The sequence below is a fragment of the Mixophyes fleayi genome, chromosome 6 (assembly GCF_038048845.1).
Source record: "Mixophyes fleayi isolate aMixFle1 chromosome 6, aMixFle1.hap1, whole genome shotgun sequence".
NCBI classification, from domain to species: domain Eukaryota; kingdom Metazoa; phylum Chordata; class Amphibia; order Anura; family Limnodynastidae; genus Mixophyes; species Mixophyes fleayi.
The window spans coordinates 76548375-76620463 of NC_134407.1; the positions used below are offsets into that span (position 1 = coordinate 76548375).

Here is a 72089-nt window from a genome sequence, read left to right on the forward strand (position 1 = left end):
TTGTGTCCAGCAGGCTTGTCTCACATATGCAAGCAAAGCACATATAATGCCCTTATAAGGAATAGCATATAGAAGTCCCATTGATGCAATTTAGTGTTCTTTGTTTTAATGTAAAGTACAGCAAACAAAGCAAGAACTGGATTGTATCACAAATACTAAAATACAAATATATATATATATATATATATATATATATATATATATATATATATATATATATAGTGCTGCATGACAAATTAACTCATGACAGATTGAAGTTTTTAAAAATATTGACAATGTGCTTGTTTTAACAAAACGGCATAAATTAGACTGTCAGCGTTCTTGAGAAGTTCACGCTCGAACTGCTTACCTTACAGATGTATGAGACTGGTCATCAGGGTTAATCTGCTTTCTGATTGGACGCAACCACTGGTGTGACTCGCTGTCAGTCAGCTTTGTACATTAACCCAATTTCATGAGGTGAAACTTTGGAATTTGTTTGCTGAAATGTGCTGCGACTCGTGTTTTCTATACATTACAATGTTATTTAACTTTATTTCACGTTGTGCTACATGTCTGTGATGTCACTAGTTTTTGCTGAATTGATAAGCCGCTTTCACATGCATATTGGTTCATTTCACATAATTGATGCCTTATTGATGTCTCTAGTTCCTAAAGAATTATTAGGCTGTATTTTCATGCATGTAGGTTCAGCCTACAATGTGGTTATCTCCACTGATTGTATGTGATAGGTACATGTTAAATATGTCTGCAAAACAATTTATATTGTTTGTTGTGCATGTTTCATCCATGTCACTGCTTTCTAGTGGAGCAAGAAAATAATTGTGAACCAGAAGCTATGGGAAGAGAATAGCCACCATTTGGATAATGTTGTCAACATTCATGGTGACCGTGGTCTCTCAAAAGACAGCATCAACAGCTAGACACTTTGTGACATTCAATTAGGTTGATTTTGGCTAGGAAGTTGCAAACACAAGTTACTTATGGGCTGAATGGTCACATGAGACTGGAAAAGTCAGAGGTCATCTAGCCAGAACAATACGTAGTGGGGTCACTTATGACCTTTCACCCTGGGTACATGACCTCTTTGTTCACAAGGCTTGGTAAAATGTATGAGGGCTCTTCTGTCAGTCACGCGGGGAGCTATGTGTGTATAAGTTAGTAAGGCAGAGGTATGTGGCAGATTTTTAAGCAGGGTAACAGAAAAATCCTTTAGGTTTTTTTGTTTCTTTTCTTTTTTTTTTTTAGTGTTCTTTTTTTCCCAATAAAAAAACTTGAGTTGAGTAGTGTTGAACAGTGCAGTATAAGTAATAATAGCAGTGATTCCCACTGTATGTACCGTACAGATTGTAAGCGTAATATATTAACCTGGGTATCATATGTGCTGTATCCAAGCCCTCCGCTTCACGAGAATAGTGGAAGAAAATGAACATCCACAATATAGTAAGTAGTGTTGCCTCATAGGAGACTGCTGGACCATAAATACGTAGGTGAGTTGAAACTTGAATTATGAAGTAAAAATATTCCATCACAGGATCACATAATCATATTCACTAGGTATTCCGAGCATTATGCAAAAAATGTTAACTTGACAGAAATTTAATATGTGAAGATAGCCTCATAAAATTGGAATTAAATTGGAAAACTAAGAAATCATTAGCTTGGCACTAGCAAAAAATACCAGTCTGCAAAACGCAGGGAAAAAAGGGAGAGTGAGGTGTAATTATAAGTGAAACTTATAACACATAAAGGTAAGCCCGATTGCCTTGTCAGGGTTTAACCAGTGAGTAGGGCCCTAACAATGAGTCTGTGATGTAGTATGACGTTTATGTGCCATTACTTGGCATAACAATAAAGCTTCAGCCTTTGTTTTCATTTATTGCCTCCTGAAGCCTGCCTCCAATGAACCAAAGCTGACTGCGTATGTTTGCACATTGGCTTACAGGTTCAGCTTCAGTTCAGTAAACAGCTAGCAGGCCAGGCTGCAGAGGGAACCATAACGAATACCAAGCCTAATGTGCAGAGCCATATCTAGAACCAACACTAATGTGCATAGCTATATTGATGCCAAGACTAACATGCAGAACTATATCTGGTACTCAGACTATTGTGCAGAGCCATATTTGTTGCCGAAAGTAATGCGAAGAGCCATATCTGATGACAAGTTTAATATGCAGAGCCATACCTTGTGTCAAGACTAATAGGCATATCTGTTGCCAAGTTTCATATGCAGAGCTATATTTAGTGCCAAACTAATGTGCAGTCATATGATTTCAGAGCGTAAATGCTCTGAAATCATATGACTATAAAAGCATTCTATGTTATATATATTAATCAGTTGCAAACTATTACAGCTACCTTGGCTTCATTAATTGATGTTAAATGAAATAACATTGTCAATCACCAATTAATGCAGCGCTTGTAATTGTAACAGTACATTGGGGAGAACAGAGTTTTTTGTGCATGTGGTGGTGTTTGTGAAGGAAGGTCTGAAAATTAACTTTAACAGTAGTAAAAGGTCAAAAGTCACAAAAGTCAGAAGGTTAGGACTAGACTAGGGAAGAACTGAGCACAACAAATTAAATTAATCTTTCTCTTATGTGAGAAACTTTTGAAGATGTGAATGTGATTCCAACTTTAGCCGTTAGCTATGTTTGAGCAGTCACTTTTCCTGACAACTTTGTTGAGCTGGGCCTACTGCAAAAGTACGGTAAGTTTAGCTGTTTATGATCATAGGATAAATAAGGAGATTCAAGAACATAAGGAGTTAAATGGATTCTATTGAAGATAAAGAAAAATAGTTCCTCTGAACCAAATGCTAGTGGCCAGAAAGGGACTTCCAATTTAGGAAGGAGTTTTTGCAGTGGGAGGTGCCCAGGAATCTGAGAGCAAAGGGTGCGGACTCTCATCTCCCCACATATGGTAAAGGCAAGCTCTGGTCCACCACAGCAACTGACCCTCCCACTGCATGTCCATTGTGCAAAAGAGGAATAGGGAGTAAGGTACAATGAGGTTTTGCCTCACAAAAACCACAACTCTTGATGCATTATGCAATGCTGGAGCTGTGACTCTGTAGAAGAGATTAACTCCCTGAAATACTTGGTCTCTGATGCTGTGGATAGTGTTTATTAAATAGGATGACCACCACATCTATTTAACTACTTTAAATAGTTTTAGTATTGAAATATGTTGTATCATTTACTGACTTTTCATTACATTGTAAGAAAATTGCTTGTGTTAACTGCAATTGTTCTTACCACTATGTTAAAGCTGTTCTCATGCTATTTCTTGATGACCCTGCCAACCAGATGACAATGAATTGTCTAAATGCTTGTTGTCCAAGTAAGAGAGGTGGATCAAATGAGTCTGTGTTATTTAGTATGTAGGAGAAGCTGGTGTAATAACTTGTATGGTGTAACAGTGTTGACTGTATGTGCAGTGCTGCAGAGGTTAAACTAAACCTCCTCAGCCAGAGAAAATGAATAGTGACTTTTCTTGTGCAACTGCTAACAATGTCATGCAGAATTAGCTTTTTTGTTCCTGCCTGGTTTGGACAATTTTTTTATGTAAGTTTCCACAGAGAAAATAAAACAATTTGTCTTAAAAGTACTTTGCAACCATAACACTGCTCTACAGTTGCCACAAGCAGTCAGTACCGTTTAGAGTCCTGTGTGCTATTAAACAGTATCCAGCAGTAAATTAATGAATGCAAAAACCAGTCACCTCATTGTATCTATGTATATTTTGGGGAGGGGGAGTTGGTATACATAGTCTTTAAAAATAGTTTGATCTGAGTCTCAGCAAAGTTGCAGAGTAATGTAAGCTTCCTTCCTACCAGAGTTAACCCTCCTGCATGCACCATCACATGTCTTGCAGTACAAGTCCCATGTTTTCCTTTTAAAAGCAACATGGAAATAAGTTTTCACTTATCGTCTTAATATTCCTGGATTTACTGAAAGACGAGTAGCAGTAAAGGAATGTGAGGCAGAGTTTTACTGTATCACTCTTCCATTATCAGTACACTGATTCACTGTAAGGATATTTCCCGCTGGACAGCTCTCTGTATGCTTTCCACTTGCCAGATTGCTGTCTAGTCTCAATACCTAGTGGAAGGCTTTCACTTGGCTACTTACGTTGGTTACATAGCGACTGAGGCTGGAAAAGGTCATTCATTGACTGCAAAAGGCAAACAAATTCAGTGAAGCCATGCAAGACAATGGTGAATTGTTCCCAAAGGTATAATCCAGTTTCTTTGTAGTTTAACATTTTGCTATTGCTTAAGGTGACTGAACTTAAAAGGGAAGACTGCACATTGTTTTTATTCATAGTAGACAATTAATAATAACATTTATAACATGCTGGAAAAATCAGCAAATATTATAGTTGTTCTTAATTTTTCTATGTGTGTGAAGGAGATTTCAAGCATTACTGTACCTTGAAAAGATAATAACGGGAACCCTCACATACCGCTCCATCCCTATTCACTGTAATAGACCTTGGCAGAGAGCCACTGCTACAGTTAGTGTTTTACTTTGTTGAAACAATATTGCAGCTCTCTGCTAAACAGCTAACTGTAAGACTGGGTACACTAGAGTGATTTCAGCCAGTTATCGGACCAATCAAAAGATAAATAACCGTTAAGCCCAATATCGCATACGGTAAGTCTGTACGCTCCTATGATGAACGATTATCATTCCAAAGCACATTGTATCCTTTCATTTGATTTTTAAACCGGACTAAAAATGTCTTTCAATGATGGAACAATGTTGTTCCAATTCTGCAGTGTGTATGCACAGAACATACATCATCCATAGATCTCTATATAGTGTGCAGAGTCTTGCGTTTTTCAGCTGATGGTTATGACAGATGAAGTGCACAGACTTGAAGGTAAATCGTGTAAACATGTATAGTGTGTACACATGAATCATGAGCATGATGATTGGGACTTTTATTTTTTTTCTGTTGGTCAGCAAAATCATTAAAGATGTTGCATTAAGAGAAAACTTCTGTAGTGTATACCAAGGCTGTGTGTGCATGGGCAGTGTAATTATATATATATATATATATATATATATATATATATATATATATATATATATATATATATATATATCTCTCAATAGGGGTGATATTTCTATGTAATATCTAGCTGCCAATGGGGGTACTACTGTACAATGCATGTCTGGCAATTAGAGTGTCCCTACGGCTTGGGGTGGGGGGCAAAATTCTCTCTGCACATATTAATTTCAGGATTAATACTCCTATTCGTAGCTTGGAATGTTGCTGATAACTGAAATGTACCATCAGGTCCTGACAGCGATACTCTACAGAGCATGCATAGTTGTCTACTGTGCCTAATTTCAGCTGGAAATCTGTGCGCCTGGGTGAGTCACTATTTTTCAGTATTGACCAACTGCACACCAGATGTTATTCTTTACTCTTATTCCCTGGGCTTCGGAAGCCCAAAAAATATAGAAGATAAGGATTTAAAATTAAAAAAAACTCCATTATAAACAACTTTAGTATAAATGACACAATGATGATTGTAGTGCTCCAAAGTCCACTAAGACCGTATTGCTTGTGATATAATTGGGCCCACAAGCTTAGCAACAAATGGTCTCTGGAAATTATTTTAAAATGTTGGCAATTATGGACTTCTAGTTCCAAACCATCTGGAGACCACAGGTTGTCCAATCCTGGTCTTCCTCAAGAGCTGGAGAGCCATGGGTTGCCCAAGCCTAGTCTTGCTCTACAGCTGGAGAACCACAGGTTGCCCAATCCTAGTCTTGCTCTACAGCTGGACAGCCACAGGTTGTGTACATTAATGGTTTAAACCAGTGGTTCCCAAACTTTTGCAGTTCGCAGCACCCTTAGAGTCTCCATAATTTTTTAAGGCACCCCTCCAAAATAATTACTGAGCAGTCCTGTTTTAGAAGTAGTTGGGTCAAAAAATTGTAATAAGTATTTAGGTCAGGACAGAAATGCTTATTTAGTTGTATGCAAAAATGCCCCCTCTGCATCCAGACACTCTGCCCCCACTGCATCCAGACACTCTGCCCCCTCTCACGCTGCCCCCTCTGCCCTCTCTCACGCTGTCCCCCCTCCTCTGCCCTCTCTCACGCTGTCCCCCCTCCTCTGCCCTCTCATGCTGTCCCCCCTCCTCTGCCCTCTCTCACGCTGTCCCCCCTCCTCTGCCCTCTGTCACGCTGTCTCCCTCCTGTCACGCTGTCCCCCTCCACTGCCCCTCTCACGCTGTCCTCCTCCTCTGCCCACTGTCCCCCTCCTCTGCCCACTGTCACGCTGTCCCAGCTCATCTGCCACGTTGTCCCCCTCCTCTGCCCTGTCACGCTGTCCCAGCTCCTCTGTCACGCTGTCCCAGCTCCTCTGCCCTCTGTCACGCTGTCCCAGCTCCTCTTCCACGCTGTCCTCCTCCTCTGCCCTCTGTCACGCTGTCCCAGCTCCTCTTCCACGCTGTCCTCCTCCTCTGCCACGCTGTCCCAGCTCCTCTGCCACGCTGTCCCAGCTCCTCTTCCACGCTGTCCTCCTCCTCTGCCCTCTGTCACGCTGTCCCAGCTCCTCTTCCACGCTGTCCTCCTCCTCTGCCCTCTGTCACGCTGTCCAAGCTCCTCTGTCACGCTGTCCCAGCTCCTCTGCCACGCTGTCCCCCTCCTGTCACGATGTCCCTCTCCTCTGTCCCCCTCCTGTCACGCTGTCCCTCTCCTCTGTCCCCCTCCTGTCATGCTGTCACTCTCCTCTGTCCCCCTCCTGTCACGCTGTCACTCTCCTCTGTCACCCTCCTGTCACGCTGTCAGTCTCCTCTGTCCCCCTCCTGTCACGCTGTCACTCTCCTTTACCCTCTCTGCCGCGCGCCAGCCATATAACAAACAAACAGAAACACTTACCAATCCGCCGGGTGCCGGGACCCAGCATCCTCCTTTCTCACGCAGTCTGTCACTGATATGACAGGCTGCGTGAGAGAGGATGGTAAGTGTTTCTGTTTGTTTGTTTTTTTATGGCTGGCGCGCGGCACCCCTGAGACAGCGGCGCACAGTTTGGGAACCGCCGGTTTAAACTATACTAACTATAATAAAATGGTACTAGATAATTACATGCATTTCCCATTGTGTCTATGACAGAATGCCTCTGATCCCATTACAGAACTGCGAACCCCATGTGGGAAGCTAGTTGTCAAGTGGCTTACTGCCCGTCTCTTGTACTGTAGGCCTCTATAAAAGAGTGACTGATACACTTTTATTGGTCAACAGGTTCATCTTTATTAGTTTTGTGAATGATTACAGCAGAAAATCTTTTAAAAATGGTATAAAAAAGCACCCAACCCATTTTCCAACAACAAAAGGAGTGCAGTTTAGTCTGACCGGTGTGCTTTGCATGCAGTTTCTGCCCAGGGCACTGTTAAGCCCTTAAACAGCTGCATTACTGGCCACTCTGCATATGAAGGGTGTAATGTGGCTGGAGATTAATCAGTAAATCAGCAGTTCAGCTGCAAAATATGTATATGTGTTTCCATCTGTTAATTAATGTCCATTTAGATTGTTTATGTAGAACACAAGCTCAGATATGTGTACACAAATGGTTTAAACTATACTAATCATATTGAAATGGTACTTTGATAATTACATGCATTTCCCATTATCCTAGTGGGGCACTGTTTGCAGAGGGTCATTGTGTCCATGACAGAATGCCTCTGATCACATTACAGAACTGTGAACCCCATGTGGGAAGCTAGTTGTCAAGTGGCTCGATGCTCATGTCTCTATGATTGTTTTGGGGGAAACATCTTTTGCTTTATCCGTCCATTAACATCTCCTTTCTCAAAGCAAATCATCTAATGTCTTCTAGACCTAAACTGTGCTGGGTGTGGCTCAGTATTCCCAGAGGGTTGCATTCTTCACAGACTCTGCATCTGCTTTCAGGGTGCCCGCCTGGTCCCCACGTAGATATCTGCCATTTTTACCCTTGATTGCCACGCGGTTGTATTCTCTGAACTCAAAGAAGAAATCCTCTGACATGTCGCCATCTGTACAAATGGTGCCATTGCTGGAGATGTACCAGAACTTTCCACCCTGACCTAAGAAAGGGAGTGAAGAGTAGAACAGTTAAGATTACAGTCTAGACTTTATATGTTTTATCCATACACTTAGGACTAGTTTTAGACTGAGTCCTACAACCAGAATGTGTCCAGGTTTCAATTTAAGTGCAATGTCAATATTATTATATCTGATGAGGGTTCAGTATTCACTGTAGGATTTTATATTTAAGCGACTTTATAGACATGTTGAATGATGTGGTGTCCTTGGCCTCTTCATTTGTAACTGGAATGAATTATACCTACATCTCTTTCATGCTCTCAAATGAAACAGTCACATGGTCACCCAATAGAGGTGCGCAGGAAAATCTACACTGTTTGGGTACCATAGTACCCGGAAATGTGCTCAGCTGCAGGCACAATTGAATTCTTCTACCTATGGGGGGAATATAGTTGCTGGCGATATGGTACGCAGACATTGCACAATGCACATTGTCGGTAACGATAAATGGATATTTCTTTGTAAAAAGGCCACAATGCCCAGACCTAGGATAGCAGAGGCGGTTTGTAATTGTTAATCTTGTTTTACATTTTCCCTGCTTATTGTATATATGTATTTGCACTCCTGCTTGGGGTTGAGGAGAGGATGTGTTCGTTCAAAAGTGCCTACCAGCTTAAGCATCCATGATCATTTTTAATGGCTAGTAGGATGCATTCACTCCTTTTGTATATACAGGATGTGGTGGCGGTTGAGGGTGGGAGCTTGGGGAGAATCAGTGTAATTTACAATGTACCAGTAATTTATTTATATTCTCTATATAAAGCATATACAACATAGTACAAAGACATAGAGGATCAACAACAGGCAAAATACAAAACAAACAAAGGTAAAAATACAGGACATGTAAGAAGTATTAATGCAAATAACCATGAAAATAAGCATAATACTGTCATAAGACATAAAAGGTTAAGGTATAAAACAAATAAGTGTAAGAGATATATTACAAGGGTACACAGGAGAACGAGGTTGGAGCAGACAAGAAGACAGGAGAAGAGATGGCCATGCTTGTGAGAGCTTACAAAAATGTGGGCAGAGGCAGACTGGGCCACTGAGACTGGAGTAATGTGGGAGATTGGTAGGCTTTGATGAACAGGTGGATTTTTAAGGAGCATTTTAAACTTTTGAGGTTGTGGAGAGTCTGAGCATGGAAATGTATTCCATAGGTGGGGAGCAGCCTAGGAGAAGTCTTGTAGATGAGACTGGGATGTGGTTATCAGTGGGGAGTTGAGTTAAAAGTCCCTAGGAGAGTGGAGAGCATGTGTGGAGTGAGATGAGGTCAGTGATGTGGGTGGAGGGGAGGATTGGTTGAGGGCTTTGTAGATGAGGTTGAGAAGTTTGAATTGGATCATGTAGGGAACATGGAGATGAGTGAGAGAGGTGCCAGGCAAAAGGAAGTTACAGGTGTCGAGGCAGGAGATAGTGAGAGAGTGGATTAGCGTTTTGGTAGCGTCACGAGTGAGAAAGTGTCTCATCCTGACAATGTTTGGAATGTTGAAGTGACAGGCTTGGGAGAGAGACTGGATGTTGGGAGTGAAGAGTAACAGACGAGAATGTTAAGTTGTCCACAGTTTGAAGACCTGATCAATGACCCTGATTTGTTTGCATTATGTATTTGCAAAAAACAGCTGTTTTGTGGTATATACTGAGATAACCAGGATATATATATATATATATATATATATATATATATATATATATATATATATATATATAGAGAGAGAGAGAGATATAGAGAGATATATAGATATATATAGATATATATAGATATACTATGCATTGTATATAGAAAATATTAATAGGCATCTGACCTTTAATTTGATATGCTCCATTGTTACAGATGATTTGGAAGACGTCATATGATGAGCGGTTTGCATCTAGAGTGTTTGATGTTTTATGGTAGCAGACAAATCCCAGATCTCCACGCAGGACCAGTATTGGCCTGTTTATCAACTTCAATGTGAATTCCTCATCCTCTCCTGTACATTAAAGGGCAAAGATGGGGGTAGTATTTTAAGTTTCTAGCTTTAATTATATAGTCAGTCTGATTGCCAACCAACCAGTAATGCACACACCTACATTAATTAGTCTGTGATAGTCATTCTGATAAGTGCCAACATTTCAATAATTTTCACAGACTTGCTGCTGAGCCGACTCATCTAATCATGTCACATGACACTGCCCCCCCTCATCAACACCCATTTACTGAATTTAATTATACATTTTGTATATTCTCCTATTCAATAAATATAAATTTGTACAGTACAAAGAATAGGAAAAGATGGTAAGAGGCCACAAAAATAATTTTACCATTCAGTTTGTCAATATTGAAAAATAGGGAGATTTCCAGGGACACAAATTGCCAGGGAGAAATCTCTAAAACCTGGGACAGTTGTTTTTACTAGTGGGTTGTGATTGACTCCAAGGTATAACTTGCCTGTGTATGGCACTTATGCAGCTATATTCTCTGTGCATGCTCTCTGAGACCAGAGTCCTGTTAGAGTCTTTTCTCCGTTGATACTGCATCAGGGCTCGGATTAGAATGCACTAGATCTGTAAAAACGAAGCCCCCTGCACCAGTAATAATTCCCATAAGCCCGATGTCTAAAACCCAAACAGGTATTATATTTTATTGATCCAGTTCAAGTGAAATATAAGTTGTCTATATCATTATATTAAATCTTGTTTTTGCATTTCTGCAGATGCATTATTTGGAAATTCCACATTCTCCATAGAGTTTCCCGATTCTCCCATTGCCCATCTAGCTGCACCCATCCATTAGGAGTAGCACCATATTGAATTGCTTATTCATGTGCTTTTTCCTAAAACATGGCCATCTGCTCAAAAATGACTGTATTGTATGATGTTTCTGTGTTAGTAAATGAGCCCTAATGATTTTGCTTGTACCATGTTTTTAAACAAAACAAACTGAGTCAGTGCTAATCCAAACATGATGACTTGAGAAATTAGTGACTGAAATCCACTTTCCACTTGTAACGTTCACCACATTTGCTCTGTCACCTCCATTTATGAAGCATTGCTATGCCTCATAAGCTGCTCCTGACATGTCATCATTTCCCTGATCAACTGCAACCTTTGCCCAACTGGCTCTTCCTTCAATCATGTATTTCAGTGGTGAACTCTGCTTCTGAATCATTGTCCTCATAATCCGTTTCATTTTGTCCACATTTCACTACTTTACACTTTTTCTTGCTTTATATTAAGACCCTACATTCAATAATTTATTGTTACTTTCCACTTAGGACAAGTCTTCCTATTTTCCCTCCTACACCATAATATTACACAAACCTTCATACACTATTTTACCCCATACCCAACATGATTATTTCAGCTCTCCCCAAGCCTTCAGACAAAGATAGCTCAGCTTTTCAGTATAGCATATTGCTGACTAAGCCCCCTTCTTACCCCAGCAAGACCATTTATGTGTATTGTTAAACACCGCATATAACACCCTTGCAATCATATTTGTCAGTGTGACTGGTAAGTATATTTTAGGGTACAGGGCCGGGAGACTCTTTTATATGCACAGTGATTCATTCAGTGTTTTACTGAACATTTCTAGAAATAGTAAGTTCTGCTTGTACATTGGGTAGATTCTAGCCTTTTAAACTCACCAACTGAGTCACAGACAGCCGCCAGCTGTCCGTTCTTTTTCGTACAAATGTACTTCCCATTGCTGGCTTTTAGCGCAACTCTTCTGCCTCTCCATTCAATCTCGAACATTGTGTTGGCAGCGCTGTCAATGACAAGGGAATGATACAGGTTAGAATATAAGTTAATTCTCCTCTTGCCCACTAGAAAAGTCCTTCACTTACCAAAATGAATTTTTAATCTATCATCGATCATCTTTGTCTTTACAAAGTATAACTAGTTTTAGCAGACTGCACAGTTATAACTCATAGTGTGTGTACTGAAATTATGCTTGTACCATCTTCCAGATGCCATTAAGGTTCATTTAGTAATAGTGCATTTAGATTAAGTCTAACTACTGATTGGTTGCTCTGCTTTAGTGCAAAGTTTACACCTAAATGCAATGTAAGTTAATGAACCCTATTGCTTTCAATAGTATTCTGGCATATATGGTGTTATATAGGAGTATATAATGTCACAAGACAAGGGAAACCAGCACATAATTCATGGGCCCTGTAGATATTAATCTGCAAATGTTGACTACACACAGTGGAAGCAGCCGTATTGTGCGGTAAACCAGTAGTCATGAGAAAACAGTCTATAAGCTTACTAGGAACCAGTGACAGCATTGAGGCATATAGATAGGTTCCATTATCATCAGTATGGTTTAGATCACAAAGTTCCATTGTGTGATCATGCAATAAAAAGAAGTCAGTGATGGAATGTGGATATTTAAAGTAAAGAAAAGTGGTAGAGTATAGGTGACCTATAAGGGCTTGTTTATATTGTGCATTTGTCTGTGGTGCATTCAAAATGGGGAAACCCCATTTAAACTGAAGCAAATATAGAGCAGCGACATTGACCAAAACCACATCTGACAATGTGTGGGCAACATGCAACTGACTGTTCTTCAGGCTCTCCAAGTGAGTCTTAATTGAACGGTACTTACATTTCAGTGGCTGTAGATTGGATTCCACCATGACTCACAAGGGTCCAATACTTGCCAGAATTAGTGTGAAAACTACATTTGTTAGTTTCTTTATCAATTTGCATTTGGAAAGTTTCAAAGTCTGTTTCTTCATCTTGGTTGGCAGAGACATTTATGCCTAAAATGTAAAAAAAATTGTTTAACTTGAAGTGGAACTAAACCCCCTGAAAAATGTTCAGCCATTGTAGAAAAAATCAATCATAAATTGCTCATAGTGCAGCACATTTCTGTGACAGTCTGTCACACATCTGTAGTCAATTAATGTAATTATTAATGTTATTTATGTTCAGAGCATAGTTTGTGCAGTAAAATGAAATTTTATTTACACAATTACCAATTTTTGAAATGATCCATTATAGCAAAGCTATGTTATTCTATAAATGATTTTACAGTATCAGAATGTTGCTCTTCGTCACACAGAGGACACTTTTATACAAATTGATCTATTAAATTGGCGTAACCTGCATTATTGTGACATAACATATTTACTTTGTGTATTAGTCCTCCTGTTGATACTATACAGCTGCTGTGGGAAGCCCATGCTTAGTGATAGCGGTATATGTGCCTTTACCACCTTGGGTTGCTACCTGCAGTTTCCACCTGAGCAGTTGGGTTTCTAGATTTCTTGTTTTTCAGAATACTGCTCAGTTTTCAGTGATCTTGAGTGCAATCTAAGCCATATTGTGAAGAACCAGAAGCTAATATCTATAATATAAATGTCTAGTGGCGTGTGTTAGTCTGTCTGTGTGTGGAAAAAATAAAACCAAGCTGCAGCGCCACCTGCTGGGCGGAGTTATATACTGACCTACTAAATTCTTAGTGTGTGTGGGGAAAAAAATTCAGAAAGGGCTGAAATTTGGTATACTAAGATGTTTTTAATTTGTTAATTGTTAAAAGTGTTTATAAAGATTTTGAAGGAGAAGTGACAGTGGGGAGTGGTTAGGGGTTGAGGCCTGGGCTATGGCCCAAATGCATGACAAGAACCTTTTTAACACCTTAAGTAGCTTGATTTGACTAGAATGCATGAGTATCATGCACGGGTTAACTTGTACATATATATATATATATATATATATATATATATATATATATATAGTGTCTCTGGAAAATCCCTATAACTACAGTTGGTGCATCAGTTGTCTCCCATGATATTGCCTTATTTTGAGTAATCCTAATCTAATTAACTTCTAGAAATAAAAGTTAGCAGCTGGTTTGAGGAACTTTATTGAAAACCCTGAGGATAGCATTGAGATACCAAGAGCTCCATCTATTATTGATCTGAAGCATAATAAACCTTAAACCTTTAGCGCTTGGGGCGAGAAGCAAAACTGCCACCCCCTAGACATGAATTGTAACCAAATAAAGCTACAATATTCATGAACTGATAAACTGCGCCCCCATCAGCTTTGCGCACTGGGCAGTCACCCCTCTCGCACAGCCTTACTTACAGCCCTGCCAAAATCACTGACTGCCTCTCACACTACTATTACTGTTTGGTATGCACCAGGCAAAAGGCAAGCCTAGTAACACTACCCAAGTATTGCACAGCAAATGCCACTTGTCAAAGCTATGTTCAAGTGACAGTATCAGCAGTATTTGTGTGTAAGGCCATTTTCAACAAAGTTTAACCAGTCATTCACAATTCACAGGTATTTAAAGTGTAATTGAAGATCATAAGAATCAGAGGCCTATCCAAGAGTCACCTAACAGCTTGCTCCTTTCTGACTTCGCAGTGATTTTCTTTCTTGTGTGTGTGTGTCAAGATGCTGAATAACTGCATTGTTACTACATGGATACCATGTGACAGGAGCAATATAGTAAATATGGCATTTGGTACAGCAATTTCCGTTCATTAAAACAATTTTATTTTTCTGAAGAAATACAAACTCCCATATACCATACTTGGCCATTCCGGGTAGGTGTTCCCGCATCAAGCGTCGAATTACATCATTTTAAACCCATCTATAAATATTCCTTATGTTTTGTCACCATTTTCACTTATGTGGTCGGGCACTTTTAGTGTTTAACACTTGCTTAACACTTGCACATTTTTATAGATATGGGATAGAGAACACATGGTCCTTTATGAAAAGCTGCATATAGATGTGTTCACATGATTTAATATTCTCTTTCTCATAAGGAAGTTTAATTATTCATAGATTATCAAACAAAAAACTTTTTACACAATACAGGGCTGCGTATACAACAATTACATTGCTGCAAAAGCACATTATGATGAGGCAAGAAAATGTCAAAACCAAATTATAAACGCTATAAAAAAACAAAAAAAACCATTTTCTCCATTGCCACCTGAAATGCTCACTGTCCATTTTATGTCTTTTAGGGCCTAAAAGCTTGATTGACTTGTTAGGTATTAAATTAAACCAGATCAAGACAATGCTAGAGTTAAACAAACACTATGACCCGTCAAACCTTCTCTAAGCCACTGACTGAGGACTTGTAATATAAAGATAATTGACTGTTTCATGGCAGGAAAGGCTATGCAAATACATAATTCCAGTTTGGAATTTCTAGACTGTCAGAAAACTAATGAAGAAATTGAAGATAAGGGTGAGATCTTTAAGAATCTGAAAAAAATCATTAGATAAACCAGAAACTTTTTAGATAAAGCAAAGATACATTTGGAGAAAAATAGGTAAAACATTTGAAGAAAAGAACACCTTGCCAATAGCATGGGGTGGATTTGCTATGCTTCAGGCTCGTGTGGACGTCTGTGTCACAGGAAATATAGAAGGCAAATTTGTATGTGGACAAACCATGTTACAATGTAAGGGGTGCAAATGCAATTTTTTAATGCTGGGACAATACTTTCTGTTTTTGCATGTAGCATACAAATAATAGGTAGCTTTATATTAGCACTGTGATTTAGCTTTGAACAAGGACATGTACCCCTCCCAGCTCTGTCTGCACATTTTAAATTTGTTCCCACTCCCATCTGCAGTGCAAAATTGTGCCTTCTAGTTGGATTTATTTCTAACTCTAAATAAGACCCTTATTTAGAGTTGGACCCTCTGGACATATGCTGAAAAAGATGTACTCAAAAAAAAAAAAAGAAGCATACTTACATGTGTATGTTTAGTCAGTCATATCATCATCACCATTTATTTATATAGCGCCACTGATTCCGCAGCGTTGTACAGAGAACTCAATTACATCAGTCCCTACCCCATTGGAGCTTACAGTCTAAATTCCCTAACATACACACACACACAGACTACGGTCAATTTTGATAGCAACCAATTAACCTACTAGTATGTTTTTGGAGTGTGGGAGGAAACCGAAGCACCCGGAGGAAACCCACGCAAACACAGGGAGAACATACAAACTCCACACAGATAAGGCCATGTTCGAGAATTGAACTCATGACCCCAGCACTGTGAGGCAGAAGTGCTAACCACCCGTCATATCAAGATACTTCTAACTCAAACACAGTAGTATTTGTGTCAGGTGTACAAGTGTATATACTTATGACCCATGATATAGAGATGTGGCTTGGCAGTGTTAGTAGTCACATTACCCTATTTGTACACAATATAATAATGTATAAAGTGTTATATTCATGTGAGAGAATAGTGTCTGGACTGTTATTAATAATGTGAAAGTCGCATTCACATATAAAGTGTAAATTAATACAAATACCTCCACATTTGTTGTTTACCCCTTTAAAAATCCAATGGGAATCTTCTTTCCTGCAGTAGTCCAAATGGAAATGACAAGTGATGCAAACAGAGGGCCGTGACTTGATATAATATTGCCACGACACTAATAAACTATCATCAGCAGGAAAGGTCAATGCAAACAGCCAATCCCAAGTGATAGTGCTGCTGATGGTCACCATTGTTTATCTTTGCATCAGCCCTCACAATACCTGCAAAAGCACTGGCGGATCCAGACGGGGGCAAATGGGGCAGCAAATCCCCCCCCAGCAGCAATCTTCATACCTTAAAATTGCTGCTGAAAAGTACAGTCATCGGGAATTAACGGGGCGTTTCAACCAATCAGCGTGAAGGAGGGGCATGGCTATGCAAAATCGCCCCCCCTAAAAAAAATAGTCTAGTTCTGCCCTTGTACAAGAGAGAAGCCTCCAAAAAGGAGTATCTGGCTATACGCCCACATCTAATTATGTCAGATTTACCTGAACACACCCTTACTTAAGCTTTCCCGACCCCGCACTCATCATTCCGCCGCTCCAGGTGTAAGGGGACTTAAGAATGCGATCTGCAATGAACTGAGCAAAATAATGCTATTCTGTTTCAAAACTATTAGAACCCTCTCTGCAGTCTATGTTAACTGTACTCCATACACAGTGGAGGCTATTTATGAACCTAATTAGTAAATTATTTAATTCTCTCACATGTTGTTCCTAGGAACAGACGTGGGTATTTAAACTGTCAGGTGCACAGGAAATGTTCATAGGACACCCAGGACTCAAGACAAAAAGGGGTGGAGTTTTACATAACTGAGATTGGCTTAGCTAACAACACAATTATAGAAATGCAGAAAACATGCTAGTTCTACACATGGTTCCCAAGAAAGATGCACCATTGGGTACATTATTAAACTACAATTTATATTACTTTTTAAACTAGTCTTTTTTTTTCTTGCATAATTTTCTGTACTGCAGGTTTTTTAGAATGTTACTCTATATACTTTATTGCATGTTACATTACTTGTTTACAATCAGTTTGCATTCTCATACCATTATTTCTTGTTGTTTCAGAGTATGAACATAACATACATAATTAGTCAGCAGTAAACGCATCATCATAGTCAGTGGTACAAAGACTTTATTCTTTTTTGGTAACAGTTATCAGATAAACTGCGTTTAATCCCTTTTGTGACATGCTATGCTAGCCTGTCATTACTAACAGCCCTCACAAATTACTTCCTGGAGCGTTAGCTCATCACTGGCTCTGTGGCACTTTCCTGCACCTACTTTGCCCAATCCGGTAAGTCTGCAAATTTCATCCCTAAACAATTGGCACTAATTGAGCCTGTTAATCTGATTGCCGCTATTTCCATCTGGCTGGCTGTTCCAGCACTTGCGACCCTCACCCTCATTTAATCTTGGCTGTTAGCCTTCATTTGGCATAAGCAGCTTTGTGCAAGCTCAGCAGACCTGAGAATGCATTTAATGGCCCCTCCTGAGCTGAAAAGGACATTGTTTCCTTGTAGACATCGGTTGTCTTTTTACATGACCAGCACAAGAGTATGTGAAACAACATCAATAAATAGTTGTAATATCAACAATGATCTGAATTGTCAACAGTATGTCGTTGAAAACAGTAAATCCTTAATTCCTGGTTAAGCACATGCTGATCTTAGGAAATATACTATAGGAATAGGATTTTTTTTCTAATATTACTCCAATTCTTCCACAAAATGTATGAAATAAAAGATATTTTGGTATTTATATGTATATGTATAATTTGGTTTGCAGTGGAATAAAACAGAAAAAGTTTATAGCTTATTCCACAGAAAAAATCCTTAAATGGACTGGACAACATTATTGGCTTTTAGAAGTAGTTACAAATTATTAGGTTTCAAGCAGGTGATTCTCCTTCACTTTGGAACTGAACTCACTTGTGGTGAGTAGCTGGTGGTGACAATGAAAAAAAATCACTCATAAAACAAGCTTGAATACAGAAAAGGACTCTTGTTTCGTGTCACTGTGTGTACTGCAATGAGCATGGAGAAAATGAAAGAAAGCCAAAGAACTGTCTGAGCAAGCCAGACAGAAGATGAGCCAACAATGGACATTCTCAAGGTACAAATCAATCTCCAGAGACCTTGATGTTTCCATTTCCACAATATGTAATGTAACTAGGAAGTATATGAAGCCCATGGCACTGTAGCCAATCTCCCTGGAAATTGATGCAAGAAATAATTTGGTTGGTCCTGACAATTGCAGCACAGGATTGTTCAAATGGTGGAGAAAGCACCTTCAACAGCTACCAAACATATTCAGCTGACAACAAGGTATGACAGTTTCGACTCACAACATCTGTTGCCAACTCAATAAAAGGGTGTTATGTGGTAGGAGGCCCAGGAGAGGGGCCTCATCGTTGAGAGAAAGACATCTGGTGGTACATTTACTAAACTGTGGGTTTGAAAAAGTGGAGATCTTGCCTAATGCAACCAATCAGATTCTAGCTGTCATTTTGTAGAATGGACTAAATAAAACACTAGAATCTTATTGGTTGCTATAGGCAACATCTCTTTTTCAAACCCGCAGTTTAGAAAATATACCCTTTGGAGTTTGCCAACACACACCTGGACAAGCCAAATTCCTTCTGTGAGAATGTCCTGTGGACAGATGGGACCAAGTTAGAGGTTATTGGTAAAGAACAGCAAAATGAAGAATTCAAGGGAAAGAACACCATCAAACATTAAGAAGGATAATTGATATTTGGGGCTGCTGTCCTGCGTCTGGTATTGGGTCATCATGAAAGCTGGAGATTATCAGGCCATTTTGTGTTGCAATGTTGAGCCCAATGTCAGAAAGCTGGGTCTCCATAAAAGTTAATGGGCTATTCAGCAGGAAAATAATTCCAAACAACTTAAAAAATAAATATGAAGAACAGTTGCACCCAGCAATTGTTCAAGACAAGATGCTGGACAGTTCTGAAGTGGCCAGCAATGAGTTCAGATCTAAATCCCATAGAACACCTGCAGAGAGCTCTGAAAACAGCAATTGGGAGAAGGCACTCTTCAAATCGGAGATAGATGCAGCAGTTTGCACAAGAACAGGGGACCAAACTGCCAGTAGAGAGGTGCAGGAAGCTCATCAATGGCTATAGGAAGCAGCTGATTACAGTTAATATGACCAATGGCTGTGCTATAAAATATTAAGTCTAGAGTGTGAATAATGTTGTCAATGCCATTTTTTTTTTCATTTTCTGGTTTAAAGGGATATACAACATTAAGTCAGAATGAAAAACAATGGTTCTGTAATACTATCAGAAAGAATTGTGGAGACCAAACACTATTGTTATTTTCAGCTTATGTTTAGAAGAAATTGTGAGTTATTTGATAAAAGTGCAAGGGTGCCAATATTTTTATCCATGACTATGCTTCAGAAATGTGATTTTTCAAAACCTCTGGAATTACTGACCACCTCAGGAAAAGAAAATTACAGATAAGCATGCTAGTCATATACTGTTGTACACTATATAAGAAGGCTATAATATACATATAATTTCTATACATTGCTTTATTCTCCTTCCTTCTCAGTTTTCACTAAAGTCTTTAATATCATCTAGGCATAATTGTTTATTGGTAAAATGCACCAGCTTGGGAAAGTCTCAAAGCCAAATCCTGCAAAGAGAATGTATAGGTAATTCATACTCTCATGCATCTAGCATTTCAAAAGTCTAAATAGGGATTCTTAGGGTTTGCAACAATCTTTTTCTTACATTCATAGACCCACATTGGCAGACTCTGGACACAGCGTCCACTAAAACACAAGCTATTGTACACAGCTACAAACAGCACAAAAATACTAATACACTAAATGTACAGAAGAGATTTTAATACACAATCAACATCTAAACATGTTTATGAGTCAATGGGAGACTTTATTACACTGATTCAGTTGTTCAACCACTAGGCTGAACAAAGTAAATGCAATGTTTGTATTTCCACCTACAGCTCCAGGTAGAATGATCATCCTACACATGTAGCAGTAATGGTCATCATTTAGTCTGCTGTTCTTTTGTCATATTTTGGTCTTGTAAAATTATCATTTTGGAACCCCACAATCTAAAATTGTTTTGTGTGTGGAGAGCTTTATCATGCATCATTGATCAAATCTATAAACAAAATAACAGTCAGTTGCCAATGAGTTAGTCCTGTGAGGATGGTAAATTGCCTGAATCAACCAGTCATTTTACCAGGTGTAAGCTCGCTATCACTACGCATAATCAAAATCCAATTATATTGAATCAGATTTGATTCACTATTAAGGAAAACCAGATGAAATGATGAACGCCATCAGTGGGCACATAAGGTCAACACTTGACCAGGAAATATAAATAAATGCAGTTGGCACAAAAAGATCATTGTCATTCTATTGCCAAGTCCCTAAACAACCATATTTGTTCATTTTGTCCCTCTACATGCTTCTTAATTGCCCACTGCAAATGGATGAACTGTGAGATCTACCATGGATTCTGGCAATGTACAGTACAAGAAACGTGTCTAGTATGTGCACAAGAAAACCTGTCAGCACTATAAGTAAAAGCACTACAACATAGCAGAACAGTACTTCACTTAATGATAAGAGCTGAGAGCACAGTCTATCTGCAGCTCTGTTAACAAGCAGCATTTCATAAGATTATATGTTTAGTCTATCTGTGTTAATGTTGGTGTCTGTCTATGTTTGTGTCACCCTGTCTGCCTGAGTTTATATGTTTCAGTGTGTGTATTTTCTTTAATGTGTGTTTTATTCTCTATTGTGAAATATACTGATATGAGAAGTGACCTTGACTTGTTTATCTGGTCATAGAATTCCTCTGTGACTCCTAATATTCTTTTATTTCACAGTAGTGGGTGTATTATCTTATATAGAATGCTACAAGCAGCCCAAAAATAGCAGTTGTTGTGGCTGCCCATTGTTATGTTCTTATTGTGAAGACATAGAGGAATATTTTAATTCTTTGCAGAACCCAATCCTCATAGCACTAAGGAGGTGGGGTACTGCAGTGCCACATAAGGTAAGCAGCACCACTAACTTAAAGTTATACACTAATGGTTCCCATTCAGAGTGTGATCATGCCTGGGCTCTTCCTATACACTTGTCCAGTGATGATACTGAGATCTCTGCACCGCACATTATAGTACACTGTTGGTATCAGCAGGGAACCCTAATTACCTCATCACCAGATTTTACTTTCAGGACCGGGAGGCTCTGGGCTTTTCAAGACAATGCTATCTGAGCTTATGTATTATAAATAAACAGTTACAAACTGAAATATAGTAATCTTATATATAAACTATGTTTTATTGACAAAACTTCTAATAAAATACACTTCTTTAGTATTCTTATAAAAATTATAATTCAAAGAATAAAATTAGTTGTTTATTTAATATTTGTATACATGTTGTTATTCCCCATCTAATGCCCATAATTAAACAATACATTTACTCAACTATGCTACCAAATTAAATAAATATATGCTGAATTAATCTGTGTTACTCTGAACATGATGTCTGATGATCGTAAATGCTATTTGTATTTTATTCAACCACTTCAACACTGAAGACACCAGCAAATTGATGAGCAAGAGTTAAAACATAAATTCAATAAAATGATTTGTGGTGCTAAAATTGCCCAAATGGCACTGCCCTAAATCTGTACTTTCTTTCTGTGCACAAATTGCTGTACAACTTTTTTTTTAATAAATTCAGTATATTACTGTATGTTGCTTGTTGTGTACATCTGGGGTGTTTCACTTTTTTGTTTGGGATCCAAATTACGGTATCACTATGAATCAAATTACTGTCCTGCCTTTAATTCTTTTTTTTTTAATCAATGTTTTTATTGGGTTTTGCAAAAATAAAGAAAACAGATATGGAAAATGAGGGGGATACAGAAATAAAAAAGGGTGCGGTATAAAGGGATGAAATGTAAATGACAGTATATATAATCAGAACAATAGAAATATGCAGTTAACAGCAGGCATAGTAACAAAATAAAGACGTGGGAGGGGTAAAGACAAAAAGACGTCAAAGGGAAAGGGGGAAAGAGTAGAGTAAAGAGAGAGGGAAAGGGAGAGGGAGAAGTCACGGCTCAAAGAGGAGTAAGAGAAAAAGGAAATATAAGACCAATAGAGGAGAGGTCCTGTAGTTCTCAGTCCAAGGACTCCAAACACAGGCAAATGTATCTGGGGTGTGATAAAGGATGCTTGAGATAAATTCCATTTGATAAACTTGCCATACTCTGTTAAAAAATAAATGGAATTGAAGGTGGCTCTGGGTTTTTCAGGAAGAGAGCAAGTTGGCATTTTGTGGCGCTAAGAATATATATAATAAGCTTCTGTGTATATTTAGAGACATCAGGAATATGGCAGGGCAACAAAGAATAGGAAAGAGAATTGGGGATGGTGACTTCCGTGATATTGGTGAGCAATCGATGATTAGACTTCCAGAGAGGAATCAATTTCGGGCAATGCCACCAAATGTGAAACGGTACCAACGTGACCACAGAGAAGGTTCAGCCTTTAATTGATAATGAACTTTCTTTTAATGACTAATATAGAAATATAGACAGACGCAAGATAAACACCTCTATCGGTATTAATCGGTGTTGCCACTTAGGTGCCACTGATCTCAAAAAACTTACGCAACTGACATGTAAGACTAGAAGTTGCACCTAATTATTTCAAACATAACTCTAAACCTAAATATGTGCATAACTCAGGGCATGGTTAAAGTTAATCTCTGTGATTTTGCTGTTCTGTACTTGTATGCCTCTGATCTGTTTCTTGAAAGAGGCTAAATGTGTTAGGTACGTACAACTTGGTTCAATGTTACACGACGCACAAAATTTCAACGCACAAACTTTGCACCCAACTGAAAATCAGGCCCAGTGTGGTTAAAATAAAAATTGCAATAGTATATAGTGCTATATTTTTATAGTTTATGCCTTTTTATAGTGTACCATATTATAATTGGTTATAGATGGCAAGAAAGCACAGGGAAGTCGGAGCATGGGAATTCTGTCAGCTACTGCAAGCATAATGTCTTACAGCCTAGACCCAAAAGCTATGGAGATTGACCAGTGGAAGCATTTAGCGATTTTATCCACTAGAAAGGAGGAGGGATAGGGAAAATACAAAATCAATAAACAGATAACCTAGTTAAGAACCCCTCATTTAATAACAACTTAAAAATCGTCATTGCAAATAACTATTAGCTGCATCAAGGTTTGTCATATCAGTCATTTAAAATAGAAAACATGAAATTTACATACTACACACCTGCATTGCAGTTAGTTTTAGTGCTTGCTGTATGTTTGCATACCCAGTAGCAATTGCATGCACGCTATCAGTCTTAACTGTAATGCAGATAGGTAGTATGTGTATTTATTTGTGTCTGGTTCATTTGGTTACCCTAGATAAATTTGACTTTTAAACAGTTAAGATATTTTCAACTATGCTGGTCAGTACTGGGAACTAAGCCAGCTTGGTGGTTGCTACTAGTGGCCTATGACAGGGTATCAGATGGGACAAATGAGAGTTGTGTTACTTGTTGCAAAGGCTTGGAGAATCATCTTACACATTATCCTGGAACACTTGCTGAAAGGATTACTGTCCAGTTCAGAAGGGCTCATTTACAAACATTGCATTTAGATGCGGAATTTACGCTGAACCACAGTAACCATTCAGCATTTAGCTTGCATCTGTATAGTGCAAGTTAGATAATAAAAGCAAGTGTCTGATTGGTTGATCTAGTAAAGTGCACATTTTCACCTAAGTGCACTGTTAATAATAAGCCCTATAATACACTACATGGCAAAAAGTATGTGGACATCCAAAGATCACAATCATATGGACTTCTTGAACACTTCATTCCATTAATATGGATTTGGACCCCCCTATAACAGTTTCCATTCTTTGAAACATGGCTGCAGGGATTTGCATCCATTCAGCCACAAGGCCATTAGTGAGGTTGTGTAATGATGTTGGGCAATAAGGCTTGGCTTGCAGTTGGCATTCCAATTCATCCTAGTTTTGTTTGATGGGGTTGAGGTTAAGGCTCTGTGCAGGCCAGTCAAGTTCTTCCACACCAAACTGGGGAAGAGGGGGCATTGTCGAGCTGAAAATGCCTTTCCCAATCTGTTGCCACAAAGTTGGAAGCACACAATTCTCTAGAATGTAAGTGAATCCTTTAGCATTAAGATTCTCTTCACTGGAACTAAGTGGCCCAGGCCCAACTATAAAAAACAGCCCCAGACCATTATTCCTCCTCCATCACACCTTACAGTTGTCAGTACTCATTCAGGTAGGAAGCATTCTCATGGCATCCACCAAATCCAGATTTGTCCGTCAGACTGCCAGATGGAAAAGCTTGATTTGTCACTCCAGGGAACACTTTTACACTGTTTTCACAGTCCAATTGCGGTGTGCTTTACACCACTCCAATGTACGGGGTAGCGCATAGTCATCTGAGGCTTGTGTGTAGCTGCTCAGCTATGGAAACCCAATTCGTGAAGCTGTCGACGAACAATTCTAGTGCTGACATTGCTTCAGTAATGGAATTCAGTAATGAGTGTTGCAATCGAGGATAGATGATTTTTACACTTTTTGCGCTTCAGCAAAGCTTTTATGCATTGTTGAGTTTCTGCCTTCAAATGCTTTTAAACACAAATTGCATGTGAATCATATCAATGGCTTAGGCACACACAACTTAAGAGATGTTTTGTTGAAAGATTATTATTGCTTATTTTTTTCATTTTTAATGAATAATTTGATCAGTGGTGCATTGGAGTTTGTTAATACATTAAAGTTGGCTTTACTTAATTTCAGCCAATAGCATTACATCTTATTTTCACATTACATACTTCCAATTTATTTAGTAATGGTGTAAAAAGTCAATCAGGTTCAACTTTTCATAAATCTAATTGTGTTGACCCAGAGGAACGCAAAACAAAAGTCCGGTTGACTATTTAACCTCACAGGGGAAACAATTCTTTCCTGACCCCAAGGCCTTCCCTTGACCCCCAAAAATGTTAATCTGCTAAATTTGCTGGATCCAGCACCTCTATAATCTCCTGTACCAATTATTGCTACATATATTATTTCTGTTATAAAATACATCCAATCCATTTGTAATTTATTCATATGTTGATGGTGAAACTTTCTTTCTCCTATGGCCCCTCTGTCCTTTGTATGGTCCTTGATATGTAAACTAATTGAACAAATCTTTGTATTGACTTATATTTACACATATTAATTAGGTCCCCTCTAATAAACCTTTTTTTCCAAAATAAACAAAGCTAGTTTTTCTAACCTCTCTTAATAATGTAAGGAAGCATAACTAGTGACTTATACCATGAAATTTATATTACTATATAGATTTCATCATGTGCATTTATCTTTACTTTTATACATCCCAGGATTTGAATTGCCTTTACAGCCACTGTCTGACACTTTGTGCTGCTACTCAGGGGTCTGTCAATTCGCATTCCTAAGTCATTTTCCATCTAATTTGAAAGTAGTGTAATTATTAACACAGCCTAGGTTCAAAACCCTACATTTATCTACATTAAATATAATTTGTCATGTTACAAACAGTTTGTCTAAATCTGTCTTTAGCAAGGTAATATCCTTCTGTGTTAATAACCTCACATAGCTTAGTGTCATTAGCAAATATGGACACCTTATTTCTAGGCCATCTGCAAGGTCATTAATAACAAGATTGAAAGTATAAAGCCCAATACTGATCCCTGCAGTATCAGACTAATAACTTTAGTCCATTCTGAATGTGTTCTGTTTATTACTATTCTATCAGTTTCTACCTATGTACATACTTTTTCCACTAGAAGCAGTATCTTATGTACAGTACTAGACTGTTATAAAGTGTATCACAAAATTCATCAATATCTTCAAATTAGGCATTTTTATAATGCAGATCACTGTCATCATCATTAAATTTTATTTATATATCACCAGTATATTCTGTAGTGCTTTACAAATGGGGACAAGCACAGTGATAAACAATACTGGGTACTACAGACAAAGTGTTGAGTAGGCCTTGCTCACAAGCTTACAATCTATGTGACAATGGGAATTGGATACATGAAGTTAAGTCTACATATTGCATTTCGGTCCAGCCAAATTGCAAAGGTAAAAATTGATTAGTGCTATATGATTCAGTCACACAGCAATGTTGATCAGGGGGTCAGAGGATTGTTATTTTGTGTGAATTGCGTAAAGGGTGGTAATAGGGTAACCTAGTGAGGTTAGGAGGGTGGTTGAGGAATTTTATAAGTTTGCCTGAAGAGGTGGGTTTTCAGAGAATGCTTGAAGATTTATAGACCAGAGGAAAGTCTTATTGTGCGAGGGAGGGAATTCCACAGAGCGGGTGCAGCTTGAAAAAAGTTGTGTAAATGGGAATGGGTTGGATGAAATGAGAGTGGATGAGAGACGCAGATCTTGTACAGAACGGAGTTGTTGATTTGAATATATTTTGATACAAATTAGGAGATGTATGTAGGTGGAGTTTTGTTGATAACCTAGTATGTTAGTAGAAGCTAGTCTAATGCTAGTTGAGCCTCTCTGCAAAAAAGAGCTTAGTTTCTATGTTATACAATAAACTCATAACCCAGGGGCTTCACTGAAAGACCCACACAAACCAGCCTGTTTGATGTAGCAGAAATCATTGATGATGAAGATTGGTCTGGAATTAGAGAAAGCACTGCCAGTCAAAAAGTAAGACAATGCATACATAATGTTGTACTACTGGTACTATGTAGCTCTGATAATACATAAAGTAAATCAGATGCTTGTTGGCAAGGGGATTGTACTAATAGATCTTTGCTCCACATATGGTGGCAATACCCAGAGTGGTTTCCTTTCTGGAGAGATGTTAAACTCACAATAGACTCAATTATGGACCTGGCCAATCCATTGTCAGCTAATATTTTCTCCTCCCACAGAGTGTCCCATCAGCTACCTCTGATGTGAATAGGCTGATCAGACATATAATTTAGGCCACCTCCTGCCAAATAAAGATGGAGTAGAATTCTCCCGGCACTCCTACCAGACAAGCACTTCTTAACAGAATCTGGTATGTCTACCAAAAGGAATTTATGATAAGCATCATTCAAAACACCTCCAAAGCGTTTTGCAAGACATGGAAACTGTGGGCAAATAATTTTAACACTTAATTACCATTCATCTTGTAGCTGTTGTAGGCCCTCGCCTTTAGTGGGTGGTTCATTCTTTTCTATTCTCAATATTCTCTTGGATCATCATCATCACCATTTATTTATATAGCCCCACTAATTCCGCAGCGCTGTACAGAGAACTCATTCACATTAGTCCTGCCCCATTGGAGCTAACAGTTTAAATTCTGACACACACACACACACAGAGACTCAAGGTCAATTTGATAGCAGCCAATTAACCTACTAGTATGTTTTTGTAGTGTGGGAGGAAACCGGAGCACCCGGAGGAAACCCACGAAAACAAGGGGAGAACATACAAACTCCTCACCTTTCCTTCACCTCGCCTACCACTCTTGTTCTTTCCAACATTCTTCTCCCCAGTCTCCATTTCCATCATCCTACCACTCTTCTCATGAAAATCCTCTCGGCACTCTAATTTATTATCTGTTTTGCTATATGTAATATGACTCTATTTATCTCTGGTCACATTATTGATGTATGACCTATTTCTATTGCTTATTCTTTGTAATTTTACTGTGATGCTCACTTGATAATAAATAATATTTATTAAAAAAAAGTATCACAAAATTCAAATATTCAATATATTCAAATATAAAATTCAAATATATCACATCAATTACCCTACTAAGATCCTGTTTGAAACTTGCCTCCTCATAAAACCTCATGCTATTTGTTAGGCTAGGCACTTTTTCAGGAAATAAAGGTGATGCTGTATTGGCAAAATATTTTGCACAATATATCTCAGAATCTCATTCCCTCAGAATCCCTTCAAATAATGTATCCATGACTGAAGTTGGAATCATAAGTCTATAATTTCCTGGTTCCAATTTTTCTCCTTTTTATAGACTGGTACCATACATGTTTTCTGCTAATCTTGTGGCACTGACCCTGCTATGAGGGTCCATAAGTATATGAAATAATGGTGCATCAATTATTACTGAACATAGCTCCTTTAGCACTCATGGATGGATGCTCTGCACCTCCTGTATTAGACAAGTAACATTTTGCGTAGGCTATTGCTATACAACCTATTTCCTTGAATATAATTCCCTCCTTATGATAAAAAAAAAAACATTTAAAAGATCTACTTTCTATTTATAATCTACATTTTTTTCTAGCTTATTATTTACCGACCCATTATTTTCAGATTTGTTTGTTGCTTATGTACTTGAAAAATATTAGACTTACTACCTTTAGCAATCTATTTATGATTTTTACTAACCTGATTTTTTGATACCTTTCTTGCTTTCTGTAAAGAATATTCAGTCCCTTATGCTATTTACAATTTGAATACTTTCTTTTCCCCTTTTATTACTGTTTAACCAGGTTGGTTGCCTTTTATTCCCTGACATTTTTTTTGCCATATGTTATGTACTTTTAAATATTTTCCTAATTTACCATTTGATCTCTGTGCTTTTATTTCTCTCAATCTTCAGTGCTTCTCTGAGCTGATTAATATGTTGTACTGATAAATACAATAAATATATTAATACAAATACATACAGATTGCAGAATAATGTGTGTAAAAATACCTTTTACAAAACCACTTACTGGCCCAGTTACAGGACTCTGAGAGTTACTTAACAACCTTGCTCAAAGCAGCAAATCTGCCTTGAAACCATAACATGCAAGCCACCAGTAATTCACTTTTATCTGTCTAGTACAATTTAAACAACGCAAATGTGTAGTTGTTAGGATTTAGCACAGATTTGCACCTTTCAGCAATGTTAATCTAACCCTTATTATGTTCACTGACAAAACAAGACATGACAGGGATGAAGGTTTTGGACCTGAACTGACAACCACACAGCTGCCATTCATTTTTCAATATGGCTGTAATTGTTTAAGAAATTAAAGGAGAAAGTTTTTTCAACCAAAGTTACAAGAGGCTCAACATTTTACCAAAAAGCACTGTATCAGGCTTAAGGCAATGGAAAAGCTAAGAGTTATATTATGTTTGAGAATAATGGTTTATTTGCTCTGACATTTTCAGCTCTTCTTTTGAATTACCCATAATATCAATAGCATTGCTACATGTAACATTTAAGCAAGTAATTTGCAAATAGTTAGCAAAAATGCTAAATGCCATATTCACAATTCCTATTTATAGCACCTTAAGATATATTAGCACTAGTCATATATTTATTAGAATGCAGCTGCAACAAATTTTATGTAGGGAAGACTTCTCGTCCATTGAAGATAAGGCTTAGGGAGCACATGTACAATGTACGTAAAGGTCTTGTGACGCATAGTTTTTCTAACTATTTTAAAGAGAAACATCAATGTAATCCCAGTCACATTATACGTTTTAATGGGATTCAGAGAGTAGAAGAACAATGAAGGAATAAGAACTTAACCCATAGATTAGCTCAGGCCGAGGTGAAATGGATTTTTCTTTTAAAGACACTGGTCCCAGATCTAGGACTTAATTCTGAATTTGAATTGAAATGGTTTTTATAAACATATTTCATTGTTTAGTTCCCTTTTTATTGCATTACCTGATTATAGAATTTTTTTATTATTTATGAGGATCCTTATATACTTGATCATGAATATTGCTGAAGATTTTCATGATCAAGTTTCTTCAATATGAACATTTTTATTTTTATATTGTTATATCACAATAGTAATTCTGTATGTGATAACGGTTTTATTGTATTTTATATACTATTTTATATGTCAGATTTGTATTTATGGTTTTCCATATTTTTAGTCCATTGTTATCCATTGTATTTTATTTATGTATTAAGCTATGCTATTGTTGTATGAAATGTTTATGATAAAGTTATTCCTTTGGAGTCCAAGCCTCGTTTTGAAAGCAACAAGGAAATATCATTAATTGAGACTTCCGGGTTCCAAGCCTCGTTCTCAGTGCCGCATTTGAATCAGATGTGGTGACTCATTATTAGGAGTATGAAAAGTTGAAAAGGAGCAACCCTCAGTCTTGATAAAGACTATATGAAGAGTTGAAACGCGTCAGCGGTTTGTTCCTATCCTTACATCTACACCGCGAGAGTTATATTGGAAGCATTGCAGGAGAGTCCTATCCGGGGTTTCGGATCCTCCTCTTTTTATGCCTATATGCTCCTGTTTACCAACATTCTAAGATCGTGGAAGTATACTGGATGCCAATGAGTTACACATCCCAGATGAGAAGATTTGTTTGATATGCCCATTACCATATTACATCTTGTAAGCATATTTCTTTTGGGGAATTGGGTCGTATCCCACTGCATGAAGTTGCATACGCACGGGTGATGGACTGAAGGAACTCATTTCTCTTATTGGAAGAAATAACATTGAACTTTCCTACACAGGGGATGTGTTGCTTAGTTTATACAGGCAATACTGTGTTGTTTTTTTTCTGAGTCTGTTATAGATGCCATGTTTGTGGATTGAACTTTTCTGCCTAATAAGCAATTAGATCCATATTCTGCGGATTCATGTGAGCACCTGATGCATACATATTTTATTATACCATTGTGACTTTGTTTTTTGGGAATGTGTGGAGTCCAATCTGTATGTAATAGGCAGCACACTGTGTATACTGCCTCTTTTTATTCATAATTTATTTGAATACTATTCATAATTCACCAACATATAAAAAATACATATTGCACACAAATTGCTCTTTGTACTTCCTTATCAAATTATCCTATATGTGCTTTTATCCAAATGTAGTGCATGGTGATTAGCCTAGAGTGCCAACCCCAGAGCCTGTCATGTGATCTGTGCAGGATTGGATGCTTAAAATACCTGCTTCAATGTCCAGGAACAAAAAATGATGTTTGAGATGGTCTATCTTCTGTGGCTTAGAATTACCATTTAAGTTACCTTTGGGAAGTTCCATTCAAGCTGACGGTATATCTTTGAGCACTGACCTACAGTGAGCTGTGTTAGCGAGACAAGCTAGCATGAGATCTGAGAAGGAGTGTCTTGGCTTCAGTGAGCACTGTGCTGAGCTGAGTGGAGACCAGAGATGGTGTCACTCACCGGACCGTGAGTGCCTCTTCCCGGACATTTAGGAACCGTGGCCGTCCACCATCCTGAGGGTCTGCGCATGCGCAGCCCTTTTCTATACTTCAGTGTATACCCCTTTAACTTAATTGGCAGATCAGGCAACCTCCCTATATTAAGCACCTGTGGTCACTACCACGTTGCCTGATCTTGGAGTCTCATTCCTCATGAGTCTCTGAAGGTGTTCCTGTATTACTTGTGTATTCAGTGCTGCTGATTCCTGTGGTTTCCAAACCACTTCTACTACTGTGGTTCCATACCACTTCTACCATCAACTTTATCATCATGACTGTTTGCTGATTCCTATCCGCTGCCTCCGTGCACTACAGTCTTCTACACCACTTCAACGTTATTTTATATCAATGTGACTGTTTGCTCATTGCTATCCGTTGCCTCCGTGCACTCCAGCTTTTACCTCACTCACCTGCTTCTCATCAAGTCTGTTTGCTGATTTCTATCCGCTGCCTCTGTGCACTACAGTCTCCTGCTTGCAACTCGCCTGTGTTCAACATCGTGACTGCCAGCTGACTACTATCCGCTGCCTCTGTGCACTACAGTCTCCTGCTTGCAACTCGCCTGTGTTTAACATCGTGACTGCCAGCTGACTACTATCCGCTGCCTCTGTGCACTACAGTCTCCTGCTTGCAACTCGCCTGTGTTCAACATCGTGACTGCCAGCTGATTACTATCCGCTGCCTCCGTGCACTACACTCTCATCTCATCTTTGCTGTGACTTCCTCGAGACTGCCGCTTTTCATTACCATCTGCTACACTTCGTGATCTACAGCTCCGGCCCTGCGCTGCACTCCTGTTTCCCATCGCTGTTGCTTCCTGTGGTTGCTACTGGTTACCTCCGTGTGCCGCTGAGTCCTGCCGCTGTGGTCAGCGCTATCGTCCATCTCCTGCTGATCCACTCTCCACGCCTTCACGTGTTCCACTGGCCTCTACCCTCCTGTCAGCATTGGATTTGTATCTCTTCTACTACCCTCTGCTGGATCATCTCCATTCTCCTGGGTTTCCTATGAGTCCAGTTCCACGTGTTGCTGACTCCTGTGGATTCGTGTCCCTGTCGGTCTACTCACCTGTGCGCTGCACCTGCTAGACCGCTGCTTCTCCTATCCAGGGACTTCCTATCCAGTCGGCCTCCAGCCGCTCAGGTACCGCTGCAATCCCATCTGACTGCTACTGCTGAACCACGGTATGCATACTTCTCATTGACTGTGCTGTGTATTGCATATCTTGCTGGACTGTGTTTGGTTCTCTCTGGAGTCTGCTATCCGCTGAGTCTATTGCCATCATTGACTGTGTTATCATTGTGCTGGACTACTTCAAGAGACTTTCTAGATTGCAGACCTGATCAGTCATTTACATATATATATACCTATATTGTGCATATTACTGTGGATCGTGTATAAGGTGCCTGTGTATATCCTGTGTTGCAGTCTTCCCCCGTGCACCTCCTCACATATATATGCAGTGGTACAACTTGCTGATGTCAGACCACTGATCCCTGTTTCCGGTATCACCTGTTCCATTATCCTCTCACAGAGCAGTGGTACAACTTGCTACCGCAGACCACTGACTACCTGGATACCTCCACTTGGATTCCATTCCTTCACTCAGACAGCGGTACAACTTGCTACCCGCAGACCGCTGACTCTCATCACCTCCTTGTTTCTGTTGGACATTCCACCTCACTATAGCAGTGGTACAACTTGCTATCGCAGACCACTGACTACCTTCACGTGTCCTTGTCCATACAGTTCCTTGTGTATCATTACCTCATTATTACCAGTGTTGCTAGTCATAGACTTTCCTGAGCATCTCATCGGCCATCATTTCATGTTCCGTGATCACCCAGCTACCAGAGTACCCTATTACCATCTACATTGCTCTGGTAAGCCTACCATCTGGTGATCCCTGGGTAAAGACTCCTAGTGCCCGTGACAGTAAGATCAGGCCATGACAGACCCAGATGTGGAACCTACCGCCAAAGAGATGTTGCAACATCTGGTTAGCCGTGTGGAGCAACAGGATGCCCGCCAACAGCTGTTACTTCAGTGTTATCAGTCATTAACCTCCCAAGGAACATCTGGACAGACTGTGACAGCTACTACTGAAGCTCCTGTGCTTTCCTCCGTTTCCCCATTGCCATCCCAGGTGTCTATAGCTTCCACGCTTCACCTGCCTACTCCGTCAAAGTACGATGGAGACCCCAAAACTTGTAGGGGTTTCCTTAACCAATGTTCAGTCCATTTTGAGCTCCAACCTCAAAATTTTTCTACCCATCGTTCCAGAGTGGCCTATCTTATCTCTTTGTTTTCAGGACAAGCCCTGGCTTGGGCCTCCCCTCTGTGGGAGAGGAACGATCCAATATTACAAGATAGTGCCAAATTCATTTCTACATTCCGAAGTGTGTTCGATGAACCAGGTCGTGTGACCTCCGCTGCTTCCAGCATCCTCCGTCTGCGACAAGGATCTCATACTGTAGGCCAGTACGTCATTCAATTTAGGATCTTAGCCTCTGAACTTCAGTGGAACACTGAAGCCCTAGTTGCCGCCTTCTGGCAGGGGCTTTCCGATAAAATTAAAGATGCACTGACTACCCAAGAGCTTCCTTCGTCACTTGAAGATTTGATCTCTCTATGCCATCGTGTTGATATGAGATTTCGTGAAAGAGAGGCTGAGAAAACGACTTCTGCTAAAGCACCTTTTCGCTCTAACCCTCAATTTCGTCCAGTGTCACCCGCTGTGATTCCCATGGAGATTGGACGTTCCAAGTTATCTTCTGAGGAGAGGAAACGAAGAGTCAAGAATAGACTCTGTATCTATTGTGCTGATTCCACTCATGTCCTCAGCTCCTGCCCTAAGAGATCGGGAAATGCCAGGCCCTAACTAGTTCTGGAGAGGTGAAGTTAGGGTCCCTGGAGTCCTCTCCATTGTCTATGAAATCTAAAGTCTGCGCTTTTGATGTGACTATTTCCTTTGCTACCAAGACCTTTGAGTCACAGGCATTGATTGATTCCGGAGCAGCAGGAAATTTTATTTCCAAATCGTTAGTTAATCAATGGTCTCTACCAATGATTACCTTAAAAACTCCCATTACTGTGACGGCTATCGATGGATCACGTCTCATCAACGGTCTCATCACCCAGAGTACGTCTCCAGTAACCCTTCAGATTGGTGCTCTGCATCATGAAGAGATATCGTTTTTAATTCTTCCTGTTACGACAAGTCCGATTGTCCTAGGCCTTCCATGGCTTCAGTGTCACTCTCCCCAGATTGACTGGCGCACCCCTCAAGTCACGTCTTGGGGGCCTGAATGTCACCATCATTGCCTTTCCCAAGTCATTCCTCTCAAGGTACAGCAAGCTTCCATTTCAGCTATTTCACCGGGACTCCCTCCTCAATATGCTTCATTTACCGATGTTTTTGATAAAGCTCAGTCTGAACGTCTTCCTCCTCATCGTTCTTGGGATTGTCCGATTGATCTTCTTCCTGGCAAGACTCCTCCCAGAGGCCGGGTCTATCCACTCTCGTTACCTGAAACTCAAGCTACATCTGAATATATACGGGAGAACCTCCAGCGTGGGTTCATTCGACCTTCCACCTCGCCCGCTGGAGCTGGGTTCTTCTTTGTCAAAAAGAAGGATGGATCATTACGCCCTTGTATAGATTTTCGTGGACTCAATGCCATTACTATCAAGAACCGGTATCCCATTCCATTGATCACTGAGCTATTTGACCGCATTAAGGGAGCCCGTATTTTTACTAAGTTGGATCTTCGTGGTGCTTACAATTTAATCAGAATCCGTTCCGGTGACGAATGGAAGACGGCGTTTAACACCAGAGACGGGCATTACGAATATCTGGTAATGCCTTTCGGGCTATGTAATGCCCCCGCTGTTTTTCAGGGCTTCATCAATGAGATTTTTCGGGACTTATTATATGTATGTGTCGTCGTCTACCTGGACGACATATTGATTTTTTCACAGGACCTGCCTTCTCACCACCAACATGTGGCAGAAGTCCTCTCCAGGCTACGGAAAAATTCATTGTTCTGTAAATTAGAAAAATGTTCATTCGAATTACCCCAGATTCCATTCTTGGGGTATATTGTTTCCGGAGTTGGTCTGAAGATGGATCCTGACAAAGTAAATGCTGTACTACATTGGCCCCAGCCAACTACTCTTCGTGCCATCCAGCGTTTTTTAGGTTTTGCCAATTACTATAGACGCTTCATTCAAGACTTTTCTTCCATTGCATCTCCTATTGTGGCCCTGACTCGTAAAGGGGCTAATCCTAAGCAATGGTCTACTGAGGCTATTCAAGCCTTTCAAACATTAAAAGAGTCCTTCTCTTCGGCTCCAATCCTTCGTCAGCCTGATGTGACACTCCCTTTTTTCCTAGAAGTAGATGCCTCTAATGTGGGCTTAGGAGCTATTCTCTCCCAACGCTCGGAACAGCAAAAATTCCACCCTTGTGCCTTCTATTCTCGGGGTCTCCTACCCGCAGAGAAGAATTATACCATCGGAGACAAGGAATTACTGGCTATCAAAGCCGCATTAGAGGAATGGAGATACTTGTTGGAGGGAGCTCGCCATCCGGTGACGATCTTCACGGATCATAAGAACTTGTCATATCTCCAGTCTGCCCAATGCTTGAACCCTCGTCAAGCAAGATGGTCTCTTTTCTTTTCCCGTTTTGAATTAATAATTACCTTCAAACCAGCTGCCAAGAACAAAAAAGCTGATGCCTTATCTAGAGCCTTTGCTACGTCCTCTGATATAGAAGAGGTTTCCAACCATACCATTCTAGACCCCAAATGTATCTCACTGGCTGCTTCATCCACCAAAACGCTACCATTTGGGAAGACCCTCGTGCCTCCTACTCTAAGGAGGAAAATCCTTTCGTGGTTCCATGCCTCTCGTTTTTCTGGACACGCCGGTGAACACAAGACTTTTGAGATCCTCTCTCGAAGTTACTGGTGGCCTTCAATGAGGAGAGACGTCAAAGAGTTCATTGCTTCCTGTGAATTATGTTCGCAATTCAAATCCTCCCGCAGAACCCCAGCAGGGTTGCTGCGACCACTACCCATTCCGTCCAAACCATGGACCCATATTAGTATGGATTTCGTTACTGACTTACCACCTAGTAAGAACCATAACACTATTTGGGTCGTAGTGGACAGATTTTCGAAGATGGCTCATTTCATCCCTCTGTCTGGTTTGCCTTCCTCGTCTATCCTGGCTGAACATTTCATTAAAGAGATCTTCCGTATCCATGGATGTCCATCTGAGATTGTGTCTGATAGAGGAGTACAATTCGTGTCCAGATTCTGGCGAGCCCTTTGTAAAACCTTGGGCATACGATTAGCACTCTCATCTTCTTACCATCCACAATCCAATGGACAAACCGAACGTGTCAATCAAGATCTTGAGACTTTTATAAGGATATTTTCATCAGCCAATCAAGACAACTGGGTAGAGTTACTCCCTTGGGCTGAGTTCGCCCATAACAACATGTACCATGAGTCATCATCCAAAACTCCATTCTTTGTGGTCTACGGTCACCATCCGTCTTTTCCGGAATTTCCTGCCCTCCCGCCCACCCAAGTTCCTGCGGTGGAGACTGTTTGTCAGACCTTTAAAAATATCTGGTCTCAGGTTAGAACCTGTTTGAAGAAGACATCTGTCAAATATAAATCTTTCGCTGATAAGAAGAGGCGGGCTATTCCACCACTAAAAATTGGAGATCGTGTCTGGTTATCCACAAAAAATATTCGTTTGAAGGTTCCATCCATGAAATTCGCCCCTCGTTTTATTGGTCCATATAGGATCATTCAAGTTATCAATCCAGTATGTGTGAAACTTCTTCTTCCTAAGAGTCTTCGGATTTCTAATGCCTTCCATGTATCTTTGCTCAAACCTCTTATTATCAACCGTTTTTCAACTCCTCCCTCAGCTCCGCAGCCAGTTCAAGTCCATCAGGAGGAGGATTTTGAGATTACCGAGGTACTAGATGCAAAAATTTCGCGAGGAGTCCTCCACTTCCTCGTTCATTGGAAGGGCTTTGGTCCTGAGGAGCGCTCTTGGATCAAAGCTGAAGATCTTAATGCTCCTGCCCTTTTGAAGAAGTTTTACTCCAAAAATCCGGACAAGCCCGGTTCCAGGCGTTCTGTGCCCACCTTTAAAAGGGGGGGTACTGTCACTCACCGGACCGTGAGTGCCTCTTCCCGGACATTTAGGAACCGTGGCCGTCCACCATCCTGAGGGTCTGCGCATGCGCAGCCCTTTTCTATACTTCAGTGTATACCCCTTTAACTTAATTGGCAGATCAGGCAACCTCCCTATATTAAGCACCTGTGGTCACTACCACGTTGCCTGATCTTGGAGTCTCATTCCTCATGAGTCTCTGAAGGTGTTCCTGTATTACTTGTGTATTCAGTGCTGCTGATTCCTGTGGTTTCCAAACCACTTCTACTACTGTGGTTCCATACCACTTCTACCATCAACTTTATCATCATGACTGTTTGCTGATTCCTATCCGCTGCCTCCGTGCACTACAGTCTTCTACACCACTTCAACGTTATTTTATATCAATGTGACTGTTTGCTCATTGCTATCCGTTGCCTCCGTGCACTCCAGCTTTTACCTCACTCACCTGCTTCTCATCAAGTCTGTTTGCTGATTTCTATCCGCTGCCTCTGTGCACTACAGTCTCCTGCTTGCAACTCGCCTGTGTTCAACATCGTGACTGCCAGCTGACTACTATCCGCTGCCTCTGTGCACTACAGTCTCCTGCTTGCAACTCGCCTGTGTTTAACATCGTGACTGCCAGCTGACTACTATCCGCTGCCTCTGTGCACTACAGTCTCCTGCTTGCAACTCGCCTGTGTTCAACATCGTGACTGCCAGCTGATTACTATCCGCTGCCTCCGTGCACTACACTCTCATCTCATCTTTGCTGTGACTTCCTCGAGACTGCCGCTTTTCATTACCATCTGCTACACTTCGTGATCTACAGCTCCGGCCCTGCGCTGCACTCCTGTTTCCCATCGCTGTTGCTTCCTGTGGTTGCTACTGGTTACCTCCGTGTGCCGCTGAGTCCTGCCGCTGTGGTCAGCGCTATCGTCCATCTCCTGCTGATCCACTCTCCACGCCTTCACGTGTTCCACTGGCCTCTACCCTCCTGTCAGCATTGGATTTGTATCTCTTCTACTACCCTCTGCTGGATCATCTCCATTCTCCTGGGTTTCCTATGAGTCCAGTTCCACGTGTTGCTGACTCCTGTGGATTCGTGTCCCTGTCGGTCTACTCACCTGTGCGCTGCACCTGCTAGACCGCTGCTTCTCCTATCCAGGGACTTCCTATCCAGTCGGCCTCCAGCCGCTCAGGTACCGCTGCAATCCCATCTGACTGCTACTGCTGAACCACGGTATGCATACTTCTCATTGACTGTGCTGTGTATTGCATATCTTGCTGGACTGTGTTTGGTTCTCTCTGGAGTCTGCTATCCGCTGAGTCTATTGCCATCATTGACTGTGTTATCATTGTGCTGGACTACTTCAAGAGACTTTCTAGATTGCAGACCTGATCAGTCATTTACATATATATATACCTATATTGTGCATATTACTGTGGATCGTGTATAAGGTGCCTGTGTATATCCTGTGTTGCAGTCTTCCCCCGTGCACCTCCTCACATATATATGCAGTGGTACAACTTGCTGATGTCAGACCACTGATCCCTGTTTCCGGTATCACCTGTTCCATTATCCTCTCACAGAGCAGTGGTACAACTTGCTACCGCAGACCACTGACTACCTGGATACCTCCACTTGGATTCCATTCCTTCACTCAGACAGCGGTACAACTTGCTACCCGCAGACCGCTGACTCTCATCACCTCCTTGTTTCTGTTGGACATTCCACCTCACTATAGCAGTGGTACAACTTGCTATCGCAGACCACTGACTACCTTCACGTGTCCTTGTCCATACAGTTCCTTGTGTATCATTACCTCATTATTACCAGTGTTGCTAGTCATAGACTTTCCTGAGCATCTCATCGGCCATCATTTCATGTTCCGTGATCACCCAGCTACCAGAGTACCCTATTACCATCTACATTGCTCTGGTAAGCCTACCATCTGGTGATCCCTGGGTAAAGACTCCTAGTGCCCGTGACAGATGGCATAGACAGGAAACCCAAGCACACTTGCCAATATTACAGGTGGCAGATGTGGGAGGGGGCGTGGTCATGCTCTTGCTGTGCTATGCCACAGTTGCTACATCAGGCTCTGTCTGTACCCATTTCAATAATGAAGTGGGTGAGATCCATGAGGGATGTTGGTCTATGTTTACTAAATGCCCTATTTCTATGTAAACATGTACCCCTTCTTTTTATGTTTTACCAAGCTTTCCCTTTGGGGTCTCTTCCTTCAATATTCTTGTTTGGACGACAACTTTGTTGTTGGATGAGGAGTCGGGAGGAGTGAAGGAGTGTATGCATGGTAATAAGATTAACAATTACCATGTGGCCTGTTGTGCCGCTCATTCCCCTACTTCCTGCATTTAAATCCTCCATCATCATTGAGCCTTTTATGTCTAAATATATATAATTTACCACCTTCTGTCTGTAAATGTTTACTAAGTAGCCATTTATATTGGTAAATATCTGTAATGTCTAACGAGTGACCGCCCTTAGATTTCTTGTAAACATTTTTACTATTACAGTTTACTGTTATTTTGATTTAAATCTAACAGAAGAATAATCTTTTGTATCTTGGTTTAAGTAAATTGTGTAAATCCAGACTCAGACGCTGGAATGCACCCAAATGCGTCTTTCGCTCTTAACATTTGGTACACAATAGACATGGACGTAACAGTTTGATTAATACGTATTATGTTTTACATTTCTGTTTTTCTGATAGCTTTTGTAGAATGAGTGAGGTGCTGAGGTGCAACCTAATGTGATCGAGTGTTACTGTAGTACTGTACACGATGGGAACTTAAGTGGTGTTCCTTCAGAGCGAGGTGTTTGTTGAGAGATGTCCCTCTTGTTTCGTATTAGTATTTGGTATTCCTGGTGTTTTGTTCGGTGGATTACTTCTGGAGTGGCTTTGTGCTGTGGAGGAAGCAGGTGTAACATGAGTCACAGAACGTGGGTGATGTTTTGTGTGGTTTGGGAGTAGGAAAGTTGGTGATGTTAGAGTTCTTTTGTTAGTTCTTGCTTTAGGTGTTTTATGGCTCCTTTGCTTTTATAGCTGTTTTGATTATATAGCTCTATTGGTTATATAGCTTTTTTGCATATATAGCTTTTTTGCATATATAGCTTTTTTTTGTCTAATATAGCACTTTTGCCTATTACAGCTCTCTTGCTTGTAAAAATAGCTCTTGTTCCTTCTGATAGATCTTGTGTAAAGGCAGTTGTGTGATGTTAGTTATATTCAGATCTGCTCCACCTGATAGGAGCCAGTGCTTTTAAAGGAGCAGTTGAGATTCATGGGAATGGCAAATGAACAAGTACTAACTGTGGTGATAGTAATTTAAGGGACCCACTAACATACTATCACCACAGTTATTATTTGTCTATTGGCAAGACAGCACCCATAGGTCACCCCACATACTCTGCTGCCCTTTAAAGAGCATTGGCTCCAATCAGGTGGAGCAAAGCCGAATATAACTAACACCTCAATTGAAAGAGCTATAGAATATGCTGGCGCTATATAAATACATGTTAATAATAATTAATACAACTGTTTTTACACAAGAGCTATCAGAAGTAATCAAAGCTTTTTTTTTTTGCAAGCAAGAGAGCTGTAACCTTAGACAAGAACTAACACAAAAACTGTAACATCAACAACTTTCTTACCACCAATACCACACTTGGGGCCCAAAACATTCCCCACATTCTGTGACTCATCTCACATCTGCTACCTCCACAGCACATAGCCAATCCAAGAGTAATTCACCAAACAACAGGAATACCAAAGAAGAGGAACATCTGTCAACAACCAACTCCCTCTGAAGGGACACCACATAAACAGAGCGCCACACTAAGAGCCTTATTTACTATGCCCCATTGATAACCTAGATTTGCTATTGCTGCAATAATCTTGTTTCAACACAATTTAACAAAAAAGTTTGCCGGAGCTGCTGAGCAATATTCAGCTTCCTGGTGATACTGGTTGGTAGTCGTAAGGTTTCTCTTATCACTTCGCCAGCCAGTCTTCAATGCCTGTGCACACGCATGACCCGACTTTGCAAGTTCACACATGCTCAGTGGAACTGTATGCTCAGACATTTTTTTCAGTACTGACCCCTGGCGATCGCTATCCTGACATGGAGATAGCAATATGATAACAGTGGTGGTACTTGCACCATTCCTGTCCATGGTAAATAGGCTTTCTCTTGCATGGGAAAGCTTTCGTCACACAGATTGATCACTGGCGATAGCGAAAGCCATTACCGGTAGGGGGAGCTTGGTAAACAGAGAAAACGAGAAATGGGTTTTCTCTTAATAATAAATAGGCCCTCATGATTATCACCATCCAAATAAGTGAAACTTGGGTTCATATTGTAATTATATCATTACCATAAAATGGCAGGTGAAATTATCAATGAGTAACAATATCATAATTAGACACAAAAACATGTTATTCATAGAAGAACATCATATGGATGAAGCTGCTTGCAATTTGATATGATATTTGCATTTATATTACTGAACATTTCACATTGTGCACATTCCGGAGCGCTGCCAGGTTCATATAATAAAGTGTCTGAAAAAGACTTATGGAAAGCCTGTACTGGCAGTTTCACCTAATTTTGCTGAACATATGAGACAAATTAGATATAGCTATCTAAGACTTATTTACGGGGGTGCTGGGATTTGTAGTTTCACAACTGCTGGATAGCCGCAGTTTGTCCAAGCCAGCTCTGTATATTCACCGTTAAAGCAAATGTAAGAGCCAACACTTTACTGATCTCTCACTGTTGTTGTGCTACTTTAATACATGTTCTTTACCAAGCCATCAGTACATCTAAAATACATGTGACAAGAGATCTTGCAACATTCACAGACATTCAATGCATGTAAAATTTCCTATGTTTCCATACCAACGCAAAGTGGAAGATGTTTGACAGTTTTTAACATTCAACTATTTGTAAATGTAACCCATAGCAACCAATAGATTTATTTTTTATTGCAATATGTTAAATAAGCCCATATAGGTGCTGTTGTTATCTCTCTGATGTTCTGTGTACCAGTAATTATCAGTTTTAGGCCACAAGTGACTCCTCAATGTCTTTCTCTATGCAGCTGCATAAAAAAAATGCCACCCATATAACCATATGAATCACATCCTTATCATAGTTGCCAAAAGGTTAAAGCATTAAGGATTTTTTTATTTAAAATACTTCTTTTCAATGAACATTACCGAAAGAAATATAATGTGAAATGCATCTTAATGCAAAATAAAATCAACCGTCACCGTACAGTGGTTCAATATGTATCTTCCCAGGAACAAAAATTTCCATGATGAAATATATGTAATTTGGATGGAAAATTAGGGACAATTGGCCACTTTGCTTTACTCTAAAAGTCTTCATTTTGGGGTTTCCTGGAGCTCTGTGAATACTTTTCTGAATGTAAAAAAAAAACATTTTTTGTAAAGCATCTTGCATTTTAGGATTTGCTGTCACTTATATATTTCCAGTAATAAGAGTGTCATGTATTCAATTTCAAATTAAATAGTAGAAAGTGAATTAATCCATCTGCTGGAACTTCTTATCAAATTCTGTTTTGACCCGTGTGCACCTTACCATACCTTTATGTAACAAATAGATTCAGAAATATATTTGTGGCTTTTCCTGCTTAAGCAGAATATTGAGTTGTGATACTCAGTCTAGATGCATAAAACATGTGAAATGCCCCAATATGTATATCATCATTGTTCAAATATTAACATCTCAAATAATAAAAGTGAATATAGACAATGGCATTTACTTATTAAAATGTGCGCAAATGTAGCATAAACAATAGCAACCACACAACGTCTGTCATTTTTCTAGTGCAATGCAGAAGATGAAAACATCTCATTGGTTGCTACAGCTTACAACACACCTGTGTGCATAACATATGCGTACAAAATGAATTATATATTTGTGTGTAAGTGTGAAATTTGCATTGTCCTTTTAATTTACCTTGCCTGATAGATATATATCTTCTGTTGGAAGCCATAAATACAACTTGTGGGTGACTTTCCTCAAGATCAAAGAGTTCATCTTTGCCAGGTTTGGAGCTGCGCCCAGATTTCAATGTACCCGTAGGCCCCATGGGTGTCAGGTACTTCCCACTACAATCTTTGAAGGCCAATTTCCCGGCTTTGAACTCAAGAGTGTAGCCTGTGCCATTATCAGGATCTTTAACCAGCTTCCCATCATTACGCAGGTATCTGTTGTCACATGTCTTCAAGCAGTACTTTTTCTCCTGAAAGACCAGTGTGATGAGGGAGTGTACACCCCATGGAATGTTGCTGTCTGTGGATATTTCATCCTCTTGGGGACTCAAGTGTGCATACCTCCTCCTGCTGACACTAAGAAGGTTAGCTTGAGGATGGATAGCCAAATGCACAGCCCAGAGCTCTGTCTCCGTGATGGTCTGCGCAAAACAAGACAGCTTGTCTTCTGAACCTCCAAAGAATCGCTTGTGTAAATCAGATTGGAGGGCCCACCTGCCATCCGACTGGGCAGTAATCGAAAAACAGCAATCTCCCTCTGGCTTCTCAGCCTCGCATGATACATTCCCATCTTTGTCAGCAGACAGATATCTTCCTAGATGGTGGCTTTTGAGGTAGACCACTGAACTGTCCACCTCATCCTGCTCTAAAGTCCATATTTGCTTCTTTTTCAGGCTTGGAGCAGATGCATAAACTTTGAAGCCAAAAGCTTCTGCTGTCAAATACCTGTTATCACTATTGATCAAGCCGAACTGAATCTTGAGAATTTGGTGTATCCCATTGGTTGGCATTTTTTTCTCTTCAAAATCACTCTTAGGTTCGCAAGCGAAAGTGTCTCGTGTTACCGGCAGTCCCTGGACTGATCGCAGAGGGTAGGAACTTTGTAAGTAGCCTTGAGAGATCTGGATTAAAATGAATGAACTTAAGAGAACCTCAACTTAACACCCGATGACGCGTTTTTTATCCTTTTCCAGTTGCCTCTACATCGGGCTGTGTCTGCTGCCTTCCTATAATCTGCACATTGCCACGCTGCTCACATCTCCCTCCCAGAGCTGGACTTTCCTCTTCACATATTAAGCTAGGATGCAGACTGCTCAGCAAAGTGGTAGCTGCAGCCTGTTTAATTGGTTACATCTAGGATTACAAAAGCTCTGTCCCTGGTTTTCAATGAACCACGAGCCGCCAGTAACCAATAGTGAGGCTATTGCATAAACCACAAAGAGGCTGTATATAGTGAGACAATGCTCCTTTTGTCAAGTTGCTTCTCAGATATTCAACCCAACTGAGTGAACACTTTCTCTTCATTTATGTGAGCGCTGTTTAATTCCTTTCAGCTCAAATAAAAAGTTTCTATTTTTTTGGAATACATCTTCATTTATTGTTCCAAATAAAATAATAAAATTAAACACATTTCTTCCCTGCTCCCTGTGTCTCTCCTCTGACTAAAATGTTACAGGTGGGAAAAAAAAAGAACAGGTAACCTAATCTTTTCCCTCCTCCCCATCAGCCGAATTCTGTCTGTATCTTTTCCTTTTTACACCTGTATAAAATTACCTGCTTCTCTGATTCCTGTGGTATTTCTGTAGGTCACCTCCTGGTTCCCCATTCTGCAGCCCAGACTATAATCTGCTTAACAATTATCCTGATATATTTTTTTTTAACTTTAATCCGTTTAGGCTTCCTATGGATCCCCACTGTGCTTTGCCTCCATCTGTCTATATCCCCTTCTAAATACTCATACCTGCATCAGGAGAATGTATTTAGCCCACAGTGAATGCTGACTCATTTTAAAATAATTGTTGCCTCCAAAATTACATGAATTTAGATGCAAAAAATAATGTATTTAGATTGCAGATAAGATCATTTTCACAAGGGTTACAAGAATGACTCAGCTATGACCTTGAAAACTCTTTGGAAAATGTTTAAGGTCATTCACCTGGATCTTACACACGCCTGCACGCACTGTACATTATGAATGCAGCAATTCATTAGTAACATAATTGAGGCATTTTGACACATGTCTACTGACATGCAGCATGCATGTGAACTAATTGCAATGAAGCTATGCACTATATATATATATCTCATATATGTCCAAATTTACATGGCATATCTGGTAAAAATGTATTTATTCACTATTATTTTTCTCTATTTATATAGTACCAATGTATTCACTGTACTTTGAGAAACGGTTATTCAAGCATATAAGTTCCTGGCCAAATAGAGCTTACAATTTAAATTCCCTACCACATTCAGTAGCCAATTAACCCGTGTGTCTTTGGACAACAAAGGGAAATCAGGGTGCCTGAATGAAACCCACACAAACACAGGACACTGTACAAATACCACACATAAGAAGACAGAGGTCTAATTAGGAGCGAAGTAACATAAACACCAAGGGTGGCCGAACCTGCACTAAGTAGATTAAGAGAGGGGGGTAAAGGGAAATTGAATAGGAATATCAGGTATGAAATGGAGGGGGAGCTGGTTAGGAATGAACCAATGGAGTAGGAGAGGAAGGAGTAAATGGTGGCTGGAAGGGATTATAGGTGTTTAAATAAGGGAATCAAGGTGAACAAAGTAGAATTGCTTTTCAGAATTCCGACCCAGCCATGCCACAGTAGGTGTTATAGGTTGTAATGTATTAACGTGCTTTATTTGCATATGAGGCACAGCAAGGCAGAAAAGCACTGCAGTCAGTGGCTATGTGGAGCGCAAGTGGTGGCCATGAGGATACCCTCCTTTTAAAGTGCGGCTGAAATGCTCAGTACCACCCTTATGGGGGATCTTGTAAAAAGCCAGGATAAAAGGGGAGGGATCCCTGGAACCTGAATGCACCAGGGGACATGAAGAGCTCACTCTTATTTTATGTGATTTATGGTTATGGCTGGAGCTGTTTTTCTTTGCAACCATTTCAAAAGATTTATTAAAATAAAGCTGTGACCAATCTATCTCATGTAATTATTTCAGGGAAAAGGAGGAAGATTACAAAAAAGGGTGGCCATCATCCGTTAGGCAATCTATGGCATCCTGGTTGGACTCAAATAGTGCTAATACCTGTGCCATAAAACAATTATGGTGCATACTTATGTGGGCCCAAAATATGTTTGTCCCTACTGTGAAAACCTCATTGAGTCTCATTTATGAAGAGCTTTGGATGCACATAGCAAAACCACTTGGTTTTGCACTGATTGCTGGATGACCGTTTGTACACACAACAAGCTGTACCCTCTGTTCTCAGTAATGTTCTTGGGAAACATCACTGCAATCTAAAAGTGTACCTAGGTGTCCAAAGAGCCCAAAAAAATTGAAGAGGTGTATTGTGCAAATGTGTTAATGTCACATCAAAGTCCAACCTCCTAGCACTTTAAATTAAAATGTTTGGCTTAGCCTCATTTACAGCGTAAATTGATCACGAGAATGAGAAGACATCTGGGGGTAAATGTATTAAACTCTGGTTTCTTCAACTCCCCCGAGTTCGGCGTCTACTGCGCTTAAATTTAAAGCGACGCTGCCTTGTAAAGGGAAGTTTCCCTTTACAAGGCAGCGCCGCTTTAAATTTAAGCGCCGAAGACGCCGAACTCGCGGGAGTTGAAGAAACCGGAGGTTAATACATTTACCCTCTGGACTGATTTTTATTACATTTGTCACTTTTTGTTTGTGAACCTTTTAATTATATCACTTGGATCGCACCTATAAATGTGGATCCCACCAAAGTGCATAATAAAGGTGCAAAAAGTATAGGAAGAAAATGCCACCACCTTGTTCTGTAAACCGATGTGTTTTGGTGCAAATCTGGGCAAAGTTCATGGCAGGAACAAAGTTGACTTTGCAGTTGGTCATTTTACGCTTTGTAAATGACCTCCATAGTGTTCTATTAATCGCTGTTCTGATGTCCAACTGGTTTTACCTTTTTGCAGAGCTGTCAGGACAATAAACCACTATCAACTCTATAACCGCCCATGATTACAAATTCTTCCCATATTTCACACTATATGTAGCCTTGCTGTTTAACTCTTTATAGGCTATTGTCCTTTTACCCATTTGTGCTCGGTGAATAGTGCAAAACTCACACAGAGAAAGTATGCAATTGTGTACAGTATATTCACTAATATGTATGACATTGGATGCAATCCATATTCTGCCTTTATTCCCTGCACCAAAGAAATCCACATACCTTTCCCTTTAAAGTGAATTTTAATCAGTACTTACATCAAGGATGGCATTCTAAGTGAGATTATTGTACCTGCAGTATCACATATTACAGCAGAATATGTTGGATGTGCACAGGAGTCTTTTGAGGCACATATGCCTGCCAGTCAGGGATGGACTGGTCAACTGACAATTATCACAAATGCCAGGTGGGCTAATCCTGATAGGCTTGTCTGGCACTTAAAACATTATTTGCTCTATAGCTGTACTGTACTAATGGGCTGGTCGAGCTGAGTGGCTGCTTGTGACCTTGGCAACGCCATCATTGCATAGGTTAGGCAGCTAGATGGAAGACGCTTATATGGTCCCCCACTGCTAGTTGCACATACAATCTATTCGCAATAAAATACAGCCGGGGCCAGGCCAGCTGATTAAAATGATAATGCTATGTCACAGTGTGCAGGAGATTTCACATGACATACCCAAGCACTGTTAGGTAGATAGATAGATAGATAGATAGATAGATAGATAGATAGATAAATAGATAGATAGACATACATATATATATAGTAAAATAGTTATTCAGTATTCATCATTGAAAGTCTTAAGCTGGGTACACACTACACGGTTTTCATCCAATAATTGGCTCAAACAGCCGACATACGACCGCTCGTTCAAAAGTCGGGTCAGTGTGTGCAGTGACACGATGGTCGAAAGTCTGCCCAAATGGACGATTATCGCCTCATTTGGTTGGTCGTACCGTTTAATATTTTCGGTCCAATCTCTTTTCCGCTGTGCAGTGTGTATAAACTTCCGACCGATCCACAACAGTGAGTACCAAATTACAGTCATTGCTCACGACAACATGGCCTTAAAAAGTTGCTAAAGGGACGTCCGCTCTTCCCTTTATCGTCCTAAACAAGGCTAGTGTGTATGCAGTCCATGGACCGAGCGATCAGACCATCGATTGCATGTAAAATCGCTCTGCATAAAAAGTTGGTCAAAATTTCTGTAGTGTGTACCCAGCTTAAGGTGTAAATGTACTACAGCTTCTAAGAAGGAAAACTGGAGGTTTTGCCCATAGCAAACAATCAGATTCTAGCTAGTATTTCTATAGCACATTGTAGAAAATGATAGCTATAACCTAATTGGTTGCTATGGGCAACATATTCACTTTTGTTTTTAGAATCTTTAGTAAGTCTATCGTAAGAGTTTACAATAAACAGTGTACAGCTGGCAACTGTTAGTGTGGTGGTGGTGGGGGGATAAATAATTGGTAAGAGGTATTCTAGCACTACCTACTGATTTACAATGATTGGCTATGATGAAAATGGATCTGGGGTAGCCTAGGGTGCTTGTATCTTCCTGCAGTTTAATTTTAGCTTTGAAAATGTCTTCATTATACAGCCACAGTGGCCATAATTCACCCTTTACTCCTTGCCAGCCGTTTCCTGACAAGTCTACAACAGGGCCGAGGGGCGCTCCACATACAATGACAAATGTGGACTGGTTTGTGTTGTATGCCAGGGCTGCTTTTGAGTCCCAATTCTGTTAGCATAGAAAATTCATCACCATCTTTTCATACTGATAGTATTTAAGTCAACCTTAAATTCAAAGGGACAATAAAGATTATCTACTTTTAATAGCAGGTAGACTATATCCTGGGCACTATTATAGGTAATTAACAATACTAGTGCATCAATTTAAGTCCCACCAAGCAGCTGTCTTCAGAGGTTAGTGCACCACCTCACATAAATTGTACAGACATAAGGTTTGGTAATGAGGACTGGGCTGGTGGGAACAATATTGATATATCCTTAAATTGGATATAATATTATCACAACAGTATCAAACGTATTTATATCAAACTGTCACCACTCCTTTATTTAAAAAGACAACAATTTTATTATAAATAATTATCTTGTATTGCAATAACAATTATCATACATACAATATAAAAATCCATTTAAAATACTAGATGATAAATATGATAATAATATCTGTGCTCTGTAAATTAAGAGAGGTTTATCAAAGTTACTGATATAATAGTCCCAATCTATGAGGAGAGTTGCTCGTTCAGATGTTGTTTAATAGGATCGAATAAATGACCATTTACATGGCTCATAAATGGTAAGAATAGCAAAAGAGATGTTTATACATTTGTAGCCTCCTCTGGAACTTCCTTGTGATATCAGAAACATGCCTTGTTCTATGTTATGGAATTTGGGCTACTAAACTCTACAGTGATAAGAGGAGCGTGACTAAGAAAAAAGTTCCTAAAGAGTCAAAACATTTTAATCCAGGCTAGACTACCGTAGGTGAATAAGGGAAGCAATTGACATCAACAAATCAGTTGCTGATTGGTTGCTATGAGTAACTGCATTATGCATGTTTGCACCAATGTATTTAAATAATCCCCAATATGAGTTGAAGGTTATTAAAACTAAGGAGACCAGAATAATTTAAACAGCTTTGTGCACAGAAAGAGGACTTCTCCTATGCAGTAATTATAAAAATGATTGCTTCTATATGCTCTGTGTGAAAACAATTCTGGGCCTGATTCATTAAGGAATGTAAATGCTGATATGTGCCGTATTTTGTGTAAAATCGCTCAGCGCATGCCCAGACATGGATATGCCAGTGTCACGAACATGCTCCCATCTTACGTGACTTTGGGGTGTTTACTGTATGAGGTCACACACGATTCCAGCCCGCAGTCTCTCTCTACCTATCACACACAGCGCTCTCACACCCCAATACACTTCAGGTTTGCCACCACCTAGAGACTGTTACACAAATGTAAATGCAAGCACACACTAGGCTTGTTAGTTAAATGTATTAACAGATCACACACCGGCATTCAAAGGGTTAACTTGGTTGAGCGATATTCTTCTTAACATCCTAATGGATCCGTTAGAGTATCAAGGACGCAAGTTATTAAATTTATAAATTTAATATACAAAGGTACAGGGCATTCAGATATATAAAAAAAAAATTAACAATTCACATAACATACACAAGCAAAACAGTTTCAAATAAAAAGGGTTACATTCAGAGTATAACTTACATGAGTTGTATAATCTGTGCCATAGGAAATTGGCTAGGAATATGGACAGCTTATCAATGTTGATTGATTTTCCCAAAAGACTGACAATTTGCCCCTTCCCAACACAGGTTTTTTAAGCAAAATTAAATGGAATGGTCTTCACAGGGGCAGTGTTAATGCTAATAGGGGGCCAGGGATGTTCCCTGGGTGTCACTATAGTTTTTTCACAAATAATCCCAAAGTTTTGACCTTTAGGTAATTCTTCACAGATATATCCCAGAGACATAACTCCCCCTTCAATAAACCGGTCATAATCTCCCACACATTTAAATACCAAACATGATGGAATTATAACAATGTGACATACCTTTCCCAAAGATATGTGATTATAGCTATTCCTGGATACCGCCAGTACCTGTCATTCACAACCCTGGTGTGATATCTGCTCCTCAGTATGGAGAGACACCCAGATTTCCCAAAATATGAACTATGAAGACATTTTCATCATCATCATTTATTTATATAGCGCCAACATATTCCATAGGGCTTCACATTTGGGGACAAACATAGTAAATTAATACACAAACTGGGTAAAACAGACAAAGAGGTGAGAAGGCCCTGCTCGCAAGCTTGCAATCTATGGGACAATGGGAGTTTGACACATGAGGTTAAGTCTACATTTAGCATTTCGGCCAAGCCAGACTGCAGAGGTAAAAGTGACTCATAAGCTAAATGATCCTGTCACACAACAATGTTGGTCAGGGGGTAGTTGTCTTGTGTGAAATTGTGTAACGGGTGGTAATAGGGTAATGTAGTGAGGTTAAGAGGGTGGTTGAGGAATATTATAAGCTTGTCTGAAGAGGTGGGTTTTCAGAAAACACTTGAAAGTTTGTAGACCAGAGGAGAGTCTTATTGTGCGAGGGAGAGAATTCCATAGAGTGGGTGCAGCCCGAAAAAAGTCCTGTAACCGGAAATGGGAGGATGTAATGAGGGTGGATGAGAGACGCAGATCTTGTGCAGATTGGAGTTGCCGAGTTGGGAGATATTTTGAGACAAGAGAGGAGATGTATGTTGGTGCAGCTTTGTTGATGGCCTTGTAGGTTAGTAAAAGTATTTTATATTGGATTCTGTAGAAAACAGGCAACCAGTGTAGAGACATTCAAAGTGATTCAACATAGGAATAACGATTTGAAGTTCATATTTCTATATACCTGTGTAGGCCTTCAAATGCTGCCTTTGGCTGCAAGGATGTCCAGCTGTGACCGGCCCTACAAAGTCTATTCAGGTGTCCAAAAACCAACTTGTGCCAGGATATAGCTCACAGCAGGGGCCCTTTGAAGGTGCTACAGGTGACACTGCTATCTTCTAACACTGTGATGTGGAGAGCCACCGAATACACAGCCACACAGTCTCTCTGGCTTTACGTTTTAAACTTTAGTAGCTCAACTTATCAATGGATTCATTTGATGTACCATATTTATACTGCAATTATGATGTAGGCCTTATTCACCACAATTATGTGATGGGTTAACTGTAATAACTGTAAGCTCTCTCTGTTCACGACAGCCAGCAAATGCAACAATATCCAATGAATCTTCGAGCAGAAAGTACACTTGTGTCAAGCTTCATGGGCAGAAAGGCGAGAGGCAAGGGGAATGGGCGTATGTGTGTAGTCAATGAGGCACACATAGCACAGATCCCAACTCAAGCTTTGAGCATCTCAAGATAGATGTTTTATTTGTTTGTGGCAGTACTCCTGCCACTGTGATATTGTTGAATAGGCTTCACCATGCTTTGCAAAAATTTGGAGTAGGTCACCACTGGCAGATTACCCGTTTTCGACAGCCATAGAGCTCTCTCCCTTTGATAAATAGACCTCCTAGGTTAACCTGTTGCACTAAATACAAGGTCTTTTGTAATATTTTGCTAACATTAATCTCTGGAATAAAGGCGAGTTTGCCAGATAATGAGAAAAGACATGTTGATTACGGATAAACGATTGTATTAAAACAATTCTAACTAGTGGACTGGAGTGCTTTTTGTTTGTGCTTTTCTGAGTTGCAACTCTGGTCTTTTTGATAACAATAACCAATTACAAGGTGCAATTTTTCACCTTGGCAAAACCATGTTGCGCTGCATTGCAATGTGATTTGTCCAGGTGCAAATTTAAAACATTTTACTGGATTTGTATCTAAGTGTAAATGAGGCTAACATTGTGCAGCAGTGGGCAGCACAGTGGCCTAGTGGTTAGCACTTCTGCCTCACAGCACTGGGATCATGAGTTGGATTCCCGACCATGACCTTATCTGTGTGGAGTTTGTATGTTCTCCCTGTGTTTGCGTGGGTTTCCTCCGGGTGCTCCGGTTTCCTCCCACACTCCAAAAAAAACATACTGGTCGGTTAATTGGCTGCTCTCTAAATTGACCCTAGTGTCTGTCTGTGTGTGTTATGGAATATAGACTGTAAGCTCCAATGTGGCAGGGACTGATGTGAGTGAGTTCTCTGTACAGCGCTGCAGAATTAGTGGCGCTATATAAATAACTGATGATGATGATGTACCTGAGCAAGATCTTTCATGAAAGTGTTTTGTCAAACTAATATTACTGGGTACAGCAGGGGCACAATTGAGAGATATTTTCTTCAAACACTTAATAACACAGAACAGTATAAACAGCACCTTCTTATAGAAACAATTCCTTGATAAAACTAATCATGTTACTTTCATCCCATAAAACACTGGCCACACTATTGCATTGAAATCTATGTTATTTTCTTCTATCCACCTATCAACAATGACTTGTCACTCATTTCTGTTAATACAAAACGCTGTATGTTTTTCTGGGTATTCTTAAAGACTTTAATTGCTGTCTTGCCTCACAGCGCTGTGGCTCCTCATTCAAATTTGACCAGGGCACTATCTGTGTGAAACATGAATTCTCCCCCCATTATGTAATGTGTTTCCTACTCAGTGGCACACGCAGGGGCGGTTTCTGGTTCTCCAGAAACCCCTCCCCTCCGTGAACCAACGGTACTGTACAGCAGCTGCGGCGCTGTCAAAGAAGCGTCCGCGGCAGTGCTGTATTGTAGTATAATACAGCACTGCCACGGATGCTGCTTGACAGCGCCGCGGCTGCTGTAGAATTCAGAGTCGCCTAAATGGAGCTGCTGCGCATGCTCTTTTTTTTGGGAGGGGGGTAGAAACCCCCCCTTCTAAATCCTGCGTTCGTCCCAAATCCCTTCCATGGTTTAGTTGGCTTCTGACAAAACCGTGCCCTAATGTATGTGTAACAGTGTGTATGTTTGTGTGGTACGTACCCTACATTGCTAGGCCACAAAATGTGTGTGTGTGTGGGTGGGTGGGGGGGTGGCAGCAATGTCATTTGTCCTCACGTCGCCCTCACTCTGCTCTTCTGCCCATTCACGAGGCCCTCCATGGCAGATAGTGTCGGCAATGATGGGTATACCGGGGCTATTAGCCTCTACTCACCCCTGGATCCACCACTGCTTTAAAGTATTTTTTTTTCCTTTCACAAGGAACATATTTTAGTAAACCCTAAGCCAATTAAGAGCATTAACCCATGTCTTTGTATTGTTTTCTGTATTTGTTTATATGTTTTTCTCCCTAGATATGAAATTTGGGGAGAAATTTGTTTTTTCTGTTCAGTAAACACATTTTTCATGAATAGATCTGTTAAATTAACCTTATAAAATCAGCCATCAAGCATTTGGCCCCATGTCGACTTGCAAATAACAATCCTGGATCAGGTAAGAGAAATTTGAAACCAATGCTCTCCAATCTGTTACAACAATCCCTACAAAAGGGGTTTTCTATTAGTCCCCTTTTTTACTAATGCAACTCTTAACAATGTGCCAGCGATGCTCCTACCCAAGGCAGGAAACTGCACATACTGTAGCCTCAGAGATTTGTCATTCAAATCACCTACATTCTGTGCTGTTTACCTTCCTAAAAGAGACCCACTGTGGCAGAGCTTTTCCAACACTGCCTCATTAATTCTGCAAACAAAACATAAGCTTCTTTTCAGATGGCATATTCCAGAGCAGGTGACTTTACTTAGAGAGGACAAATCAGATGCTTTTAATTATTCACCCATAGATTTGTAACAAGGGGAGCCTGTGAACACCAATAAACAGAGACAATAAAGATTAATTAGCAACGTAGTGCATATAGCAACGAATATTTAATAGATTTGATGAGTCTTGTTCAAGTTAGACTAATGAAAGCAAAATGTACCTGACACCTACAAGCATTTGAGGCAGCTATTGACCCAATATTCATGAGTAAGTAGTATAAATTCACTAGGATCTGGCATTACAGAGGCTGGTGAAATGATAGGCTGAATATTGGTTCAGCTCATAACATGGATGCATAAAAGCAGCCATATTTGAATTATAGTAAAAATTTAATGTAAATTGTTTATAACATCTAATGCTACATTTGTCATGCAATAAAGTATATATTATTATTAGAAAAAAAATGTGTTTTAAAGCTTTACAAAAGCATCCTTCTAGCAGAACAAATAAAAAGAGAATAAAAACATTAACACATATGTAGTAACATTTTGTAATATATAGTAATAATCCTATGTTTTATACTTTAATGAGTACAGAGAATGTTTTACCGCAGGTAAAGCATACCAGAAACAAAGATGTTTTTTTAAATTAAATTCAAAATACCCAAAAAGTTTTGACTATTGAGTTGAGGCTGGTTTTTCAACTGAATATTATTGGCTCCTTGGGAGCTCTAATAATAAAAGTTAAGCATGCCTGAGACCATCCGCCATTTGGAAGGTTATCTTAAATGTTGGCATGTGGTTGTGACAAAATGTGTCTATAAATATTGTCCCTTAAAGAGTCCAAAAACTTCCTCAGACACACCTTTACATCAAGTGTGCTAGGACCAGATGTTAAGGTGGCCGGCCTGCAGGCACTGGGAGTATTGGTGAGCCCAGAGCCCTGGAGAACACTGAAAAGACAGCAACATGTTAAGTCTGAGAGACAATCACCACTTAATCTTGAGTGAATATACCCCTTTGATGCTTGGAGTTCAAGCCCATTGTGTTTTATGTTTAACTGTAGATTTAACCAAGGCAATTTTTTTTTTTCCGTTCCTGGCTAATACACTGTTGGTTGTGGCCGAATTTGGATATTAATTACTACTAGAGTGTTTGTCACGGTTTTGTGGAAGGTAAGTTACAAGTCCAAAGATCCTTTGAGATTGGTGATTCCAATATATTGTTTAGAAGATTAGGTACTGTGTCCCCATAAGGAGCAATTACAGGGCAGGACCACCATATGTGGAGGAACATACCCCTGTGACCATAATTTCTCCAGTATTACCGGGGTAGAGTCAGGGGACATCTTACGCAGCCTGTCGGGGGTATAATACTCTCAGTAATATATGTTGTTTCCTTTATCCTTGTTTAGATGGAGCTTTTTTGTTATCTCCATCCTCATTCTCATCAACATTTATTGTTTTAACGCCAGCAAAAGTCCGTAGCTCTCTACAGTTGGTAACACACACAGTAATAAAACAAGGTGGCAGACAGAGGGGTAAGAAGACCCAGCTCGCAAGCTTACAATCTATGGGTCACTCCATGCCTCCCCCTCACCATCTGGTCTCACTCCCATTCTGATTTACCAGAAATTCTAACATTTTTAGTTATTTTTAAGGGTATCCATTGATATCACATGGATAAAAAAGTCATTTTTTTGGCTCCTCATGCACAATGATGTCAGTCAATTGATAGACTGTGTACTTTAGTGATGTCACTAGCTTATAGAGAATTGAGCGGCTGCATCCTCTACCTCCATTGTGTCATGGGTACACTTTAAAGATTCTTTTCAGTATCTTGATGGTATTAACTCTTTTAGCAGTAGCATCCATATGCAAATGACTAGAAGAAGACAAATTCAACAATAGTCTGGTAATTTGAGAATAAAGATGGCTGTTGCCACTGTCATTTTGGGAGACGATATAAAAGGTAATAACCACACAGGTCACCTAGAAAAATCCTTTTTTAATGTTTTAAAGACACCAATGTGGTTTTATGTGGGACTGGTAGACTTACTTTAATATTGTTAATTATGCCATTTTAAATGCACCTGACATGTTTAACAAGATGCAATGCTTTTCTTTCTTTTCTGACTAATGATAATTGAGTTAAACCGTTACTTGTCTCCCTAAAGGCAAAGGTTGTGTTTCAGGCACCCCTCTCCGTTCCTGAAAATAAGGACGGCAGCTTGGGTTCTAATGATTTTTTCATGTCTGTGTTATCTCTTTCCAGCCGCTGAGAAGAGATCATCTCTTACCTGCACTGTGGGTGTGCTTTACCATCCAGGACCATTGTAGGTTTAGAGTAACATACAGTATATTTATAACACTTAGTGTAACAAGTGTACAGCTGCAGACAGAAACGTACAGCTCATTTTACTTCATTAGATTTTGTGAGCAGGCATACTGAAAACTTTACTCCAATATTCCTATAGCTTATAAGCTTGCGAGCAGGGCCCCCTTACCTCTTTGTTTTACCCAGTATTGTTTATTACTGTGTTTGTTCCCAATTGTAAAGCGCTACGGAATTACTGGCATTATATAAATAAATGTTTATGATTGAATATTTAAGCAAATAAAACAAAATTACGGTGATGTGCAAATAACCATTTTACTGAGGTATACCTAGAAATTACAGACCCTCAAAACAAAATTTTGAGTTGACCCACTCCCCCTAGGCTGTTACATAGCTCCGCACCATTGCTAAATTCACACTCACCAGTAGAGATCTGTTCCGTCCCAAAACAATACTCAAGAATAAAACGCAATTATATATGTTATATATATTACAATCTAACACAGGTGTCTAAACTATATATACTGTATATTCCTTGAAAGCTGCTGACACTTGTTGTCTGATAAATCAATATCCAAAACGGGTCTTGTATGTGTTTGGTGGAAGCACTCTGCGTGCCCGAGGAACGCCCACCCCTCAGGCACGGTGCCCCACCCACCCCCCACTTCTTAACTTGTGTGCAGAAAGTGGGAGGGGAAGGGCGGCATCAGAGCTGTGGAGCTCCCACCTCTGCTGCACTGTGACATCATCATGCTCCCAGCCTATCATTGACACAGAAGAGCAGCAGGATAGGCTCAGCCTAATTTAAATAACTAATTCCATCTTCCCCAATGTCAGCCAATGAAAAAGTGTCTGATGTTCCATTTAAATCTTATGGGAGGCTAAAAGTGCTGGGGTGCCAGGAAAAATAAAAACACTAAATGACATTATGATGGTGCTGTAGGTGCCCACCTTAGTTCACCTAATGGTAGCGTTGGGCCTGGACTCGTAGAGTATACATTTCTAAAATATTACTTAGTAAAAATAGTCTGCTTAATTGTTGAATATCTAGTACTACATATTTATAATACAAGCAGAGAGGTTTTTTGTGTTACTTTTGGGTAAACTTTTCAGTTCAGATGGTAAAGGGACAGGATTCGTTCCAATTTAAAGATAAACAACACTGCTATATTGAAAGAATAGCCGCAGAACCTAAGATCCATTTGACCATGTTTTTTTGAGTGCTTGTTTGGTAGCTATGAGAAGCCTTTATCTGAGGCATGACCATTCAGATGTCGAATCAGCTTCCTGAGTTAAAGCTCATGCACTCAAGCGTTATTATCTTATGTCTTGCGTTTTCCTCCCATCTGCAGTGAAGAGAATACAAAATTAACTTGAAGTAGAGATTTATGCTCATTTTGTCTGACAAGCACATTTGAAAGTGCATGTTACCCCCTTCATTCATTTCAACATTTACATTTTTCTCTTAAAAAACTTCTCGGTTTAGCTCCATTTATGTATAAAATGAATCATAAGAGTGAGGAAAGATAAGGACTGTCTTTTATACTTGTGGTACTTTTTTTTTTTACTTCAATAAATTTTTATTGAGATTTTCAAAATTAAATGGGGTACAGAAAAAAGAAAAGGGGACAAGTACAATTGAAGGAACAAACAAAAGGGAAGAAAGGGGGGGAAACCCCCACGTGGGGGGGGGAGTCACTCAAATGAAACAGCAATCTTATAACATGCACATTACTTTGAACAGCAAAAATAAGATATACACATTGGTCTTTCTTGTAGTACACCAAATGTCAGCGGCGCACAGAGGATTGTCGGGGGGGGTTTCCCCCCGCCGACCCAAAAAAAAAAAAAAAAAACGAGAGAGAGCTGCTGCGCATGCAGCTCCGTTTCGCCAGTGCTGTCCTATACAGCAGCCGCAGCGCTGTCTAAGAAGTATCTGCGGCGGTGCTGTATACACTACAGCACCGCCGCGGACGCTTCTTTGACAGCGCCGCAGCTGCTGTATAGGACAGTGGCCACTTAGTTAGTGCAGGGGGGGGTTTCTAGAGACTCAGAAACCCCCCCTGCGTGCGCCACTGAATGGGGACACATTAAAACCTAGGTAGCTCAAATAACACACAGGCAGAACCTATTCATTAAGCTGGGGTTCCTCTATGAGGGCTGCTGGAGAGGGAGAGGGTGAAAGATTTGAGGCTACCCGTGCTCTACCGGAGCCCTCTGTGACATATTCGTGCCAGCTAAACCATTTGAAAATTGGATTGGAGGCGGATGACGTATAGGGCACATCTGTTGTCTCCATCTCAAAACTATACTGGATTTTAGACACGACCTTAGTGATGCTGGGGGGAGCAGGGGACTTCCAGTTCTGAGCTATTGCTGCTCTAGCGGCTATTAGTATGTGTCCTAATACATAGCGCTTATAGCTAGGGATCACAGGCTGGTATATGTGTAGGAGGGCTACCCCGGGTCAAGAGTGATAGAAACTCGCAGGACCTCCGAGATCAAAGCGGATACCTCGCCCCAGAACGCCTGAATAACCGGGCATGTCCAAAAGACATGATAAACATCTGCTATCTGACCACATTGACGCCAGCAGAATTTAGACTGACTTGGCCATATCTTATGAAGGCGATCCGGGGTGAGATAGAGCCGATTGAGGAGCTTAACATGCATTTCGGTGTGATTAATGCATCTAGACATGCGGTGTGAGTATATGAATATCTTTTTCCCACTGCTGGGGAGTGAAAATCAGGCCAATATCTGCCTCCCAACGTGCTTGGGTTGGAATCTTGGAGGCTGGGACCAGGGACTGGAAATAGCGGTACCAGAATGTTATTCCTCCCCTACTACCCGCCTTTGTTAGTCTATCTAGAACCTGAGCTGATAATGTGGACAGAGCATGGGGGGTCCTAGAGGCTGCCCCCACCCAGTGTCTAATTTGCATATATTTAAACATCTCGGACTGAGGCAGATTGTATTTGTCCCTAAGTACGTCGAAGGGGAGGAAAAGGGTCTGCGCAAACATATCCGCCAGAGAGACTATCCCTCTATTTTTCATACCGTGATACTTGTGGTACTTTTGTGGGTTTAAGAATTCTTATTACATTTTGCAAAAGTACGGCTGGAAGATGTATAATGCATCCTATTAAAGGTATAGATGAGATCCAGTCTCCGGCAGCTCAAAGATGGTGTAAAAATCACCTTTCACTAGGAAATAAAAGACTATTTGCCCTCCCCAAAGTGGGTACTGCCCCCTCAAAATCTGCATGTATCTCCACCTATTGAATGCATTTAAATAATCTTGCACTGTGAAATATTGAATGCAAAAGTAGGATCATTTACGCATCTAGGGCCTGATTCATTAAGGATCTTAACTTGAGAAACTTCTTATTTCAGTCTCCTGACAAAACCATGTTACAATGCAAGGGGTGCAAATTAGTATTCTGTTTTGCACATAAGTTAAATACTGCCTGTTTTTTCATGTAGCACACAAATATCAAAATTAAATTTCAGTGTACAAATAAGCTATCAAGTATTTGAGTGCTACATGAAAAAACAGGCAGTATTTAACTTATGTGCAAAACAGAATACTAAGTTGCACCCCTTGCATTGTAAGATGGTTTTGTCCAGGAGACTGAAATGAGAAGTTTCTCAAGTTAAGATCCTTAATGAATCAGGCGCCTAATCTGTACTCTGTACTGTAATCTGTATAGGGCTGCATTTTGCAAGTAGGGAGATGACATTACAATACATCCTTTGCATTGTTTGCACATGTTTAAATAACCCTTACAGTTTATAATATAAAGAAGCAACTCAGAATATATAAACAAATACCTGCCAATGTGTGACTGAAGCAGGGCAATGTTATCCTGACTGCTAGAGCAGTTACTAAATAAATAATATACAGATTACCAGTAACAACCATAAAGGCCGCTCTGATATACAGAATCTATAGAGAGGTTATAGTTCTATGGGTCGTCATTACTTGTACCGCTGATCACTAGTTATAGTTCCCGAATTTATACCCAGTTCTGTATGTTAAAGTGTCATAAAGATACATTTTCGTTTAACATTTGGCCTTTTTTACATCCTTGCCAAAATGGCCTAGCCCTGCCTATTGTGAAGTTGTAATTTGTAAGGTAAATAAATAGTTCTTCCAGTATAATTATGCTGACTGTTTTATACACAAGGGTTTATTTCTGAAACAGTAATAATAACCTTCCTTGCCATGCCCAGGTGTACCCTTTCTAGCAGCAATATAAACGTGCAGCTATATGGTTTATGTGTTTTTTATTTTGCTTGCTATGTGGGTCATTTAAATATAATTTTGCACCTTTTTGCAGGTACATATTTCTTAGTAGCTGTACCTGGTAAAACCTATAATATATAACTTTTTCTCCAATATCTTACAAGCTGTAAATTGAGCTTCCAAACACTTTTGTCATATATTTTTTTAATCTTTCTAATCTGGCACATGCGATGGTTGGCAGTATTGTAGTGTGCCCGATGTTCAACAATAATCTGCTGGAGATGTATTAGATGGTTACTGGGCATGTTGTTAAATGACTGCTGTTATCCTGTATGTGCATTCATATTCTGACCGACTACAGCCACCTCAGCCTCTGGCCTATGTGTGTGGCCTCTCTGGAAAGTGGTCTTGTCACTGGGGAGAATCCACCCATATGTTATTTATTATTATTATTTCCATTTATTTATATAGCGCCACTAATTCCGCAGTGCTGTATAGAGAACTCACTTACATCAGTTACTGCCCCATTAGGGCTTACAGTCTAAATTCCCTAACACACACAGACAGACACACATAGACATGGACAGGCACAGACAGACAGACAGACAGGCTAGGGTCAATTTGTTAGCAGCCATTTAACCTACCAGTATGTTTTTAGATATGTTGCCTCCTTTACTTTTAAAAAAAAACTATTTAATAGCTATTCCTGTTTGTGATGTATATAAATAGATCTGGTTTTAGTTTTTCTTTTTAGAATAACAGGCTCAGTAGGAAACACACACAAGGTATTAATGAACCATTTAAGTCAGAATACCACTGAAATGTGAGCTATATTTTTCCTTGCAAAAGGAAAAATAGCCTCAGGGTAAGAAGCAGGAGAGAATATAAAAAAAACGGGGTTTCCAGATTTTGGGGGAGGGGCTAGTACAACAGACTAATATATATATCATCATCATCATCATTTATTTATATAGCGCCAGCAAATTCTGTAGTGCTTTACAATTGGGAACAAACATTAATAAAACAAGGCCTTGCTCGTTGTAGATCCCTGACCCAGGGCCGCCATCAGGGGGGTACGGGGGGTACTGTTGTACCGGGCCCGGGCTCACCAGGGGGCCTGGTACAACAGAGCAACACATACTTACCTGGGGGCCCGCTGTCTTGCAGTCCGCTGGTCTCCGCTACTCTGTCTTCAGCCTGGCTGTCACCTTGACAGCCAGGCACCAGGATGCGCTCGCAGGGGTGGAGGAATCATTCCCCTGCGATCATGTGCTCTGCCTGTGACAGCCAGAGCACATGTGCCCAGATAAGTATGTGTTGCGCTGCTGCTCATGGGGGTGGCGCTCATCGGGGGGGGGGAGAGGGGGCCGTACTGGGCCCCATGATTTCTGAAGGCGGCCCTGCCCTGACCTGATGCGTACCAGAGACAGACAGGCAGGATCTGGCTGAGACTTCTGTCATTGCATGGGATACCGCAGGTCCTTCTACAGTGTTACCTGCAGCTCTTCAGCAGAGGTCCCCAATACTAGAGAGTAGGGGACAGTGACATATGTCAAAGAGTGGGGTCACATAGGAGTACATTGGAGTCCTACCAATGTCCTAGTCTGGTGGAAGGAAGGTAGTGGTGAGGTTGTGTTATCCCCCAGCTCCCCACCCAAGGTATGAAACCCACTTAATGATTCATGGGTCTATGGATCCCATTTCTTCCCCCTCAGCAGATGGAACAGCCACCTAGCATCGTGTATACGTCAGAAGCACATGATGTCAGACAGAGAACATATTTATTTAACAAAGTGATGGGGATTCAGAGAATTTAGTTTAAAAAAGGAGTACAATAAATAAGTAAATTACCAAAGTTATTATTTTTAAATATGTAATTTTTTCACAATAACAAATTTCTTTATTTTTATCTTTATTTTTGTCTTATCTCTTTTTTATTATTAATATTTTTTATTTATAAGGTCTGCATAAAAGGTCTGCAGCACAGTATATGTCAAAAATAGACAGCAATGATCCATAACACAATTACATAATACATAGTACATGAAAAACAAAATACAAAGTAAACATACTGAGTAAACAGAAAATACACAGATAACATGGTAATGCAGATCAAATTAATTATGGAACAGTGAGAGTAATGGTAATGTCCAACGTGAAGTAGGCCTGAGCTCACTAAAACAGGGCTGGGGACATAGGCCAAGTGGTACAGAAGGTGATGGAAAAGTAGAAGGAAATCATCAGGAATAAGGGCCTGCTTGTGAGAACTCCTTTAAAATATGTTTTGTTTACAGCCTCACAGACGGATATTGAGAAGCCAATTTTCAGTCTGTTGTACACTTTTACCTAGTTTGAGTGTACTACTTTTATGGTACACTGTTGTTTATACTCTAGTGTAGGCGTGCATACATTTTGTCTAATTTTCAAGACTAATATCTGAGATAGGAATGTGCATTCTAGGAAAAGTAACACTGTCAAAGAGGCCTCAAGAATCTATTCACGTTAATCATGCGGAAATGCATGAATAAGGTAAATATTAGTATCGGAAATATTTATCAATAGGCTAAAGCAGAAGATATATCCTGCTGTAACCAAACTAACGCTCAGTATTGCAGTCCACATAATTTTCTATGGGGATTGCAAACTGGAGTAAATTTTAACTTTTTGGAGTTTGTAGTCGGTTGATAACTCCATCTGAAGATGATATTAGCAGCAGTTGTGTATGGGCACTATAAGGCAGATGTGATGGGTAAAGTGATCTTTGTGAATCTGTCCCCCTGTCAAATTATTAGTGCATGCGCAAGGGACAGAATGAGAAAACTTACGCTTTCTCAATGGATTTGTCTTTGCTGAGTCAGAGGTGAAGGCCTGAAAGGCTGCCTGTTGCCCATCACTGCATTAGGGGCATGACCATTTCATAATGGGCGTTGTTCTGTGTCGTCGTCGTCCCCCCCGCCCCTCCCCGGTAATGTCTATTGCTTTTGAGAAGCGTTAGGCCACCCCCAACCCCCGTCAAAACACCCTTGAATTGCCATGCTAACCAGAGGCACTTGTCTCGCGAATGGGGACATACCTCCCAACTTCTGCGAGTCAGGGCAAATGTGCTGACAGTAGGACAGTCCCCTCAACTCACGATGGTTAAGAAGTATGTAATATTATGTGTTGTAAAGAATGTCTCAATCCACTAAACTCCTCACATCAGAACTGTGCACCCCTGTAGTGTTGTTGCTGCCATTTCAACATGTTAATCCATACACTACCCCAAACAAAGAGACGCAAATGCGCATAAATGCATATGTAGGACACTACAAAAGGGGAAGAAACGCCACTCACTGGGCATGTCTGCATTTTGCTTCTTTGTAAATGACCCTCATATGCTGCAAATTGTTTTCAGTTTTTAACACCATTAAAAGATTTATTTTCTAAAATCCATTATTCATTTTAAAAGCAAAAAACATGAAGGTTAAACAGTGAGAAATAAAAGAAGAGCTATTGTGAATATGCACCATTGTAAGGTGAGCAGACCATGCCGTTCCCTGTGACTTGTATTGAGGAATATAAAAAGACTGCAGTGAGTGACATTACTGTAGGACACAACCCATTGTCCTATCAGGGTTGTGCCACACCTTGTGGATTCAGCTGCACACTGCAGCAACCAGTCATAACCATTACAAGCTCTGACAAGATACATTATGGAAAAGTAAATAGGTAGATCATAGATAGTTATATTAATTCACTACAGATTTCTGCTGGAATTTTACTTACTAATCTGCATTGCTGGAAGATATTTATGCTGCAGAGGCCATGCTGACAGACTGTAAGCTTTCCTAGCTGTCTGTGGGGTTATTTACTAACATAGCTATAAACTGGACCAGTAGCCAATAGCAACTATCTGACATGAAAAGAAGAATGTAACAATGCTGTGTACAGAGCAATCCTTCTGCAAGGTATCTTTTTTTCTGTTTTGTGAATAGTGCTAAAAAATATTCTTTGTGAACATATCAATTAGCATTTCATCATAAAAAGTCACTAAAGAGTCGCAAAAATCTCCCAAATATAAATGCGATGAGCATTTTGGGCAATTCAATACAAGTCACTGAAAACGTCATAACAGAGGTAAATAATGTATTAGTCACAAACAGAATATAAGTGCTGAGAATATTTAGCAGATTTATGTAGCTCCCATATCTGGTTTTGCTGAATGGTGCTAGTTCCTAGGGTTAAATAAACATGTTTGCGCTTAACTTTCACATTGCTTTAGTAAATATGCCTGCAAGGATCATGTATGAAACTACAGAAATTCAGCTCCACAGTGTAATCTCATGCACCTTTTTTTTGTTTTTCTTTGCAGAAATGCATTCAGTTTGTCTAGAAGCACAAACTAAAGTGGAAATAGTGACCTCATGAAAAAATAAGTTGAAATGTCATAAAGGAATGTAAACTGTACTGTTCCACATTTTCAGGACTCTCAAAAGAGCTCTTTTATCAGAAAACAATGCAGCTATTGCTTACTGCACATTGCCATACTTTTGCAAAAGTCGATTACATTGTCCTAGTCACTGGATTAGATCAATAAATTTGCATGTTGGCATCTATAGGAGAGCAAAAATATGTAACTTCTGCGCATGTTGTAATGAATGCGGACTAGGCTCATGCACCTCACCTCATAGCTCTTACTTACTACATGTTGCCATATTTCTTTAAAAGTAAATTGCAATTTTCTAATCACTAGATTAGATCAATATATGAATTGACCAGTTAGCAGCCATATATCCTACACCCAGATCTTCTACTAGTTCTGGTTATTTAGTACAGTCCTGAATTGTGTAATTGGAAATCCTGCTCCACCTCAGTTAACACATTTAGTTTGTGTAGTTTCCAAATTCTATTTGGGTTTATAATGACAGTTGTTCATTTTTTGCCATTTTAGACAGAAGAATAAAACAGTATAAACTCGGCGGAGCAATCCTGTCCCACAAACGTTTACAATACAGGGCTTAATATGTATCTATGAACACAGCTTGCATTAATTTAAGTGATATGTAACAAAAGCAATACATGAAAAAGAATACATCTGAGTGGATTTAGAATTGTTATATTAGTATATGCTGTCCAGATCTTTTGGGTGTGTTTCATTATATATTAAGTGAACTTCCTGGAATACATTTAGGGGGGCATTTAGAGTTGAACATATTTGCATCCAAAACGAAAAAAATGCATGCCACAAAAAAATGCATTTATGTGTTCATTTGAAGTTACACATATATTAAGATCTATCCAATTTAAAATAAACACATAAATGTGACTGCATGAAGATATGTTTAAAGGGCATCAAGATGGGCTGCAAAAGGCCACAACCCACAACAGGCTGGGGGGCTGCCACATAACTGGGCACCCCACAGCACAGTCTCCCTGTCATAATGGTGCACAGTCCCAGCCTGTTCTGCACAGGCCTCCCTCATAGGAAAAAGAATCTCCTCCCTACACCTGTGTGTGATGGGTGTTGGGGTAATAGTTTTAAATAGTAAAAAATATTAATTTTGTATGTGGCATGATACAATGTATGAATGAACCTCATTGATACAGGGAGATTCATTTCGGCTAGACTCCAAGTGGGATTTTTAAAGGGTTCCACAACCCCAAAGACTTGGTACACGGTACATAAAGGTTCTGATAGAAAGTGGAGATCACCACACCACAACTGGGCCCTGATTCCCATCCTCACAGTAATAAGAGTGAGACAGATAGGTCCGGTAAGTGCGTCTGGCACTGCCGCTCGTCACAGGTTGGCAGATGCATGGTTGCTAGCTAGGCCCCCATTTTTTGTGGTTAAGTTTCACATTTGTATTTTCTTCATACTTGCCAACTTTTCCTCGTTGGCTTCAGGGAAATCCCAGGGGAGGTGGGCGTGCGGGGGCGGGGCTTAACAAATTTCATCATTTTGGCTCAACCCCCTAAATGATTGTTACAATTTTGGCCAATTACAGCAGTGGGTGGGGCTAAGATGACACAATGTTTGCGCCATTAAGCCCCGCCCCTGACGTATATCTATATCGGGGGCGAGAACCCGGGGGGTTGCTCTGCTCTCCATGGAACTCAGGAAGTCTCCCAGAAATGCGGGAGTCTCCCAGACATTCCGAGAGAGTAGGCATCTATGCGTTAAAGAAAATCAGCTAATTAATCTCTAGAGACTGAAGTGTCTTTTACATTTCTGTCTCCATTACTGAAGTCATGTTGTCTTACCTGTCAGTCTTTGATTAAATCTTGGTCTCCATGAAAATGGCCACCTCCATAGGCATCAATACATGGACATAGGACACAATTTCTGAACTGTGTCATCATGCCACAGACGGCGAAGCCAAACCACGTCTTGTACTGGCTCAGCATCAGGGAGAATGCTGGACTCTTCAGGGAGTGAGGGAGATCAAGGAGTCTCCCTGACATTCAGGGAGAGTTGGCAAGTATGATTTTATTTTCTTTAACATAACAAAATGTTTATTTGTGATCGGGGAGGGTCAGTTGCAAATAGCACATATTTTCTGTTACTAGTAACACCCAATCAGACCTTGACTTTCATTAGTTGCACTAGACTGACCAAAGCTGATATCATAATGTTTTCTATGGGTGTGTGTCACTTGCTGGTTATTAATCAGTTTTGTAAAAAGAAATAAAAAAAACCCATCAGTGCCCATTAAACATCAGTTACACAGTAAAGTGGAGAAGTAGATCAGAACATTGAATTTATTGTAAGTTGCAGAGACAAAAACATGTTTTCCCTGTCTGGCTGGTCTCATTCCAACAACAGCTGGTCAGCGGGAGCAGATCTCGGGGTGCCTCCAGGCTGTTACTAAAATCTTCCACCTGTGTCCCTGACACCGCAAGAGGCACTTGAAGGAAACATTGTGACACAGTGACAAAGGGCTCCCTGGTCCCAGTTTATCAGACAACGTTAAATCATCATGTTCTGATATACACTTTAATTTGCTACCATTTTGTTATTTCTACTGTTGTTTTGTTTTTAAACTCTTTATTTAAAGAAGAAACAGCTTGAAGAATACAAACATCATATTTAACATAAGAATATTAATATACAATACAATATGTCTCCTCTATGTTTTATGCATTATATCAATAGAGAAAGGGGAGGGAAGGGCAAAGAAGGAGAGGGGTGGAGGGGAGTAAGAAAGGCACAAATACTACAAAATATATTGCTAATAAGTATACATGGAACATGGCTAAGAACAACTAAATCATATAGTTAAAAACCAGACAGATATCACTCACCACCAGTGCACCGCACCCAACCCGGGGGATTCAGAGGCGGCCCAAGAACTATGTTCCAACAGCGGGGGGGAGAGCGGTACTGGATAGACAACTACAGCTTTCTAGTAAGTACCACGGGGCCCACACCTTATAGAAATTATGTGATTTATCGTGGAGGTAGTACGTTATACTCTCCATGCTTGTGACATGCCAAATATAAGACCGTAGTTCCTGCATGGAGGGAGAATTAGGGTCTTTCCAATGCTTTGTTATTAAAGATTTAGCAGCAGCCAAGATATGAGAGATAGGCTTGTCAGAAGTCACGCTCTCGTCAGGTATGGGGCGAGAGAGAAGGAATGACCAACGGTCCTTATTTATCTGTTGTTCTGACACAGATTTTATAAGTGCAAGGACCATGTTCCATAAAGGAACTATACAAGGGCAGGTCCACCATATATGTAGCATTGTACCCCTCTGACCACATTCCCGCCAGCAGCTCGGAGTGGCCCTGGGAAACATTCTAGATAGCTTGTCAGGTGTATAGTACAATTTGTAGGCCGTTTCCTTAATTAATGTAGAGATCGAGCTCTTGGCAATCCCCTCCCTGACCTCCTCCTAGCAAGCGTCATTTGTCATTTCTACTTTTTAATAAAACTTAGAGGATATATCTGGGAGCCACAGAAAGGCCCGATGAGAGATGGATAAAGCAGAATTGTGCAACATGTGAGTCAAGAGTATTTTTAATCATCACTTTTGGGGACACTTGTGAGTCCGAGCTCTCTAAAACAATGGTTGAGCACCATAGATGTAAGGAAACACTAGACCTGAAGAAACCAGTGGACTCAACAGGAAAGCACATCTTGCATATAAACACATATGTATTAGTTCAATAATCCAAGAAAGGAGTTATTTGGTAATGAATGTAGCCTTGATAAAGTGTGCTCCTTGTGGATTATAGATCAGATGCATGAATGTGTCTGCCTATACACTAACATGCAAAAATTAGATTTTGTTTTGTGGGACGAGATCATATGAATGAGATCCAAGGGGTGTATACAGGGCCGCCAAGAGAAATTGTCGGGGCATGACCACACCAGGTTGGGGGCACCTCCCACTACCCAGGCAGGCCAGTACTTTGTACCTGTCCCCTCTCCATTGGTGCCCCTAGGTATATATGGCATATTTAAGGGGTTGTCCCCTGGTTTGCAAAGGATGGAGGGGGGGGGGGGGGGGCAAGCTAGCCATTTTTTTGGCAAGTGCAGATTAAAAGAATATGTAACCTCAAAGGTTAAAATTTTTACAACATTTCTATTAAAATGACTGTATTCATTTGGGAGGATGTGCCTTTAATTATTATATTGCAAACAGAGGATCATGTAACTCACTATAAACAGTTTTGACTCCCCTGTGTTAGATAATATCCTCTGGTTCTGCACCCTTCCCCACCCCTAAAACCTTTCTTTCCCTCATTATTTGTCTCCCCCCTCCCTCTGAAAAATAAAAACAAACAACATTTTTGCTTTCTATGTATAGCATACCTGATCTTAGATAGTTACTCCGAGCCCTTATTATTATTGTTAGCAAACATTTTTGAGTTTCATATGTATACATTATGTTTATACATTCTCTTGGCATGTGTCAAATACGTTGTTTTGTTTTGTAAAAGCCCTAATAAAAATTACCTTTATAAAAAAAAAAAGATAATATCCTCTGGTTATGTGTGCAATTTGTAGTTTGCAGGGAAGGTGATCCAGTGATATTTGTCAGATGGAATAGTATGCTGGGTTTTTACAGTTTGGGGCATATTTAATTAGTTTTGTGGTCCGCGATTGCGCACGGCTGTACGAGTCCCGTTACCGCAACATCACGGATTTCCGTGAGCACCCGATAGGGTTGCGAAGATAAATCCCGGATGTTGCAGTACGGTACTGTAATTTTATACGCACAGCCGCACGTAATCGCGGACCACAAAACTAATTGAATATGCCCCTTTGTGTTTTATCTTCTGTAAAACTAGGGTCTAGACCAGCTTTTGGGTACAACTTGGCAGGTGAAGTGTCATACCTGCAGGTCATGTGACACCCACAGTGTCTCAGAAAGAAAGCAAGAATGGTCTGGAGAGAGCTGGAGGCTTGACACTAGAAGATGGAAGAAGAGTAGTGGACTAACTCTTGAGTGACAGCAGTAAGGAGAAGGAGCAGTAAGTGCTGCTCTGAAGACAAGTAGACAAACCATTTCTTATTGACCAATGCATAACAAAAATGGTTTATAGAGACGAAGACTGTCGGGATGCTGAGGGTCTAAATAAAGTTTAGACCCTGACATGGGAAGGTTGTTTTTTCTTTCTGCTGCTGGTAAGCACCCCTGCAATACTCTTCTTTGTAATGAACATTTTCATAAAATGAAACAAGCTATTGCTTACCTGTATATTGTACTATGATTATGGAAATATCTCATAGAAGATAATTTGGGTGTTGCTTTTATTCTCTACAAAATGGATATATTAAATGAGTGATGCATACTGATGTGAATAAGACAGTAAGGAAATTCTCTCTCTCTCCCTCCCATACAGAGACCAACCATATTTTTGTACCATATAATTGTGACATAACTTATTCAGTTAAGGTAATACACATTGCCAAGAAACACTACAAGGTCATGCTTTTGACAACAGAGAAAAGTCATCTTACGGGAACAAGATAAACTAAATCACTAATCACCAGCACAGAATAATTCCATCTACTGATCTTCCTCTCTCACCACTCCACATCTGCTGCACCACTTTGCAATCCCTACACTGACTCCCTGTGTCCTCCAGATTCCAGTTCAAATTACTCACCCTTACCTTCAAAGTCCACAACAACAACACCCCTAAATACAACCCAAACCTCATATCAAAATACTCTCACTCTTAGATCTACCTCTGGCCTGCATCTTGTTTCATCTCTAGTAACCACCTCTCACTCACGCCTACAAGACTTGTCCCATGCTGCTCCCCACTAATGGAATTCCCTACCTTGCCCAATCAGGCTTTCCTGCAGCCTTCAAATCTTTAGATTCTCTCTGAAATTCTATAT

General features: G+C 40.1%; 1 protein-coding gene across 1 annotated transcript; it reads right to left on the reverse strand.

The window, feature by feature from the left end:
* Nucleotides 1–7249: 7249 nt before the first annotated feature.
* FSCN2 (fascin actin-bundling protein 2, retinal) lies at nucleotides 7250–45062 on the reverse strand. The gene is made up of 5 exons (XM_075216879.1): nucleotides 43900–45062; nucleotides 12706–12862; nucleotides 11741–11862; nucleotides 9917–10084; nucleotides 7250–8089 (listed from the first exon to the last, which is right to left on the reverse strand). Exons 1-5 carry the CDS (start codon nucleotides 44723–44725, stop codon nucleotides 7884–7886), a joined length of 1479 nt encoding a protein of 492 aa, XP_075072980.1. The 5' UTR covers nucleotides 44726–45062; the 3' UTR covers nucleotides 7250–7883.
* Between the last annotated feature and the right edge of the window lie 27027 nt (nucleotides 45063–72089).

Coding starts and splice junctions, on each gene's coding strand:
- FSCN2 (XM_075216879.1), bottom strand. CDS start 44,725: ATGCCAACCAATGGGATACACCAAATTCTCAAGATTCAGTTCGGCTTG. Junction 11,863..12,705: donor CAATCTACAGCCACTGAAAT/GTAAGTACCGTT, acceptor TGTCATTGACAG/CGCTGCCAACACAATGTTCG. Junction 8,090..9,916: donor TGGAGCATATCAAATTAAAG/GTCAGATGCCTA, acceptor TCCCTTTCTTAG/GTCAGGGTGGAAAGTTCTGG.